Raw genomic sequence first — 70,662 nt, forward strand, 5'->3', positions numbered from 1 at the left:
TATATGGGGATTTTTATGCCAACACAAGCCGGTACGTCTTTGTAGTCTAAATCATACTTGATAGTGACAAAATTAATTTGTCTAAGTTTTTGTTACAGTTTGGTTGGTGGAAATGGGAATTATTTACTTGAAATTAAATATTAGTCAAACAAAGGTGAAATTTATGACATAGCACGTTTCCCTGTGGCGTAGATTCACTACGCAACTTCGTTCTGCTACGGCGTAGCTTCGCGATCGTGGTAATTGCAAATTTACTTAAGAAATATATCTTTTGCTTACATCGGTTACTATGCAATTTTTTAAATTCCTTTAAAAACTGAATTTACTTTAAATTTGTGTTGTTTTATAGTCTTATAATTATAGAAATCTTTTAAGGCTATTTTTGACTAGAACCAATTTGTAACTTAATGATGTATATAATAAATAGAATTAGATGACAACTCAATCAAGACTGGTCCAGAAATGGAAAATCTATGCGTGAACAAGAAAAAATACAGGTAATTTATTGACATAGAATATATAAAAAGCATTTTTCATATAGCTTTTATTTTTGGAAGTGCAAAATCATATTTCAATTGAGGTGCTAATGACCGACGTGACACAACTCCTGACTTAAGTGCTTTTCGTGTACAGTTTCTGATGAATAAGCATTAAGTGCTTTGTAAAGCAAAGCTTTTCCTGCAAAGAAGCGGTCTTTGCCGTAAAACTAATTACCTACTGGGTTCTTTGAGCTAAATTGAAGTTCACGCCGCGCTAGCAAGAAGCTTATATCGTTTGCAAGACTTCATTGTTTATTTAATTACTAATTGTTGGGAAAGTAATGAGACTGCCTCAGTTTCTGACATTTTTTTCCATTACCATCAAAGCCAAAAAGATTTAAATATAGACTAATTAGTTTATGAAAATATAACAATGAATATGTCGATTAATTATATTATAAAGGTAATAGTTAATTTTTCTGATACGTATTCGAATTATAATTAATAAATCAACTTAGAAATTTCGATACATGCAGGGAAATAAATTCTTGATAAATAAATTAACTTTATTATAATATTTATTACAATAAATAAATCCTGAAATAATGTATGTAACTAAAAAACATAGTAATAATAAAAAATAAAAATAAAACAACAGATAAATCCTTCATTTGTTTAAAAGTAGCATGGATAAATAAAAAAAAGTACAATCATATCCAACTAGCATACTAAAGTCAAGTTATATTTCCATACTTCACAATTTCTTTTGAGTAATAAAATATTTAACACACACACACATACACTCTCTTACCTTACTCACAGGGACAACACTTGAACACTTCACACCAAACCAAAATTACTTGTTAAATTGATTGTAAATTACAACATATAAGTTTCGCCATTTAGTCATGTACTTGATGGTAGAGTTTTTGTCTAATATATTTAAGGGGTCAGGCGCTGAAATACAGGTTCACACCTAGTTCAGCGTCCGATAAACCTGACTAATTTTGTTTATATAACTAGCGCAATTAGATATAAGTTTTTCCCTGTGAAACAAACTTGAAATATATTATTATTATTATATTATATTATTATAACTTTTATGGTAATATTACTTAAAAATAGATAAATATAAAACTTAAACAAATTTTCACGGTGGCAAAAAAGGTGTACATATTTTAATACTGGCAGCATTTCCTCACTGTGTTGTGATGGTTATTCGATGAGTCAAGATCAAATCACCAGCTCTAGTGTCAGCTGTAGATGCTACGAGGCGCCAACTTAAAGTATAAGTATTTCAAAAATTAAATGATTTTTTGTCATAATATACTATGGTAGCCTCTCAAAACTAATAACTCCCTCATATTATGGAAGCACCACGTGATTAAGTACGTTTGAGGTGTATATCAATTACTTTAATAATACGTAAAAATTTGTTTACGTAGCAATTTTCTTTAATTGACTTTATCTTAAGTTACTAGCCGCCAATAATATGTGAAAACCTATAATACGCATACTTTGCTAAATCTTAACTCAGAATTTCTCTTTCATAATATAATAAATTAACTATACATCCAGAGTTGTTCGACATGGAGGTTTGTTATTTCCCGATAAAATATCTCTATCATTTATTCAGTGCTCATAAGATACTCTTTCCGCAACTTACACAAAATATGGGTTCAAACTTCTGAGAGCTATTTCCACTTTAAAATTTCTTGTCAGCGCTTTTCAGTCCATATATAAATTTCAAGAAGTTTTATCTGAAAGTCCTTGTCTATACTTTCGTAGCAGCTCGTGTATGCAGAGTATAGATTTTTTTTTCTCTGTGGTTGTCTACTGTACACGCTCACAGTTAAAATCTGGCTGAAATAATAATTGTTTCTTATCGGTAGGCACAGTAGACAACTACTATACCACTACTAGCTTTATATATACAGTTGATCACCAACTTTATATATAAAGCAAGTAGTGTAATTTTTTTATAATTAATGTAACAGAATTGTTACGATGTAACATTTATTAGTTATATCATTTATTTATTTACTTAGTTATTTCTAGTGATTAAACAAAGTTTATATATTTTTATTTAATTAACACATACTCTCATGGTAAACGAAAACCTTTCTTAAGCTTTCTCAAAAACCGCGTATTAAAAGCCAACGCACTTGCGAATGATCTCTATAAAAAAAACACGTCAGGAAATTGCCGTGTTATCCTACAAACATTATACGATAATTATCAAAATAGGATTTGACCACCTGTCGAAAAAAAATTATTACGGAAATGTTTATATCGTATATGAAGCCGATAGTCATATTATTTTATTATCTAGTATTTTACATCTAAGGTAATTCTGTTACATCGAAATTAGCATTTCCTATGTAACAGCTAATCTGTAACAGTTTGATAAAGGCTACACGCCCAGGTTTCGGTTTAATAACAAGTACTTCATTCCCAAAGTTCAGACCTCGAAGGTATGTAAATTTGCAAAGCCATTCACCGCGTCTTGCAACTTGCACGACTGCTACAATGAGAACAACTTTGTACCGCAGCTTTGTATATATATATTCATTACGTATAAAACCTTATTAAGCCTTAAGTCAAATCATTTATTTTAATTAGGCCTATGTTTGATACTCATTTTACACGTTAAAAATATTTAAATTACTCTATTTCCAACTTTAAAAAGGTAGTTTCATATCGAGAAGAATGGGCACTAAAATCCATGCACTTTTAAATATTTTGTATACATTGGTTTGATAATTATATCTGACTAAAGAAACTAGTATACTTAAACAAAATAGGCACATGGCAGTATAAAATCAATGCAGATAATAATAATAGTATGTAGATACATACAGTTCACATATGTACCAATATTGCAACCATATATTTTACGTTATTTTTTATAAAAAAGAAAATAATTATAACAACAAATATAAAAGTACATAACTAGATTAGCAACCAATTGATTTTATTGTCGTATGAAGCTGGACCAGCATGTATCCGAACATTTTTATGTTGAATATAATCCTCTAATTTGTAATATCTTTATATAATTTACTTTTAATATGTTGCAAGGTATTTTGTTGTAACATTTAACACAGTACCCCATAAAAGATGTTTGTATGAATGGATGAGATATATAATGTTGATAGAATGTATGAGAACGAACGCATTATCTAGTTAAACGATTCCAAGTACTTTTAGATTACCAACAATAATTAGTTAGCTTTTCTATGTTGACTTTCTTTTGTTCAGACTTTTTTAATCAAGTGTTTTGTTCTAGCATTAAAAACTTGGCTTCCTTTTATCATAGCGGGCTAAATACCCTCCTAGAATAATCGTACTTTAGTACTTTAGATAGCAAACATATATTTATTTTTAATTGTACAATTACTTATATAGAAATAAATACTGGCACTTAATGGCATGCGCGTTAATAAGAAGCAATACCAGTTAAATTTTTGAACCCTAAAAGATTTTCTATATTGAAAATCCACCGGTGTTTGAGCCGTGGAATGTTAATTCTATTTGTTTAAGCTTAAGATATAGTATGACAACAGTACTAGACCTTATTTGCCAGGGGAGGTTATTAATTAAATTGCTAGTATACATAATAGGCATCTACATAATGATCATCAGCCTTTATAGCATCTCGGAGAATCTTTTTTTACAGGAAATAAGAGCCATTTATGGTTATTTTAGTTTTTTTTTTTAATTCATACCAGTTCTATTATATAATATGTCTCCACAGGAAGGGAATTAGTTCTTGAAACAGTATATATGTATAGTATAGCTTTTTATAAAGAAAAGAGCAAACACACATGTTAAGGCGATTAAAAACTGTACCGGAGAGTTTATTGCCAGTCTTCTTTTCCGTTCTAACTTCTAAGCCCTTGATTTGAGAACTGGCTAAATCTAAAATTAGAAGCATCCAATTAATATTTCTTTTTTGACGTTCATAAGTGTACATTATGTTATCTACATGAATAAATGATTTTTTAATTTGAATTCGTTACAGCCACCCATGGACACTCAATTCTAGAGGGCTTGAGAGTCCGATGCAAGTATTTTTAAGAATAGTTCCGCTCTTTCTTGAAGGACCTTAAGTTATAAATGTTTATCTAATGATGAATGCACCTTAAATATTACATTACAGTTATTAAGTATATCAACACAATAATGACATATACATACATCCACTAACGATAGCCCTACAGTCTTTTAGTTCTAGGTCTCAAATTTCTGAATATGTTCCGTAATAATTTCTAATAGGCAAGGTGATCAACCATCTGTGTGTGACTCACTCCGTTGACTTTTTGAGTTGGCATATGCCGGTGTCCTCAGGATGTTTTCTATACCCTACGAGCTAATATTAAATGCTCATAGACAGAATGTCCATTGGTTAACTACCGGGAATTGAATCTCCGACCCCAGAGATAAGGATATCAGGCTGAACCCACTAGAATAACACTGCTCATACATAAATCCACAACAGTATACAATGCGTTATAATAAAAAGGTATATTTACATCGCTTCTAATTTAATGTAAAAACATCACAAATAAATATTATTTAAATATCTCTAATCATTGCTTGATAAAATTCCGAATAAACATATCAATAGACCCACCAAACATTTTTGCTAAAGATTTTTTTGAGCTCCAATTTATGATTTAATATTTGTTAACACCGAAATGTTTGTAGCAGGTAATTATTATTAAATTAATAGTTAATTACATCATAGCACGGATTAATTGGTTATCGCTCGGCACACTCCGTGTAATATTCCTGATAACGGCAATAATTCAATTAGTGTTATACAAGCTCTGCACTAAATACAAATTGAGCTAATCTCTCGATATTACATCTTGTATTGGGTATTTGATGAGTCTATACCAAACTATTAAAGTATTATATGATATTAAATTTCGAAATTAAAGCCCCTTTCTTATTAATCCATTTTAACAAATGCCAACTATTGCCATGGTAACCGTCGTATTTTTAAAATACTATGATAAACATATAACTATTTATACGATATAAAACCTCTGTGGTTTATATGTGGGGCTATAAATTTTGAAGACTATGACATAGTAGTATAGAGGACCAGAAGGGATTTATTTTAAAAATGGAATGTTAGCTTTAAAAAAATATAGGTACACAGTATATAAATCTGAAAGTTAACGTCAAAAAATAAATATTAAATGTCTTACATAAAAAGACTTTTTTGTTAAACCCTATACAGTACAGTTTACACAGTTATTAAAAAATACATAGAATTTCATAAAACCCTGCGTAAAATACTTATAGAGAACTAGGAGTTAGACTTTTATAAATTCTACGCTGAACAATGTTGTTAGTTGACAGAGCCCGGACGGAACAATACAGTAATTTATTATGAGCTTTCTCGTTCAACAAAGATTCATTATTCATTGAAGTTTCTAGATTTCTTAGTGAAGTAATAATTTAAATTGTGTTTAATACTATTCCATTGTATTGCAAAACGTGTATGAACAGAATTAGTAAAATGGCGTAAAATAAAATCGTTTTTGCTACCAAACTTCTTGGAAATAGGTAAACATTCTTATTACTAAACTTTTTTACCATAGGGGCCGTAATTTTTACGTATTTTAACGTAAAAAAACCAAAGGGGCCTTTGTTTTTTTTTATTTGGTGATTACGTCAACAGTAATTATTTACTTTTTTACACCCAAACATTGTCCATACTTGAAAAAGAAATGCATTTTCAAGGATTAAAAAAAATATTCATACGTTTATGTACTATTATTTTTGTGTCAATTTGATGGCATAAGAAAAGCGCCTACGCAAAATTTCGTTTCAATTACCGACATTTTGCGTGAGCGTTTTGCTGGTAAATTTACTCAATGTTTTAATTTTTTTGTGGAAAAGCAACTTGAATATTTCAATTTTTAATTATATTTTTGATAACATTATAAACAAATAATCGATGAAAATATTCTGCATATTCCCTATGGTCTATGAAATGTTTTCCGGAAAAATATCTATATTATTGTGTATATGTCTATTCTTTCGTTGTTATATTATTTATATTTATTTTTAAATACACTAACCGATTACGGTATTAGAGTACTGTATCTTTATAATCGACAAATGATTGAAAACAGGCTTACGTGAGTCAGAACGAACAATGTAAGATGAAAAAGTATTTATTTCAAGATTCTACAATAAGATGATACAACATGAAGTATATATATATATGTGTATGCTACAAATGTGATAAAGCCTAACTATAAGTCTCTTTACCGACTATAAAAGATCCACCACTTCGAAAGCAAAACGAAAGTTTTCCAATCATTTGCACAAGTTCTTGGGAACAAATGAAAATATTTGGATTTGGGACGTATTTTCTTTGGTTCGATTTACTTTGATTCGGTTTGTGTAAAAAGGGAAATTGGGTGAAAATAAGGAGCTGCAAATTGGGAGGATCAAATGTTAGAGCTTGTGTGATTTTCTTGGCTACTTGATACGACCCAAATAAAGGTAATCATGCCAGGCTTCAGATTTTATCTTTTCATAATTGATGATTTATTTTTATGATTGCCATTGACATATGTTTGAGGTCAAGTAAAAGGTTAATAGAAACACGAAAAAAAAATTAAACTTTTAAATCAATTAATAATTGGATTACATACGAGATATATTAGGTTTTGTTTTTTAAATTTCAATAGTAGGTTATTAAAGAACAGTCGAATTTACTTTTGTTATCAAGTGGACACCGATTACTTCGATGTCTGTCATCCCTCAAATGCGTTTTAAGACATTTTTTGTGGAACACCACTATGGAACCATCAAAGTATTTCCACACCAATTCGAGTTAAGATTCTTCATATTAGCGTCAAACCTCCATCTTGTCGACGCCGGCCGTTCAACAACTGAGCGATTCTTAAGTCAATTTTGCCGCGCACCTCCAATAAGTGGAACCAGCTGCCCACTGAAGTATTTCCGAACCAATTTGGCTTAGAGTCCTTCAAGAATAGAGCTTACCAATTCTTGAAAGACCGCCCACGCAATCGCGAACCTTCTGGCAATGTCAGTGTCCATGGGGGGCGGTACCATTTAACATCAGGTGAGCCTCCGGCCCGTTTGCCTCCTATTACATTAAAAAAACCTTGTTGCAGGGTTTTGATTGCTTTGGCTTATTGTCTTATACCTTTAAAAAAAGAGATTTTGTGAGTGTCCATGGGCTGCCTCGTTGCACCTTTCTTGTAATAAAAAATATTCCTTTGTTATCTATATCTAGAAAACCTTGTTTGTAAAATCTTAATAACATGCAACTTATAAATATCAAATTAATATATAACGAAAATATAGTCCCATTAATAGCTTGTAACAATATTGCATAACTGGCGTTAATACGGGTTAAATTATCATAAATATTCAATACAAAACGGCGAGTTCGTTAGCGTACGTAGTTCGAGTCGCAGTTAATAATTCAATTAACGGAGTGCAGTTTTGTTCGTGACAAGCGAATCTGTGGATATACTTCAACGATTGATTTTAGTTCGACATGTATGAAAGCCGTTGGATTACAACAACAATGATGCTTTATTAAATTATCTGTAACTTTGTAGATATTAAATAAACACATAAAGAATTGTATTTGTTACAAATTTTGACGAAAAATATTTTATATTCAACCCTAGGTAAACTCAACCTAAAACACAATTCTAAGTCTACGTGCGTTTTAAAAAGCCTAACATTAACTATACTGAAAACTTACTTTTAAATATATAAGACACACCTTGAGCAAGTACCAGCTGTGTCCTAAGTCAATTTATTCCTCTATAGAAAAGTCTAGAAAATATTGCTTCTTTTACACTGACATTATCCCTGTATCGCTAACAGATACAATCGTAACTCAGCCACGTGCCAGAGTTGTGCAATTTATCGAATATTTCGTTGGAAGCGGAACAACTGTATTATGTAACAGACGATGCTTTAAAACGCTTAATAGTAATGCCAATGTTTCAATAAAAGGGACGACTAAATATGATATAAATTTTCCTTTATAGTACGGAGTGATTCCTATACTACGTTTTCAAACAAAATACTTACGTATAAGAAATTTATTTTGAAATATCTATAAAAAATAAAGCAGTGGCGCTACAATCTCTTCAGGTCTTGGCCTCAGATTTCTGAATCTGTTTCATGATAATTTATAATCTAATAGGCAAGGTGATCAACCTCCAGTGCCTGACACACGCCGTCGACTTTTTGGGTCTAAGACATGTCGGTTTCCTCACAATGTTTTCCTTCACTGTTCGAGCAATTGTTAAATGCACACATAGAAAGAAACTCCATTGAAATATCTATATTATCTTAAATATATACGTATAATGAGATATTAACCGTGTTCTGTGTTTGTCAGGTTAGGTGTGAAATTTATTGCCTACAGAATACTAGTAAGAACTACTACAAGATTTTATTTACGTTGGTATTTTACACATACCTAACTTAATAAGATAACTCTATATAATTTTACCTTTGCATTTGAGTAATAAAATATTTGGTATCTAATTATATTTAGTCGGGAGCGTCGAGCGTAAAATTCGGATCCTATTAATGGCTCTCTTAATAATTGGATCTCAAAGCCCCTTTCACGAAGTTGACCTTTTGTAAAGGAATTGAAAAACAGGATTAATTGAAAGTTTATCAGATAATACGGAAATCAATCAACGTAAACTCTTAGTTTATCCTCTGTATAGCGAATTTCTTGAATCTCTTGAATGTGAGTTAGGCGGCCGTCGCGACTCGAACTTTTGTATATTGATTTAACGAATCCTTCCTCAATATACGCTGTACAATTTATTGGAAAGCTTTCAAGATACAATGTCTTGATTTCTAACAATTCCTTGAAATTTTATGTTATTTTCTTATTCGAAATATACTGTCATAATACACAGTGTTACGCTTTCTTACAGTATTTACCCACATAGTAAAAATAAATAAATTAAAAATAATAAAAATTGATTTAAAAAGTTTGGCAGTGTACCTTTAATGGCAACATTTCCTCGCTGTATTTGATATTTATTGGTTGAGCGAAAAAGCACCAGCTCTGGGTTCATTGGTACTATGTACCAGACGCTAACAAAAATAAAAAAAGGTATAAAATCTTTAATTAGCACCTGTGCACTTGAACCCACGGTCCAAGAGTCTAGAAGAGATATTAAAATTGGAACAAATTCGAATCGAAGTTGGAAAAATAATATTATTTTAATAGTCCTTAATTGTATTTTATTAAAATAACTTTTATACATTTAAAGAACCCACTTTTTCAACGGATTGAAGCTATGTTTTAATAATACATAGCTTCAATCCGTTGAAAAAATGTTTTCTTTAATTTTATTAAAAAATTTGATTGTTATGTTTAGTTACATGAATAACGACCTTTATTAGGGATATATAAAAGCCCTGTTATCTAGTACCTAACAGTTCATAGGTTCCGTGTTAATTTGGTATTCTAGTACAAACTTGAAATTTATAATGTTTGCCCAACATAAATAATAAATATGAGCGCAGTGAGTATGTTGCGGTCGCGACGCCTCGCTGCAATAAATAGGGAGAATCTTACAATAAACACTGCCTTGTGTTGAGCTTATTTCGTATGGTTAAATTATTGTACGAAGATTTGCTTTTCTAAAGATTCAGTCTGCCGAATAAAATGCTTAGAATGCTCATATGTAGACTACAAACATACAAATATGCATATGAGTTTCTGGTTACCGGGGATAATTTTTTATATAAATGTTTTTTAATAAATATGGCCCAATGGCGTTTACTCTTGCTTTTGCTCTTAGGTAAAAAAAATGTACACTTACATACATATTAAATGCTACTAATTTTCCACTTTAACAGTTTTCAAATCAAGGGCGTAGAACGGAAGAGAAGAACTGGCAATAAACTATCACACTATATAGTTTTCTGTTTAACACAATGTTTGTAAGGAGCTGCAACCCTTACACCATGTTCCATATCCTTAAGTAATTAAAAATAATAAAATAAGTTGAAAAAAAAAATTGTCCTCTATCAGCTGGAGGCCTATGGTGACATAGGAGCACGCACTTATCGTGGGAACAACATGCAAAGACAATAAATTGAATTAATTCACAGCGTTAGCAAATGGTCGATCTAAATACACATTTTAATTCCTAATATGTAATGTTACCACAGAATTATCTTGTCACCGAATTGGGAACAGGGTCTTAGTCGCGGCGTATCTGTAAGCCGACAAATAAATGGATGTAGCGACGCCTCGCGATGAATTTTAATGAAGATCAGTAGAATGACTCTTTTCACACGGATGAATATTTAAACAGTCACAAAGGGTGGCGTTTCGGATCAACTCTTTTGTTCCGGCGAGCGAAGGACGCCAACAATAGGCCCAGTTTAGTTTGTTGTTCTTGTTCACAGGTCGACCTATTTATTTGGATGCTTGAAATTGTAACTATCCCTTGACATACACTAGAACTGTATCATTCAATACTTCAGTCGCACTGTTTAATAAATCAAAAATTTATTTAGATATAAACAACCTTGTTAATAATCCTACTAGCATTTGGTCTTCAATGAAGCGTCTTGTCATTGAATCACCCCGCCGTTTTAATGAAGACGGTTGACATGTTATAGGTTTTTGCATTTGAGACATGCGTTATTAAATTTGTTTCTTATCCTTTTCTTACGATACTTAGGACTGGATTAACCTACTAAACCACTATTTAGGTATAATGTTAGTTATTTCGACTATGTATGAGAATGTAAGTGCGTGCTCCCGCTTCACAATGTTGCTGACAATCTGAGAAAAACCTTTGATTTTAATTTATATTATTATTATTTATTACATAAGATGTCATGTGGAACATGGCGTAATCGTTGTAGCTCCATACAAATGTAATTTAAAACAAAAATAAAATGGTGATTAAAAAGAGTGAGAGGGAGAGTTTATTTCTCGTTCTTCTCTTCCGTTCTGCATCTTTGATTTGAAAATGGCAGTAAATGTAAAATTGGAAGCATGTAATGTATATATTTTTTTTCACTTTCATAAGTATAATTAATTTAATTTAATAATTTAATAATAATAATAATAATTATATTAATTTTTATTATTTTAATTATATTAATAATAAAAATACCTAATTTATCTGTTGCTGGAAGAACGTTGGAACGGGTGCGGCAATACAAGTATTTGGGAACTTGGGTTACAAACGAGTGGAATTCTAATCAAGAAATAAGGTCTCGCATTGAGATTGCCCGAGGATCTTTCAAGAAAATGAAGAAAGTTTTGTGCTGCCGTCACTTGACCATTAAACTCCGGGTCAGAGTTCTCCTTTGTTACATATGGCCAATTGTTCTATACGGCTGTGAAGCTTGGACAATTAAAGAAGATACCCGCCGGCGCTTAGAAGCATTTGAGATGTGGTGCTATCGTCGCATGCTTCGTATCAGCTGGATCCAGAAGGTCACTAACGAGGAGGTTCTGAGACGAGTTGGAATGGGGAAAAAACTTATGCGAAACATTAAGCAGCGAAAAGTTGCGTACCTGGGCCACGTGTTGCGCCATGAACGCTACCACCTCCTTCAGCTAATAATAATGGGTAAAATCCAGGGTAAACGGCGTGTTGGCCGAAGGAAGAAGTCATGGCTTCGCAACGTCAGGGAGAGGACAGGTATTGCGAGTGCGGAGGGGTTGCTGCATCTGGCGCAGGATAAGACGCGGTTCAGAGAACTGACGGCCAACCTCCAGTAATGGAGTGGCACTTGAAGAAGAAGAAGTATACATCGTGTTCTTACCTATATGAATAAATGATTTTTAACTTTGAATGTTAAATAATAAATAGAGAAGCTTATAGCTTAGCCCGACATTGGTATTTATCAGTTACGTGAACAAAATCGTAGATTAAGCACTGGTTTCAAATATAGACACATCGAAGCTCCATATCAAAAGAATCGATTATCTTGCAATTTATGTATTTGCCATTGCTTTGTGACGTCTGCAAACGCTTACAAAGCTTTTTCCCTGAACACTCCGTTCAATTACAATGTGAAAGCTCTAACCACAGCAATAATTAAGCTTGCAATGAATCCACAGATCGTTTTATCTTTTCGAATTTCAATTCCGCTTTGTTCTATACTATGATATTAACAGTTTTTCGATTAAGGTGCCACAAAATATATTTTGAGATTGTGACTAATATAGCTTCAAATCTCATCATTAAGTATTAAATATTAATTAATAAGTTCGTCGTAGTATGTAAACGCAATTATTTCTTTAAATATTTCAAAGCTAATAAAATGCGTGTGGGGTGAAAACTGAACTAATTTTGACAAATACCAATTCTCAAACTTTGATTTTATTGGAAGCTTCAGTGTTATTTTCAAGGGAGTAATTAAAAGTATTGAGAAATATAGGAGGTGCCACAACTAGAAATTCTGAGTAATTCTGGCCAGCCTTTATTAGTGCTCTGGCATAGAATCTAGATATTGATGACTAATTAATAAGCCGGTATCCGCAGTATTACCACAGATTAATAATTTATACAACTTTTAATCCAGTTTATATTTTATATATGAGTTTGTATTCAGCTTAATTAATTATGCTTTTAAATGAAGTATAATCTGTAGTTATTACTACGATTAATTATTGGAGCTATTGCGGATTAAGAGTGAGAATTACTATTAATATGTAATCAAAATATATACAGTATATAATTTTGAATTTTCTATGTAAATAATATGAAATAAAACAATAAAATAAAATAAATCAGTGGCGCTACAACCTTTGAGTTCTGGAACTCAGATTTATGTATCTGATTCATGATCATTACTCAATCTAACTGGCAAACGGTGATCAGCTTTCGGCTCAAGCTGCCAATTTTTATGTCTACGGCAAGTCGGATTCTCGCGATGTTTTCCTTCACCGTTCGAACGAATATTCAATGAGCACATAGAAAGAAAGTCCAATGGTATCCGGGGATGGTACCACGCCCTGAGATGAGTGTCACACGCTGAAGCTACTACTACTTCTAGACCAATGTTGCTCTTTAAAATTTAGCAAGAAAAATATAATCAAAGCGAGCCCTCATCGCTTTTATATATGATTACTTGAAAGTCTTAACACTGAATAAGTTCAGTGTTACCATAGATTAACGCTATAGTAAAGATTCTATGGAAATACAATTCATGAATTTTTATTCATACAACAAAACAATATTACACTACAGATGTCGGATATTGCATGTGCACCGCACATTAGCGCGTCGCCACATATTGCGACAACTGCTCGAACGATCGTTACATATTAATGCCCACAGCCTACGAATATTATACTGCAGAAGTTGAAATGAAAAGTGGCAACTTGATATATTCAGAGAAAATAAATTCTAAAATCGCTTAGGGTAATATTTAGTGTCGAGAATTAGACTGAACTTTGTCATCCAAAGATAATGTACGTTTTTGACATAGGAACGGATTGTCAAATTTTAGAATAGGTTACAAAGACCCTATAGAATAATATTTTTATAATAGAACGCCTGATATTAATTCATATCGCCCATGGAAATTCAATGCCAGAACGCTCATGAGTGCGTTGCCGGCCTTTTATAAATTGGTACATTCTTTTCTTGTAGGACCCTAAGTGGAATTAATTCCATTACTGCGGAAATACTTCAATGAGCAGCAGGTTCAACAATACGGTGGTGCGCGGCAAACACTGCCTTGAAAAACACTCACTTGTGTGTGAAGATTGATTTGGAAGTATCAAGGTAAAATTTTTCAGTGAAAATTGTTAAGTATTTTTTTAATAGAATTGCAATTCGTCTACCTCAATATATATTAGCTGCGAAGTTTTTTAATTCCACCCAATGGAACTGCATGGTACCAAATGCTCTGCATAATAGTTTTTTATTAAGAGTACGTTATACTTCACACAATAATAAAAATAAAATGAATCAGTAAAGGAAGTCGATAAGTGCCCAGCCGGGATCGAACCTGTGACCTCAGGAATAAATGTCGCACGCTGAAGCCACTAGGCCAACAATATAAACATAAAAGCTAATCCCTATTTGTTATACTTTAAAGGTGGCTACGAAACTAAACCTTTGCTCGACATGAAAGTTCGATTTTGAAATAAATATTTTACTTTGCATTTAGAAAATCAAATTAAAAGAACAGATTCAAACCACCTACGTAGATGATTTGCATCCCGACGAGACAATTTTTTTAAACCTATTTAAAATAAAGGCAAAATATGTGTCCTACATTAGAGGTTATGTTGCATATCATGCTCGGATATAGTAACACTATGAATAGCCATACACATACTATTTTATTCTCATCAAAGTATTCCAGGCATGGAATAGACTTCTAAGTCAAGTCCTGTCTAGCTAGACTAAGTCAGGTGCTGAGTGAATAAGTAATAACGACCGACTAAGCACTTATGAGTAATCGCTCACTGACCTGTTTTTGTTATCTTAAGAGGAAAGCGCTCAACATGATAATAACAAAAGCTCTTATCTGCTCTATCTGCAGACGGAGCTTATCATATATTCCAGCTTAAGCTGTTTGTTTAAGCTATATGTTTTAAATCGTGCTTTAGCTCTTTTTGTAAGACTACTATACTTACTATACTAACAGTTTAGCAAATAAACATATTATGACTTCAAAGAGATCATGACAAAAAATTAGAGTATTCTCTCATCAAATATCGTAAGATAATTTTTGCTTACATTTAAATGTAGTAATAATTAGTATTAATATTTTTGGTCTATACGGTTATTAGGAGTAAATACTAGAATAAAACTTCAAAATCATATTTCAGTTATATTTTTATAGATTGACGGTTAAATAACGTGATAGTATTTCGAAGAAGCACCCGAACGTTTATCAATTTGTTTGTTGTTTTGTTTGTTTGTTGTTTATTAATCGCGATTATATTCATTGATAAAATTTATTTTATAGAACACGGTGCAAACGGGCAACAAGGCCCACCTTATGATAAGTGATACAATTAGACTTTCTCGCCCTTGACTTGTAAAATGGTAGTAAATGTAAATTTACAATTAATTTAATTTTTTGACGTTCATAAGTATACTTGCTTACCTATATGAATAAAGATATTTTGATTGTTTTATTTTTTACCGCCGCCCATGGACACTCAATGCCAGAGGGCTCGCGAATGCGTTGCCGGCCTTCAAATCAGAATTTATTTATAACATTAAGGAGCTAACTTATAATTAACCTCTTTCATAAAAATACAGTAAATGACTTTTATATATCTTATTATATGTGAGTGTGTCCCTAAACAGATAAAACATTTATCGTTGAATGTCATTCGATTATGTAAAGTTTAAGGTTTCAAACATCCAGTCACGATCCGTCGCGACATTCACTACTTGAATTTTCCTGACCTTACATTGAACACGACATTACGGATACGCTTTTCGGAAGGCTCATAAGTATGGACCTGGCTTAAGTATTTTTAATGGGACCTGAAATTTGAAAATACAGTCAAAATTTATGATAAGGACATCGAAGGGACTACTCATATTTGGTATAGTTGAAACTGATAGTCGTAAAAGCCGATGACGTTGTTATTAAGTACTACTACTTATATAATATATACTTTAACCGCCGGGACCTTTGATTATGGTCAATATAACCCAATATTAAAATAAAAAATAAAATACGTTTATTTTGGAACATAAGATCATCAAGGTATCACTTATTCCACTTGATTAAATTTGAACCTGTAGACTTCCCTACTCATCGGCAAAGAAGACAGAGGGTGTAGGCCGAGAGAAAAAGCCGGCGTAAATAACTCTTAGTACTCTTTTAAAAAAAGCAAATCATCAAACAATACTACAATATTTAAAACAAATATAGCAAATTAATTAGAAGTAGCCTGCCCAGCACTAGTCCTTGCCTTGCCTAGCCTTTTCACACAGCTTTTCTTCAATTCAATTCTTCAATCCCTTTTCCCAAAAAAGAATCGCTAACTTGACATAGTCTAGTACGGGGAAATTGCAGTTTTTTCCGCGTATTAACATTGTACGTATGTTCTATTATACATATACATACATTTTCCGCTAAATGAAAAGTTAGGCTATAAGATGAATCTCCTGTAAATTTTAATTGAATTTTTTTACCTTACACCCACCTCTTGCCGGCTGTCAGTGCTCCACTCATGAAGAAATAGGCGGTAGAAGATGCAGCGTAAAATAGAACAAAACAAAATATTTGATCTACTGTGACCTGGGATACATCGGCCTCTTCGTATGTCTATTTATATCTATTTTAATATACTAAGCCACATCCAGACTATGAAATCCTTTCTCAATCGCCTTACCAGTCTACCTAGTAGTTATTCCTGTCCATTTCTCAAGACTTGTTCGTGTCATTTGCCCAAACTATCGCTATTTTAGCCGTCTTATTATCTGTTACATCTTCCACATAGAGTGCCACCTAATATAGACATTAGGATATTTGACACGTACTTCAATCATTCAGGTTTGAAATACGTGATTTATTATGTTATCTTTAAGTACTAATCGCCACTGATACTATTCAACTTTATTGTTAAGTAAATAAACCTGTAATAATTAAAGAACTAAAGGCACTCAAAATGAGCCGAACTAAATTGAATTACTTTATAACTTTTAATAATATTATTATACCTATTAAACAAACCGGCTGCTTGTAAAATTCTATTCGAAAAATGTTTTAAATTAAAACTTTAAAATGTTCTCATTTAGGTACTCACAGCACTTGCCTCACCGTTACGGTGGTAACTAATGTTGTGGCTGCACTTACACCAGTCTCAAGTTGCAACGTTAATAGCCCGATGCTTAGGGGATAGATTCTCAGGCAGTGAGATCTATTCACCTTTCTAGGATATTAGGTACGAAACGCACAGGCACAGATTTATAAGTGTAGGTTTAGCAACTATAAGTGTTTTAGAACTGATCAAATTAAGTTATAGTGAACAATGTGAATATTTGTGCTAAGTTTTAAACAGATCTTTAAAGACCTAGCGTCTAGACTTAATAAGTAACAATACACTAGTATTTTGAGTAAGACCATAATTGTTACTTATAGGCTAGTAATAAAGAATTCCAGGACGTAACAAGAATATCGAGAAACCGATCACAGAATACAGAACTAATCCGCTGATAGGCGTTCTAGTCACTACATATGTGATAAAATACCAGTATTATCTTCTTTACGTGAACACTGTTAATGCCATTTTGTCTATCACTTTAAAATTAGATTTAATTGTTTTGTCAAAACCTGTATAACGTTACTATAACAGTGTATATTATATTTATCAAATTGGTTTTTTGTTTGATGAGTTTTGTAGAGAGAAAAATATTTTATGATTTTGGAAGTTGAATCATTAAGAGAAAATTATAAGAAACAAAAATGTCGCTTATCTGAGAATAGCCGCTTAAATAAGCAAAAGAGCTAGCAGCTTTAAAGTGCTGACTTTTATGTGAATCATAACCAACAGACGCTTGGGTGAAATATAACATCGTTTGTTTTTACAAAAGCAAAGCTATTTAAGTATATTTGTTTAATTACTTTGACTCTTGATGTATTTATGTTTTATTTTAAGTTCGTTATAGATTAATTATTGGTCAAAAACCGTGGGTAGCTTCGTAATTAAAAATTATTTAATTTATAACTTTATTAACAATATAAATGCGAAAATTTTTGATCAGAATATGATGAATTTTTTTTAAATTATATTAATAAGGATAATATTAATAAGTTAGTATAATGTGTCATGATGCCATGCCATGAATGCATATGCATAGCTAGCAATACCAAATATATACAACAAAATTCATCATAATATAGCAAACAATTGGTGTAATTGCAATTGACTTATGCAAACACAGAACGTTAGATAAAACTTTTGTTGTCTTAGCAAATTTGAATCACATTTAAAAATGTAAATTTGTTTGGGAGACGCTATTATGAACGCGCAAAGCCTTTGATAATTTAACTTTAAATTTATAAAACTACTAACTGAAATTTATTCACCCCTATCATTATTTTCCCACACTGAGAACAATACTGAATGCAAAGTTCTATCTATACTATATACATCATTCGAAGCGCTAAATATATTTCGTACAATAACACAAATATTCGTGTAACAAGCCATCAAATAAAGCGTGATACATATTATGTCGTTAAGCGGAAACAGTCTGTAACAAAAGCCACATTGTGCTGAAAAGGCGATAAAAATACAGCCAATAAAGATGGTGGCGTTAGTTTCCGCTTTGTGTGATAATTTCTTTTTTAGTTTGTAGTTTACGACAAGTTGTTCGTCGCTCAGTTGTTTTGTAATATTTATCCCGTTCCTAGATTGTTGTCTTTGTCAGCGATAATGGGAAAATAGTTTGTGAAAACGTGAAAACTTTCATGCTGCGTTTGTGAAATTGAAAGACACGATTTTCTTTGTGACCGTTCTTTGTGAAATATTAAACAGAGGTTTTTTATTAAAATTAAAAAGTTTTGACGTGAAATGTTTAGACTTATATATCTTTGGTTAATGTTGTAGTACTGGGAAGGCGATTCTACTATATAACATATAAAAAGGGGGACGATAAATTTTAAGCAACGAAAAGATTAAACCTGCCCGTACTCTGTAACTTCCAGTAGTGACTCAGACGTTTTTTGAATATCCGTACCGCTGATGTCACATAGATTCAATCGTCAATTAAATTAAATTAAAATTTTCCTTGTTTAATGTTGTAAAAGGATAAAATACGAAATAGGATTTAATTTGTCAAAAGATATCTAACCTTTGAAAAAGCTCCTTTCGTCTCTGCGTTAATCTTGGTTATCGACTTTTTTCTCTGGTATGTCAATATTTCATTCACAGAAATGTGCGAGGTGTGTGAGGGGAAGAAAATGAGGAAATTGAATTTTTATGACCGCGTACGGAATGCCAAGGATTGAAGCATGAAATGGAAGCTCAGTCGTTTATCATCTAGTTTCCTTTTAAAGCATAGTGAATGTCTTGTAAGTACTTAAGTCGTTTGTATAAGTTTATTGATAAAGACTAATCTTGTTGGAGTGTTTTATTCACCTCTTACTATACTTCACTGATTTTACTTATATCTGTATCACTTCAAAGTTAGAGGAAGACGAATCAAAATAAACGAGAAAGCGCTCAAAGCATTAAACTAGATACAAATAAGTATTTGAGGAATCAGGATTTTATACTAAAGACAGATTAAACGTCAATTATGTGCGACATGTTTGGCCACAAACATTGGCCTTAAACATCTGTATTGTGATCCTGACAGACCACGTCTTGGGCCTTGGATATGAGGAAACCCTCACAAAGTTTTCCATCGCCGTAAGAGCAAATAAATCCGATAGACATAAAGGCTTTCTAGAGTTACCTACGACCTCAGCAATGGGAGTCACACGCCTTAGCACGTTACCTTAGTTAAAATATATATTTAGATCACACCAAACATCCAACGATAAATATACGTCATTTTTCTTAAATACACTTCGGTCGTCAAGTTGCTAAATTAAATTTTTAAAGTACATATGAGTGCAAAGTTTTATAGCCAGTTCTTAACTCGTTTATCTCGAAAATTTTAAACAACAAGAGTTTAATCCTCCGGCTCTCAGGATATACGGCACACTTTAGACTAAGTTTGTTCGGTGTCTCGTGCACCTTTGACGTCTATCTAATCGAAAAGTTTGCACTCTACGACGCTTAAAAGGATTACCAATGAGCCAATAAATGTTAGAAAACATTTAAAAGCGAGAATGTTTTCATTCATCATTTGTAAAACAAACACTAAAGATCAGTTTTTATAACATAATTGTATGAATATCTTTACTACTTTCTTGATGAGCGTACCAATTCTTAAAAGGCCGGCGACTCGCGAGCCCTGCCTGCCTCTGGCATTGAGTGTCCATGGGCGGCGGTATCACTTAACATCAGGTGAGCCCCCTGTTCTTTAAAAAAAAAAGAAATGACGGTGAACCAGGATTAGGTAATTTATTAGTGATAATATAATCAATAATTGCAAACTGGTAGTAAATGTAAATTTACAATTTTTTTTTTGTAGTTCATAAGTTTACTTGTTTTCCTATATGAATAAAGATATTTTTAGTTTGAGGGTCATGTACGGTTATTAAGAAACTGTGTATTAAAATAAACGGCCTTTATTTTTGTTGTACTTTTTTTTAAATAAGTTATTATTACGTCTTATCAGCTTCTCACATGACTGCCATGTTATTCCCTGCCAACTCCTCACGTGTCACCTAAATATGAATAAATTTCGGTTATTCAAAATATCATTCTCATTTCAAAACGGAAAAAATGCCGGTCGCTTCCAGGCACTGGTAAAATAGAACCTACTCTACTTAAACCTTCAGCGTTGCTCCTACATTAATGCATATTATAAATATATAATGAGCGCTGGCTAACAAACTAATTAGATCTTTCATTGCTCCTACAGTGTTTGAAATTAACAATCATGAATGCTTAGATTCTGACGTAATTAAAATATTAATTATATTAAGTTTTAAAAAATGCGTAGTTTTGACTAAATGCCCTATAACCCCTAGATAGGGCAGAGGGCGTCCACAGTGAATCCACTTGACAGACTCTCACTTTTACCTATCCTATCTCACTTCGCTCCAAGTCTTTCCGGTACTCTTTGCCTTGTCTGCAACTGTACGGCGTCAGGTCCAGCGCCTACTTGGGAATATGATTGAAATCCCTTCGTTGTGTATGGCCCAATTCCATTTGGCTGTGGTCAGGTTTGGTGTAATTAAAAATGAAACGGAAAGCGCATACTTGTTGGGAGAGGTCATGAGACTGTACCTTCCGGACAATTAACACCGCTGCCGGAAACATAACCTCTTTGCTGTGCGTTAGGCTCGCATTGTCCAGCGTCAACAAGCTCCCAGTCTTCGGTTACTCTCGCTGCTTAATGAGTTTCTTGACTCTTCACCGGAAAGCGACCTATTTGGTAAACGTATGGGGTAGTATACTCTGATTTGAGGGTTTACATGGAGGGTATTAGAGGGATAGCATTTACCGTTAATTTTGTTAGTAACTTAATTGTTTTTTATGTAATTTTATATTTATACTAGCGGATCCGACAGACGTTGTCCTGTCTATACGTCTTTAATTTGAAAATTTCAAACTTTTTTTAATAAGCTAAAACATTCTGGACCATTTTGATGAAAATTATTATTCAAATGTTATGACAATAGGTATCTAACGATCCAGCACATGGTCTACAATAACACAATGATAACAAAACTTTTTTTTAATTTGATCGCAGCGCTAACTGTCGGGACAGACTAAAATTAAAATTCGAATTAAAATTTGACAGTGCGATGGTAGCGCCGTCTGTCGGATCCAATGTAAAACATTCCAAAATCAACAACTACTAATTAGTTAAAAAAAACATTGTCCAGCGGACAAAATTGTGAATCTAAACCATTCTCGAATCTCCACGAACACACACAAAAAATTTCATGAAAATTGGTCCAGTCGTTTAGGAGGAGTTCAGTCACATACACACGCACACAAGAAATATATATATTAAGATATTTAAGTTTATTTTTAGTATGAGTTTGGCCCCATATTAGTAAGTGATTAAATAAATTAATTAATTTGCTTCACTCGATTTGCAGAGAAATGAGTAGTGGTATACTAGAGAAAAACATATCTTGCAGTATCTTGTCGTTGAAGTCAATCGCTCGATTTAAGGATTAATCAAGAACTTTGAAGAGATCTCGATTATAGGTCAAGTGACTTACTCAAGGGCCTCATCGTCTCGCTCGCTTATTCGAGTGCCACTTAAATGAATTTCACAATTTTTCATAATTTTCAAAATCTCTGTCGTCTTTAATAATTTTCAATTGTTTTTTGGGCGTTACACACACGTACTAGTAATAAAGATTATATTTTACTAAGTATTGGTTGCATAGTACTAGTAATTCCTGTTATGTTTTAGTAAGTTTTTTTAATCAAATCATTTATGAAACTAAAGCCGTTGTTTGCAAGTTCAGAAAAATGCCTGAGATCTAGTTGATGTAATAATAAACACACCAACCACCAAATTGCCTTAAAAAGCGTGTTACCTAGATATTTTCTAAATAATTTTTATTTCTTTAAATTTGTCATTATTGTAGAGTTTGTGCAAGCAGTTTATAAATAAAAGAACCTTGAATATATTTATTATATTACGATATTAAGAAACTACTACGATGCAACATTTTAGGTCATAAATGTTTCAACAGACTTCAACTCGAACAAACGCTGAGAAATAACATACAATATAAAATGTCTTATAAATGTTTTATATATTAAGCTGTTATACTCGCACATAAATAGATACAAATAATGTTTTGCACCGTGCTTTTTTTGTTCAAAAAGTCATCAGAAATTTTGTACGTAAATTTTATATGAAATATTATATTTAAAACGTTTTAGTCAAGTATAAAGCAGCCCTGAAGTACCTACATAAAATTCTTAACTATTTCTAAAATAATCTATCAACCAGTACTGTTATACATCGTCATGTCTCGAACACACAAATTGACGATTTGTATCAAGCTTAGATGGATGATCGGCTTTCCTTTTATAAGTAACTAGCTGTTACCCGCGACTTCGTCTGCGTAGAACTACTACTTCGTGTAAATTTGTTTGGACTGAATAGGCTCTGAAACTATAATGAAACGATTCTAATGAAGCCGGCACATTGAATTATTGAGATTAACATAGGTAGACTTTTCCTGACCCTGATCCCTGACTTAACTTAGTTTAATACGTTTTTGTATACGACATTTTTTGTTTTTCCTTCTTTGGTCAAAACATGTAGGTTTTGTGGACTCGATACTCGTGAGCACGCCACATACAGTTGCCCATGGGAGAAACAGTTTTTTTCTAAATGAACACCAGCTACTTTGAGTGTCTGTCCTTGAGCTTTGTTTATCGTCATAGCGAATGCTGCTTTCAGGGGAAATTGTACTCTTTTGAATTGGAATGGCAAATCGGTAGGGATTATTGGAATACGGGGAATTAACACTTCTTCTCCCTTTGCTGTTCCTGTCATAATTATTGCTCTCACAATATTGCGTCCCAGGTGTGTAATTTGTAGACGTGTGCCATTACACATTCTTGGTGCGTCAAGATTTCGCATCAACAGGACCGGGACACCTACTTTTAGCCTCAACTTATGGGAAGGCACCCCCGATAATTCTAAGGAGTTAAGAAATTCTACAGGGAACGATGTCACTTGCTCATATATGCTCCCCATGTATACATTGTAAACGCATTTCTCCTTTCTGACTGCCGTTCAGCATTTAACACACGTCGTCTTTGGGATTCTTCTGGCATCTCTGCAGCTATCAATGATGCGTGTCGCTCAGCATCTAAAATCTGCCGGGCCTGAGTCTGTTCATAGGTCTCGGCAGCTCTTTGCGTTGCGTGTCGCTCAGCATCTATAATCTGCCGGGCCTGAGTTGTTCATAGGTTTCGGCAGCTCTTTGCGTTGCGTGTCGCTCAGCATCTAAAATCTGCCGGGCCTGAGTTTGTTCATAGGTCTCGGCTGCTCTTTGCGTTGCGTGTCGCTCAGCATCTAAAATCTGCCGGGCCTGAGTTTGTTCATAGGTCTCGGCAGCTCTTTGCGTTGCGTGTCGCTCAGCATCTAAAATCTGCCGGGCCTGAGTTTGTTCATAGGTCTCGGCAGCTCTTTGCGTTGCGTGTCGCTCAGCATCTAAAATCTGCCGGGCCTGAGTTTGTTCATAGGTCTCGGCAGCTCTTTGCGTTGCGTGTCGCTCAGCATCTAAAATCTGCCGGGCCTGAGTCTGCTCCTCAGATTCTTGGGATCTAGCTACTTGCGCAGTTCGAGCTCTTTTAGAGCTACGCGCTTAATTAGATTTACGCTTGCGAGGCATATTACTTAACCAGTTACCTACCTAAAGTAATAAAAACAGGTAAGTACTTATGCAAAAAAAAATTCTTTAGCTGACAAAAAAATTTAGTTAAAGGTACTGAGTACGAAACTATACTTAAGGTAGGTACTTATACACATGAAATAAAACAAAAACAAAACGAATTGCTAAACTAAATGTTAAAAAAAATATACTATCCACATGGAATAAAAACAAAATGAATCGATAAAATTATATGCGAAACTACTGGTTTTACTATTTTATTCACAAAACAACATTACTTACCTATTAATACTCAATAAAAACTATGCTGACCTTCTTAGGTACCGTAACTACTTACTTAATGTGAAAAAACTTAAAAAAACCTGCCTACTAATCTACTACAATTTTATACCTATCCTAAAAAATGAATTAAAGTATTTATTTTACCTATTAACTATAATTCTACCTACTACTAACTTATGCTAAACTAATAATCACAACCAAAACAACTAAGTAAATAACACAAAATGCTTATCCAAGAAACCCTAAACACCAATGAAAACGTAAAGAAAGCGAATACGTTGCAGCTCAAAATTGTAGATATCGCATGCGTCCGCCAACGACGTCTGCCCTCACGTGTCTGCCCGTTCGGGTAAGCATACTTTGTGATCTACACTCCTCCCACCGAGCCATCCGCGTCCCCCGCACGTCTTTGCCGCCGCGCCGCGCAGCGCGCCCGCGCCCGCCAGCCCCGCCACACCACACCATGCATCGTCACACTCACACATTCATAGTGTATAGGCCGATGGGCCTGATGGACATGTCAGGCAGAAAGTATTCTAAAAGCTGGCTAGGAGTATTTGAATTATGCGATACATAACTGCACCCCGCGTTTCCACCCGTATAATTCCGGGATCGGGATCGGGATCTGGATAAAAAGTACCCTATGTCCTTTCCCAAGGTTCCATCTATCTCTATACCAAAATTCATCAAAATCGGTTCAGCGGTTTAGGCGTGAAAAGGTAACAGACAGACAGACAGACAGAGTTACTTTCGCATTTATAATATTAGTAGGGATAAATGAAACGGTATAGGAAAGGTAAAAATTTTAGACAGATTAAGTAGATCACAGTTTCCGTTCTATATAACTTAAATGTAAAGTAGAATTATGAATAAAATATAATTGATTATAATTGACTTTTTCCGTTTATTGTAAGTAGTAAGTATATAAATTATTAAAGATAGCTTTCTGTGCCTGAAAACCGCCGTTAAGTTGAGTGAGAGTATTAAAAGCTCACAAAAAAATTGTTACAGAGCCATTATTCGAACAAAAGCCACTAGGTCACACTACTTACATACATACATATTATACACAAAAACTTTGCATTAAATATAAGAATAATCGCCATAACCATAAAATTTGAATAGAGCATTAATTACGTTACAATCAAGTTACATGTTTCAATCAGTCAGACATCGTTTTAAAGAGCTTATAGTTGTGTTATGCACATATCCCTATTAACGTCATTAATTCCTAACATCGCACCTTGCTCTTGTATAAGAGTTAAACTTTGTAGAAATACCGCTATGAGCAAGAATGTTCATACTAAAGCTATTTTAAACAAAGTATTTATGGTTTTATAAACAAGAGCATGCAACTTTATAACTACGTTCATAAATGGCGTAATTGGAGTCCTGGGTTCAATTACCACCAAAATAATAAGATCATCTAGACAAAATTGTTCAAATAAAATGATAACAACAAAATCAAACTTACAGAACAGGGTGCAAACGGGCAGGAGGCTCACCTGATGTTAAGTGATACCGCCGCCCATGGACACTCTCGATGCCAGAGGGCTCGCGAGTGCGTTGCCGGCTCTTTTCTTGAACCCTAAGTCGAATTGATTCGGAAATACTTCAGTGGGCAGCTGGTTTCACAAAGTGGTGGTATTACTGAATAACTTAAATATCATAGAATATTTTTGTTTATTATATGGTTCGTTCAGTGCCTCAGGGGACATTAAATATTAACCCAAAGTACGGTATTACAAACTTTTACGACGACGTATATTTGATATCCGCCCAAGAATCAAATAAATAACGAAATTTTCAGACATGGAATTGCAATTACGCCATACATTTATCTCAAAATCCATGTCGTTGCGCTCGACGAAGCGCGTAAATTTATATGCATCCACAGAACTTAATCATAATAATGGTCTGAGTATATTTGCAAAAATGTATGTAATCTGAGAAAAGGAAAATGTGAGGAAATTCTTTTCACGATCATCCGCCGTGCCCGCTTTACATTTTACTTTTTATAAAGTGTCCGTATTCAATTATTTAGTTCAACGTTGCTTCGTTTATTTATAGTATCGCTATGCTAATGAAATAGCTGAGATAATTGAAACTTGAACTATAAATGTATAAAACTGCTGTTCATATTAAACACATCAACGTTGAGCAAAGTTTAAAACGCTTTTGATAATGTTAATGTATTTTATAATTTAGAAAATGTGTACTGTGGGAGCGCCATTAGAATTAATGACCAGTCCTTTCAAAGTAACATTGCGAAAAAAATATTTTTAATACCGACGTATTTCACTAACTGTAGAGTAATATTAACGGTCGCTAGAAACCTGTTACGAATATTTATTAAAGGGAAGCGTGTTTATATTTTATAACATTTACATTTGACTTTCGGGGTCTGAATGATACAAATTACAGACTTCTACGTTCATAATTATAAGAGACATTTTTTAATATGCTATGCACACACACACAACTTAAACAAAGCTATTTATACTGGTATATTTATTTTATTTATTTATTCACACTTCGTTGCACAGTAAAAAAATAACACAATACATAAAAATAACAAGGGATGCAACGGGCGGCCTTATCGCTAACAAGCGATCTCTTCCAGGCAACCCTATTAAGAAAAGGAAAAAAAATATGATGAGTGCAAGAAGTGCATAACCAGGATAGGATAAAAAATATATATATAGAACCTTAATCTAGAGATAAAAAAAACAGAATATTATAACTAACTACAATCTAAAAAGGATTGAATAGCTAATAGCGATGTAATACAAAAGAAGAGGAAATATAAGAATTATACAGATCACGATTGATCAGTATATAATAAGGTTATGAAATGTTTATATAGAAGAGTTTCAAAATACGATAGGGAGGAAGCCAATCCTATGGAGTCGGATTACTTTGAAAAATATCGATCTATAAATTTGGTTCAGTATCACAGGCTTTTTCCTTGTTTAATCAATGTTACTATCGTTACGCTTTGACTGAAAGTTCAGATTCCGTTTGGATAAGTTCGGAGCAGGTCAGTTGCACGTTTTAGAGAACAAATTAAAACTAAATTGAAAATGAATGCAGACACAAAAAAACTAATATCAAACCAATACGGTAGAGTAAACGCCCCGCCTATAGAACGTTGTCGACTTAATTTCTGCACAGACATGGAAAAATCGGTTCTAATGAGTAACTTTGAGAGACGAGGCTGGAATCAAGTGGGACAAGATGACGAATGGAATTTTTATTGGGCGTCGACACAGACTTGCCGGAATCTGTTTAGTGTCGAGAGCGGGTACCGAATGAACGATAACCAAATGATCAATCACTTTCCCAACCACTACGAATTGTCGAGAAAGGATTTGCTTGTGAAAAATATTAAACGATATCGCAAAGAGTTAGAGCGGGAATCCAGTCCGATCGCTGAGAAAGCTGAAGTCGTTCTCCCTGGAGGTCAAGTGGCGAATAGATACGTCCACCTTGACTTCATACCTGTTACCTTCGTTCTACCGGCGGACTACAACATGTTTGTCGAAGAGTATCGAAAGTCCCCACAGAGTACGTGGATTATGAAGCCGTGTGGCAAGTCTCAGGGTACGGGTATTTTTCTTATAAATAAACTGTCCAAGTTAAAGAAATGGTCTCGTGAGGCCAAAGCTCCATTTCACCCTCAACTAAGCAAAGAAAGCTACGTGATATCCCGATACATTGACAACCCTTTGCTTATCGGAGGGAAAAAGTTTGATTTGCGTCTGTATGTGTTGGTGACGTCATTCCGGCCTCTAAAAGCTTATCTGTTCCAATTGGGGTTCTGCAGATTTTGCACAGTGAAATACGATACTAGTGTGACTGAATTGGACAATATGTATGTGCATCTGACGAACGTGAGTGTACAGAAACATGGGGGCGATTACAACACTATACACGGCGGGAAAATGAGCGTTGAAAACTTACGATTATTTTTGGAAGGAACCAGAGGCCGAGCTGTGACTGAAAAGCTTTTCTCAGCCATGCAATGGCTAATTGTGCACTCGCTCAAGGCAGTTTCGTCGGTGATGGCGAACGATCGGCATTGTTTCGAATGTTACGGTTACGATATAATAATTGACGATCAGTTAAAACCCTGGCTAGTCGAGGTCAACGCCTCGCCGTCACTCACCTCCACCACCGTGAACGATAGAATCATGAAGTATAAATTAATAGATAACATGATTTCTGTGGTCCTACCGCCTGATGGCATCCCCGACGTTCGGTGGAATAAAACCCCGAGCTCCGAAGCCCTTGGAAACTTTGACTTGCTTATAGATGAAGAGTTACTGGAAAAAGAGGACATGGCTGGCACTGGTCGCACATTCAAAAGTCATAAGAGTAAGAATTAATTAAACAGTTGTATAACCATTAAGCAGAAAGCAATTTACACCAAGCGATTCCTACTAAATAAAAGACCGTCTGTCGATGTCTAGACTATAATGAAACCGTTGTGAGTTCAACCGTAAATAACTAAACAGTAGATTTAAGTGGTCCTAGTTTATGCGGTGAACACTTTGCTAATTTGCATTTTAATGTTTGCCGTCCAGGAAAAATATTGCTAGTTTGCTCCTAGCATAACTTCCCACGAGTGTTCTATATGTTAAGCAGCAACACAACAGCGCTTAATAGTGCAAAAGTTTCGTTAAAAACTCGGCGTTCGCGACCTCCGACGTTGATTAACCCCATTACGTTGTTTTATGGGATTTACGAAAAATGTTTCAACTGTTTATGATTTAATCTAAATTGCCTTTTGATTATAACGGAACTAATCTGAAAATGTTACATTTATGTGTAATATTTTCGAGTTATTTGTCTTTGCCTGCTGCCCATATTTTTTTTCTCTTGCTGATAGGATCTTTCTCTATATGTAATATTAAAGATTCTACATTTTTTTTAACAGGAGGCAAACGGGCAGGAGGCTCACCTGATGTTAAGTGATACCGCCGCCCATGGACACTCTCGATGCTAGCGGGCATATAACATAAAACCGATACTTTACTATTATCTATTATATTACGTTTTTAAACATTTTAACTGGCTGACTTAACAAAAGTTGTTTGCTATATTATTAGTTATAAGATTTAGGCATATAAGTATAATGTACCTAATGATTTAATGTTTTTCATGTAAAATAATTGGTGTGTGTATTATTTTGGCGTTCTATCGAATTAGTAGTAACTGTTAAGGTAGAATAATGTAGTGGAAAATAAATCAATAAATAAACTATAAACTAAGACTCTGATTGTCTGAGACACGTCCTCAACGATTTCGTGCCAATTTCTTCACCATGACCGTCTGATACCTTTTCTAGTTTTTTATATATAGCATTTTAAAATTTACTTTAGTAGTGTAGCATAGCGAGTAGCGAGCTCGAGCCAGCAACCCTTGTGAATATTTTAACGTCACGTTTTTTGCTTCCAAATTGCGAATTCTCAACTTCGACGGAAAAATTTGCGCGAAATTATGCAACTTGAAAGTTTGATTAAATTTTCCTCTACAAAATGCACAAATCTTAAAAGAAAATATTGCTGCCCTGAACTGTATTAAGCTTATATACACACTAAATATACGAAATATTGAGAATATGCAGTTTATAAACGTATTAAAATACTGTATTCTCCAAAAATTGTATATTTAAGATCTAGACTAGCTTTGAAAACTTTAAAATGAATTAATACGAAAATGAAATCTTACTTATATAACCTATAGCAGACTCGGCCAAGCGTTGCTGTGGCTAAGGTTTTTGTTATATTACATAGTAGTAAACTATCCAAGGGAAACGGTAGGAGAACTTATGTGAAACGTTGGTACCACGACACGGACCTAAACTAAACTACCTTTAACTCAGCGCCATCTGTTAGAACTGTATCAAATAATAAACAAATGTTAATGTTATCGTAATTTTAGTAAGGATGCCTATTTTTTTTGAAAATGAAATATAGCCTATGTCACTCAGGAATGATGTAGCTTTCCAACAGTGAAAGAATTTTTCAAATCTGCCAAGTAGTTTCGGAGCCTATTCAATTCATACAAACAAACAAAAAATCAAACCTTTCCTCTTTATAATATTAGTATAGATTTGAATGTATCTATGTTAATCTGTGGGAATATTATAATATGAACTAGCCTGTACCATGACACATAATAATAAACAACTATTAAAGTTATTTATCTGTAATTTTTACCGATTTGTCATTTTTTTTGTTTTATTTTAAAAATGATTTATAAACGTAATATATTTTCGTAATATTTATTTTAATACCCAGTTTATTTTTATAAATTATTTTACTTCGACTAATATGGCTTTGGAAAACAAAAAAGCTGCCCTACATTCCAAAAATCCAACTGTACCAGAAAGAGAGAAGAGAGTTACCTATTGCACGGACCTAGAAAAATCAGTTATAATGACCAACTTCGAACGACGTGGGTGGCTCCAAGTGGGCCCAGAAGACGAATGGAACTTCTACTGGTCATTCACAACAAACTGTAGAAATATATTCAGCATCGAAAGCGGCTACCGAATGACCGATAATCAAATGATCAATCATTTCCCGAATCATTACGAACTATCGCGTAAAGATTTATTGGTCAAAAATATAAAACGCTATCGGAAGGAATTGGAACGCGAGGGAAATCCTATGGCTGATAAAACTGAGGTCACTCTGCCTAATGGACTCACAGTGACACGTTACGTCCACTTGGATTTCATACCTGTCACCTACGTCCTGCCCGCGGATTACAACATGTTTGTCGAGGAATATAGAAAATCGCCACAAAGTACATGGATTATGAAACCGTGCGGCAAATCTCAAGGCGCCGGGATTTTCTTGATAAACAAACTGTCGAAACTTAAGAAATGGTCCCGCGAAGCGAAAGCTCCCCTCCACCCACAGATTGGCAGCAAAGAGTGCTACGTTATATCTCGTTATATTGATAATCCTCTTTTGATTGGCGGCAAGAAATTCGACTTGAGATTATACGTCTTAGTAACATCGTTTCGCCCGTTGAAAGCTTATCTATTTCAGCACGGATTTTGTAGATTCTGCACTGTTAAGTATGACACTAGCGTCACGGAATTAGACAATATGTATGTGCACTTAACGAATGTTAGTGTACAAAAACACGGTGGCGATTACAACAGCCTGCACGGAGGGAAAATGAGTATACAAAATTTTCGTTTGTACTTAGAAGGAACGCGCGGCCGATCCGTTACTGAAAAATTGTTCGCGGAAATGCAATGGCTTATAGTTCATTCGTTGAAAGCAGTCGCACCTGTAATGGCAAATGATCGCCACTGTTTCGAATGCTATGGTTACGACATTATTATCGACAACGCATTGAAGCCCTGGTTGATTGAAGTAAACGCTTCCCCTTCGTTACAGTCGACTACACACAATGACAGAATTTTAAAGTATAAATTAATCGATAATATTGTCTCTGTAGTGGTGCCATCTGGCGGGATACCAGACGCTCGCTGGAATAAAATCCCTTCAGAAGACGCTTTGGGTGATTTCGACCTATTGATCGATGAAGAATTGATAGAGAGAGAGGATGTCAACTCACGCTATTACAGATATCATAGATTTAAACAATAGACATTATTTTTATTATATTTATTGAATGTTTTTGTAACAAAATTTTATAAGGCAACAAACATTTATAACTAAATAAACAAACAAATAATTCATAGTTTCTTTTCGTCACTACTTTCTTTGTACATAAGGTCTTCGTCTATAAGTGTTTCGAAATCTCCCAAAGCTTCAGCACTTGGTGATTTGTTCCAGCGTGCGTCAGGAAACCCATCAGGAGGCAGGACAATATCAAGAAGGTTCTCCACCAAATTGCATTTTAATATTCTATCATTAATAGTAGTAGCGGTCATCGACGGCGAGGCGTTTACTTCGATAAGCCACGGCTTTAAGTTATCGTCAATTATTATATCATATCCATAGCATTCGAAACAGTGACGATCATTTGCCATTACAGGTGCGACCGCCTTCAACGAATGAACTATCAACCACTGCATGTCTTCAAATAAACGTTGAGTAACATCCCGGCCCCTGGTCCCTTCCAAATATAGTTCTAAGTTTTGAATACTCAATTTCCCGCCGTGGTGTTCGTTGTATTCCTCGCCGTATTTCTGCACACTAACGTTTGTCAAATGAACGAAAATATTGTCGAGCTCAGTTAGGCTTGAGTCGTACTTTAGTGAACAGAATCTGCAAAAGCCATTTCGATACATATAAGCTTTGAGGGGACGAAAAGATGTTACGAGAACGTAAATCCTCAAATCGAATTTCTTACCCCCGATCAAGAGCGGATTATCTATGTAACGGGAGAGAACATACGTATCTTTACTGGTGAGTTGGTGTTGTAAATATTTTTTTGATTCCCTCAACCATTTTTTCAACTTAGAGATCTTGTTTATCAAACATATTCCGGCCCCCTGGGATTTGGCGCACGGCTTTAGAATATACATTGTTTGTGGCGATTTACGATACTCTTCAAGGAAAAGGTTATAATCCGTGGGCAAAATGTATGTCGTGGGAATAAAATCTAAATATAAATAGCGACTGACGACCTGTCCATCTGGGATTTTGCTTCGAGTTTTTTCTGCGAGCGGATTGTTTTCTCTTTCGAGTTCTTTTCTGTAGCGTCTAATATTTTTCACTAGTAAATCTTTGCGCACCAATTCGTAATGATTTGGAAAATGATTAATAATCTGATTGTCCTGTAATCTGTAGCCGGTTTCCAGATTGAAAATGCTGCGGCAGTTACCTGTGTTTGACCAGTAAATATTCCAGTCTGCTTCGGGAGTTACTTCCCTCCACTCTCTTCGTAGGAAGCTGTTGATTACTATAGATTTATCAAAATCTGCACAGAAGCGTACCTGCTTGCGGTCCCGATTGGATCTTCCATACATTCCAAGGGAATATACAGAATTCTGCTTCATGATGACAGATTTTAATACACTTTAAAACCACAACGCTCTCATCACAACCTTCGAGATTAAAATAATGTTTACTTTAAGCTTTTTATTATTTATCCTCGTCACGTCTACGTTGAATGTCAATAAATACTAACGTCAGTTGTAATGACGTAAAGACACACTATATTCAAATTACACAATACATGATATGCAGACAACGTGTACCCTTTTTCACCCTCATGGTATATACTTGTTGATTGGCAACGCTTCCTAAACTGGTATAAATTTGTATTATCACAGTACAACAAAAAAAACTGTTAGTAAAAAAATATCATGAAACAGATTTTTAGTATGTTGTAAAGTATAAGTATAAAGCATTTTCTCAAAAACAAACATTCGACGATAAGAAGGGAAATTGTACTTGATCTTCATCTTTGGCTATATTCTCAGCGTTTTGTTTGTAATTATATATAGGTAATTTATGTTAGCTGTAGGGTACTAAATAAATATCTATGATATTATCGAGTGGCCATTGTGTTTATGCTAAACATTTTGCTCCAGTAGAGATATAGTTCACACCAATGAAATATTTTTCAGGACAAAACAAGGCTCTAATTTAGCGACTTCATTTATCAGACTCTATTGTGGAACATCGTAAACTTTTGTGTAAGATAATTTTTAGGTTGGCTTTACAGCTCCGAGGATAGTAATCATTATTTTCTAAAATATTCTTCTAAGGTATTTGAACCGGCAAGGCAGTTATGAACAAAAAAATATCTTTATTCATATATAGGTAAACAAGTACACTTATGAAAGACAAAAAAATTATATGCAAACTGATATTCTCTTTTGATAAGGGTCGTAATTTATTTATAAACATGTTTTATTATGCCATAAGTAACAAAATGATTACTGTCGAAGTGTGACAACATAATGTAGCGATCCCAAATCCCATAACTGTTCACTATCTGCAGATACTCTAGTTAGTAGATCGCCTATGTGTTATTTCTCATTAATTTAAGGTATCCCATTCAGTATTGAATATGAATTGATAAATAAGTATAAAATTAAAGTCGTTAAAATGTCAAAGGTACTAAATTAAGTGGCGGGTTAGCACCCGAATCCTCGAATGTGCAAGACCCATCTGTCATTCGTCTTATCAAAGTTTTGAGCAGTAATATCCAAACCTGCGCCCTCTATTGTAGCTATTAAGAACTACCTACTTAGAGGGCCGGTGAAGCTTAGCCCTTACCAGAAATAACTCTTTTTCCGGATGATGTAGGAAGATAAAGTTTTGTTTTAAGTTAAACCTCTATTATTGTTACATAACCAACATATCTACCCTATATTAAATATTTTCAATCTAACTTTTTTATACAAAAAAAATAATTACCAAATTTTGTGTTTGTTATCAATGATAACAGCTGAACACAAAGTGATAACTTATCACGTGTTCAGGTTAAAGGTAAAGTTAATTTCTTCTTGTTTTTACTGAACTGAACGTGTATTCTGGTTTAATACCACGTTAAATACTTTGTTAGTTTGATAATTATTATAAAGTTGTACATAATTTTTTTCCTCTATATAATCTAGGCGCTAAATCGGATTCGGTTTCAGAATTAAGAGGGTCAATAAAAATTTTGACCCGCATTTGTAATCATTTAGTTTAAGTAATGTGCACTCCACTGTACAACGATATTTTACAATTTCTGTTACGTCATGAAATTTTGAACAGTGAATGTATGTCCATAAAAACTCCGTGTCAGTCTCATAGATAAAAAGCTAGGGTCAAAAGTATCGCAATGGTGTAAAATAAAACAAATATTTCATAATCATTTCTCTTATTATAAATTCTTTTACATACAAATTTGATTTATACAATCATAATAATGGACTAAGAACACATTCTTAAAAAATATTATTTCATTACGTTAGCCACGGTGGTACGTGCACGTTCAAAACGTATACGTACTACAACGAACACGAATTGTCCTTAGTCCACTTACATATTAACTTAGGAAGGCTATCTAGAACCATAGTCCATCTTCTGGTTCTTCTTCACTATCAGTCACTTGAAGGTCATCTTGAATGGCTGGCTCCGGCTGAAACAAGATTTAACAAATAAAAAATCTTTTACACTAAATTTTCTATTATTAACATATTAATATCCATGTCGGCAGCGTCAGGCACAGGTGGCTGATCACCCACTTGCCTATTAGATTGACAAATGATCATGATACAGAAATTTGAGGCCCAGACCTAAGAAGGTTGCAGCCCCGTTTTTTTGATTATTTATTCTATATCTTCTCCTCATTAATTACAAAAGTCTTTAAAACCTTGAATCTGACATTTCTGATAGCAATAGAAAATGATTAATGTATGAACTTAACAGTTTAATAGTAATTATGAAATAAATACGAACCTGCCAGTTTTCAGGCGGTTCTTCTTTGAACCGCGGTGGCTCTGGAGGCATACCCGCACTGTCTGGCATTCCCATCCCCATACTGTCCATGGGAGGGTCCAAATTCATATCCAGGTCTATGGGCTCCTCCTAAATATTTACATATACATTACATAGTATTAGGTAAATTAAATTTCTCTAGGAGTTATTTCGAGCGGAAATGAGGGTAGCTCAAACTTGAAACCCACCCTTAGGTCTGAATTAGAACTTAAATAAATCTTAAATCTAGTTTCACGAGCTGGCAAACCGTTTTCCTGTATGAAGATGGAATGGACCTTTAACTCGAGACTTATAAAGTATGGTTATGTTTTAATGTTATAAATTCTGATTTATATTAATAAAATTTATTATGTAAGCGTATAATAAGGTCCTTCCAAATAAAAGTACCAATTCTTAAAAGGTCGGCAACGCACTCGCGAGCCTGCCATTGAGAATGTCTATGGGCGGCGGTATCATTAAACATCAAATAAGCCCGTTGGTCCCCTGTTAAATAAAAACCTAAGAACCTTGATAGGGTAGGAGTAATGCAGGTTGGGATTCTCAACGTCGACCAATTCGTCTGAACGCGGAGCGTCATCCGGCACTTCTCGCTTTATCGAAACTCCGCCCATTCCGCTCATACCGCTGCTACCCGCTTCTTCATCTGCAAATTGTTACGTTATTATTATTTCTCAAATAAAAACTATTTAAACCTAGATTTATAAAAATGTAAATTTTGAAATTGTTAGAAGCGTGATATGGTTGGCTCTTCAAAATAAAAGTATTATTTTTTGTAGGAAAATTCGTAGTGAGTTTGTTTTTCCTTGAAAACGCATTTCATTTTCAAGCATAGACAATGTGTGGGCACATGTGTAAAAAAGTGAATAATTACTGTTGAAAATAAAAATTATAATTATTATATAAAACATAAGAAAACATTAATATTTTAAGTGTCTCAAAAGATTTTTAATATTTTAAATTTGATTTTTTTAATGTATTAAACGTCTACATTGTTATCTGCAATTTTGTTTTCTAATTTGCCTGGAAGAGTTCGCTTGTTAGCATTAAGGCCAACCATTGCCTGATTGTTTACCTTGTCTAAGCGAAAGTTGCAGCATAGTGCCATCCTTCTGTTCCACTTCTTCAAGGCCCGAGCTTCCGCTGTCTGAGTACTGAAGATCTGAAATCATTTTGTGTATATTTTTTAATAAATGGCCTGTATTTTAGAAGTTATTTTAGTTTCAAGAGCTGTCAACTCTATATTCGTATGAAATTGCATACCATCAACCAAACTGTTTTGATCTTTTTTTGGGCGGCCACGTTTCCTCGGAGTCGCATCTGAAAGGAAAATATCTTATTAGTAGTTTTGACAAGACTTTTGTAATTGTAATACTTGTAATATGTATGTAAATCTTAATATATATAAATCTCCTATCACGATGTTTGTCCGCGATGGACTCCTAAACTACTAAACCGATTTTAAATTAAATTGGCACACCGTGAGTACTCTGGTCCAAGAAGGATAGCTTAGATCTTTAATTATAGTCGCAATTTTATTTTATTGCAAATATTTGTTTATTATTTGATACAATTCTAACAGATCATAATAATAATCATAACATCAGGTGAGCCTCCTGCCCGTTTGGCCCCTATCTATAAAAAAAAAGATGGCGCTGTGTTAAAAGTACCAACGTTTCACATAAGCTATCAACCTTTCACATAAGTTCTCCTACCGTTTCCCTTGGATAGTTTACTACTATGTAATATAACAAAAACCTTAGCCACAGCACCGCTTGGCCGAGTCTGCTAGTCACTACATAGTATAAAACAAAGTCGCTTTCTCTGTCCCTATGTCCCTTTGTATGCTTAAATCTTTAAAACTACGCAACGGATTTTGATGCGGTTTTTTTAATAGATAGAGTGATTCAAGAGGAAGGTTTATAATAACATTCATTAAATAGTGGAGAAGTACTGTTATTTTTGAGGTTTCTTATATGATGTCGTAAATAATTAAATTTTTTCCGCTTACATTCCAAACGTAGGCTGAACCCTACGAGTTTTATCAAAATAATGTACTAAGTATTGTACACATTGAAAAGGTCTACAGAAAAGTCCGTGATGGTATATGTCTCTCTCTTATGGATAACCCACATTTTTATATACAACGTTCACAGATTTTCTGTAGTGTATTTAGTATCAGCATTGCACCCGTGCGAAGCCGAGGCGGGTCGCTAGTATATGATAAAAATGTCTTAATCTAAAAACGAAAAAATATTCATAATTTTATTCGTTAAGTAACGATTTAAAATTTCAAAAATTAAAAGAAATCTCTCTTATAAACGAAAGCAGAGTACGAATATTATTACGACCAATCAAAGCTGAGCAATCAGTTTTGACTGTGAGTCGGGAATGCCGGATAGTTCTAATTGAGTATTCAGTGAAGTACTGTGAGGAGAAGTTAGACCGAATTGGGTCTACTAAATTGAGATTTTAAGCTTTTACATTTGTATACCCAATTCGGTCTACGTATACGTATATCGTCGGTATACGTATATATTATACATACGTTACAAGATAATTACAATAAAATAATTTTTGTTAATTTAATAAAATTTGATAATTTACAAGAAAATTAAAAAAAACAATGGCGCTACAACCTTATAGGTTTGAGGCCTCATATTTATATATTTGTTCGGTGATCATTTCTCATAGGTCAAGCTTCTGTGCCCACATACGGTCTAAGGTATCCAGTTTCGTAACCGTTTAGTTAAGTTTTCCGTTAAAGTTTTCCTTCACCGTACGAGCGAGTACTAAATGCGCATATAGACAAACAGTCAATTGGTGCCGGGGTTTTGAACCTATGACCTCAAGGGTGAGAGTCGCACGCTGTTGCGACTAGACCTACTCTGCTCTCTTAAAATATGCCAACTTCAACTACCTGTAATATTTAAACTAAAAGTAGAAAAAATCCTTACCATCTCCGTGTGATTGTGGCTTGTGCTTACGAGGTCTACCTCTGCCACGCTTCACATCATCAAGGGCTGGCATTTCTTCTTCAGTATCGGACTGTTCCACTTCCTCCAGCATTTTCTGCTGCACTCGCGCAATGTTCGCCTCTAATTGGCTCACGTGCTCGTCGAACTGAAATCAACGAATCACGATAAAGGATCAGTTTTGTTTCGTTTTTCACGAATAAAGATATATTCTCGAAACGAGCTAGAAAATTCACGATAAAAATACATTTTAGTATTTTCAAAAAATCCACGGATCTATAATTTAGGAACGCAGGAAATTTTTATGGTTTTATAAATTGTAAAAAAAGAATTTAAAACTAAAATATTAAAAATATAGGTATGTATGGATAAAATGAATATTACTATTTAAGCATTTATTATTAAGCCACAACGTTAACTGTTTACATACTAATTATTATATAAAAAATTATATTAAACCACCATATCTCCTGCTAATAGAGGATAGTTTTTGGTTTTTAATTTATTTTATTATTATTAATTACTTAAGATATGTGTGACATGGTGTAATGGTTGCAACTTAGGTTGGACACCTAAACGGGGCGCAAAACGTACAAATTCGGTACAGTTTGTCGTACACGGGATTATTAAGCAACATTAAAAAATCGAAGGAAGCTTTTTTATATTAAACTTATTTTAGTTTTTAATTTATTATTTATTTATTCAAATTAAATAAATCAGTGGCTGCTTTTGTAGCTCTGATTCAGATTTTTTTATCTGTTTCATGATCATTTATTAATATAATAGACAAGTAGTTGATTAGCAAAGGCACAGACTCCTTAATGTACGAAACCAGAAACTTCGGATACGTGTTCGATATGTAGGTTACATATGTAGGTTTTGAAAAAAAAATAAAATAATTATTATACCTGATCCAACGACTCCTGCGTGACCTGCAGAACGGCTTCCGCCTGCCTGGTGAACTGCGAATTCAGTCCATTGTACGCGCGACAGTTGTCCACTAACAACTGAATGTCGCGTAGAAATTCTGCACGGCTGTGGTATTTATGAGCTGAAATAATTAAAAAAAATAAGCAGGTATAGCTAATAATCTAAAACCGCTATATCTTCTATCAGTTTCTTTTAAGACATGAAGATGACCAGCATTTATGCCCAAAAGTGTAGAATTTTGGGTCTTCCAGTTGGTCATGATGTCGCAAAGCCTGGCAAAGTAAGTGCTCATGGGCGGCCGTATCACTTAACAGTTGAACTTCCTGCCTGTTTGTCTCCTATTACATTAAAAAACCGTACAAATGAACATAAAACCGTCGACATTTTTACCGATTAACTTTTCAGAAACATTTTCGTTAGTTATGTAACCAGGGGTTTATATGGTAAATGATATTAAAGATAAAATCATGAAAAAGGAACCGGCTGTAATATATACCTTGTATTTTCTTTCCAATGCTCTCCATGTCGATAGGTTTCTTGATAACATTGTAATAGTCCTTCACTTGCTTCTTATTGACGGGTTTCAGGAAGGGCCAAGCTTCAGGCATTATCTTTAGTTTGGTAGTCAAGAGGTTCTCGAAGATAAAGGACAATGCCACCTAGTATTCACACAAATAAAAAAATAGTAAAAGTAATTTTAAAAGAGTTTCGCTTTTTTTAAAGAGTACCGAGAGTTTTTTACGCCGGCTTTTTCTCTCGGCCCTGCCTACTCCGTCTTCTTTGCCGATGAGTAGGGATGCCTACAGGTTCGAATTAAATGAAATGGAATAAGTGATATCTTGATGATCTTATGTTCCAAAATAAACGTATTTTTTTTAAATCATGTAACAGACTCACTAACTATCACTATTCATGAATTGGTTTAAAAATATCTATACCGATTTTGATTCTTTTGTCATCTTCCTATTAAATCTTTGAGACTTTTACGAAATGTAACACACGTTCATAGAAACCAAAATAGATCGTCGAAACGTTAAACGAAAAACCTCTTAAAGTAAAAAAAATCGGTCAAATATACGTACACAAAATAAAAATTCAAAATGTGTCACACAAGTTTTACATCAACACAAAAGAATTCGTAATTGCGTTTAGACCACTTTAATTAAATACTGTAATTAGATTAATTAAGTACGAATTGAAACCCCATTGAATTGAAGTCCACTGCTAAAACCAAAAAAGATTTTTTAAATCAAGGTCGCAGTCGCTCGTAGTTACATTTATTAACCTTTTTGAAGATATGCTTCTTTTGGTGCGTTAGGGAAAAATGATGAGAGTATTTTTTTACAAGACGCGCGCACACAGTCACAAAAAGCCGACACCCAAGTCTAGTCCCATATTCTACAAATATAGAGTACAATTTTTTAAATGATTTTAATCTTGTTACGCCAAAGAAGCCTAACTTCTAACGCTACACACACATTTTTTTTCAATAATAAAACTTTATTAATAACACATAGGCAGTGACAAAATTAATAGATCGCTAGTCCCCACACTAGGGGGAGTCCCTATCTTGTGGGTAACTAGATAAGAATGAGTCAGTGATACAGTGGTTTCAGTTGAGAGTCCAACAAAAATCTTATACGACATTAAGTATTATATCTATTTATTTATTTTATGTATGTGTGAATATGTGAGTGTTTGTATGGGTGTGTGCGCGTGTATTTGAGAGTGAAGAGTTAAGATTTTGGCACCTCACCTGTTGTGTGTCTTAATAAATAAATTACCTGATCATTATCATCAAGCAGTGGGTTGATTTGTTTTTCGAGTTTCATAAACTGTTCCTCCTTTTCAGCGAGTTTCTCGAAACATCTCTGCATCATGCGTTGAGCGGCAACTGTCAAGCTACTGTTTGCACCTAAATAAAAATAATTATATATACATTGATGAATAAACCTGGATATAAACTGTACGAAGATTACCAACGGGATCCAACTAAAAACTTATATTGTATATACTCAAAATACCGTTAACTGAAATTAAGAAATGTGGTTCTGAAAACTTATTTAAGCACCACAAATAGCGTACCGATTTTCAAAAGCCCGGCCACGCACTTGTGCATTTCTAGTAATGTAAGTGTCTATAGGCCGCGGTATCACTTATCATTAGCGAGCCTCCTCTGTATAAAAAGTAATTTTAATAACTGTAGCATTTATCATTACGACAAAATATTTTGTAGACAGGCTGCAACAAAACAATGCCGAGTTGTACCAAGTAAGAAACCAGATATTATATTACAGAAAAAGTCTTCTAAAGCTTTTTTTTTTAAACGCAAGTACTTACCATTATACAAGTTAGAGTTTTCGACAATTTGGTTTACGTCAGCGAGGAACTCTTCCCTGCTGTGGTAGTGCTTTTGACGCAGATTGTCACGAATCGTCTGCAGGTCCATGGGACGGGTCACCACACGATAGTAGTCTGCTACCAACTGGAAATTATAATTAAAATCCCTTTTAGTAAGACTCTCATCCCTGAGCCGTAGTTTGATCCTTGAATGTGTACCAATGGACTCTGTCTCTCTCTCTCTCTCTCTCTCTCTCTTTTACGTGTTTTAACACTCCTTTTTAGGTTGAAGAAAAATATCACGAGGAAACCGGCATGTCAGGCAGAGACAAAGAATTAATGATCACGAAACATAAATAGAAATCTGAGGCTCAAACCTATAAGTTTCTAGCGCCATTGTTTTTTTTTTTTTAAATTAAATTAAAAGATTTTTTTAAATACTTCATGAAAGTTGATAATTTATAATAGTCGACTCTGTGTCAGGTGCTAGTGTGCCAGACATTTTATTATCAACATGGTTTGAAAGTTTTTTTAGGGCAGTGCCAACGAGCAGTCGAGTCACTTTGATAACCGCCACCCATGGACACCTGCAATGCCGGGGTCTAGCGGGTGTGTTGCTGGCCTTTCAGACTAGCCTCTTATCTTGAAGACCCCGAGGTCTTATTGGTTTGGAATATTTCCACTGGCAGCTTTCACAAAGAGCTGGTGCTTTCATAAATGTACTAAATAGCTATGTGTTATGGAACACCAGGCGACGAGATGGAAAGAATGGAATTAAATTAGCAAATATATATAATAGTAACAAGAAGTGATCCAAATACATACTATTATTGATTAACTTCAAAATTTACCGAGAATATTTATAAAAATACCTTCTGATTAACAGGGAAAAGGAAAGGCTGAACGTCCGGCAAATGTCTCATTGTAGTGAGGACTTCTTCCAGCAGCGACGACAGCGTAACGAGTGGGTCGGTTCGGCGCCTTTCAGCTGGTCTCTTAACGAGATAGTCGCACGATTCGCTGGCAGTGGGACGCCTTCGGTTACGTCCGCCCGCTCGGATTTCGCCGCGACGACTGCCGCTACGACGACGGAATTCCTCAGCAGATTGCTGAAATATTTCATCTCTGTTTTACTTCCCAGATCGTTGGCACTAATGACTACCACTTACTTACGTTACTTGTATTAACATATTCTTGCCAAGTAATTGGTTTTATTACCTTTGGGAAATTTTTCGCAGTGATAACTTGCATTTTAACTTATGATTGAAAAAATATTAAAATCTGACTTCTGTGCATCTGATCACACTGGCCAAAATTTTACTTTATATGTAGAAAATTAATACTTTTGTATTATTAGTAATTTTGTGCTTATGTTTGACGACCTGATGAGCTGATAACTAAAAATTATCTATCAAAATTACTCACATTGGTTATCAAGTAAAACATCAACAGAAAAGATGTTAAATTAATTTCAAATTTACATTTACTACTAGTTCGCAAGTCAAGGGCGCACAGCGGGCAAGAGGAACTGGCAATAAAACCCTCCGCCACGTTTGAGTTATACAAATTGTTTTAACTAGAGCAATTTATCATCATATTTATTAAAAGCTTTACTGATTAATTTAAGTTTAACGAGAGTTTTGAATTTATTCAGTGATTCTCTAATTTCACTTGCGTGTTTGTCTGAATTTCCATATAAGGAGTGGTAAATATTTAGTTACGTACCTTCACAATCTTAGAGGGCAGTGTGAGCTTAGTGCCATCGACGTAAGATGTATCCTCATCCAGCGTGTCTTCGAGTCGATCGTCGCGATCGTCTCGTTCATCACGGTCAGGCGAGCTTGGCCCACCGCCCGTGTACAAGGGACACGCCTTGTTTGTACGCATGTGACCGACTTGGCCGCAAGCACCACACTATCACACATCGTAGGTATAAATTTGGCTGTTAGTAAAACTAATGAAACGACAGCGCATTTTGCTTACTTTTATTAGTCAAGCAGTTATCGTATGATCGTGTGGAAAAGCTATTGACCAATCATAATCCAGCGTGCACGCTATAAAATTTGTTCGTCTGTTTCGAAGAACGGTCTGTAAGCGTACCCTACGTTTGAAAGATTCAGTCTTTACTTTGGAAATAGCATATGATCATAAGTTGTAAGTCATCCTTATCACGAAAGAAAAAAGTTTGTGAGTGAAACATTAAATATCAATTGAGTATCCTTCAAGGCTTCTAAAAAAATCAGTAGCGCTACAACCTCTTTAGGTCCTGGCCTCAGATTTCTAAACCTGTTTTATGATAATTTTTAAATCTTATATATAGTGTCAGTGCCTGACACACTTCGTCGACTTTTTGGGTCTAAGACATGTCGGTTTCCTCACGATGTTTTCCTTCACCGTTCGTGCAAATGTTAAATGCGCACATAGAAATAAAGTCCATTGGTGCACAGCCGGGGATCGAACCTACGACCTCAGGTATGAGAGTCGCACGCTGAAGCCACTATTACACATTTCAATGATAAAGGCAGCATTTTTTAATACAAAATATATAATTCTAATACAAAATTTTGCAATAAAATGTTGACAAGTCATACTAGCAATACCTTTGCAAATGTAAGTCTTATCAGTTGAATTATTTATGGCAATTACCTTTAGTTTGAGATCTGGTTTAAGTTTAGCACGGCGCCGAGAAGGCGTCTGCAAGTCGGGTTCTTGCTTTATCTGACCCAGGGGAATGAGACCAGGTGATGCCCCACCCAAGTCACCCATTGACGACATACCTAAAAATACCACATATGGAAGTTAAAATTTATCTCTATGTTTTTAGTTTAGAAACATGGTATTATATCCTATAATTTTTATATTTATAAATGGGTTGTCTACATGAAACGTTTTGGCAGTTATATATTTTAATTTATTAGTTTGAAATGAAATTATACACAAATAAATAAATAAGTTTCTTTCCTATAACCGTAATTAGGATAGCCAAGTAAATATTCACATTGTTTTCTTCAAACCTTTATCTTTAAATTTCACATAAAAGAATGTGAAAGCAGAAAGGTATTAAAAATTAAAGAACACACACACACTCTTACACTCTCTTTTTGGCAAGTTAAGGATAAATAATAAGGGATCATTTTTACGATGCCCCAGCACACCGTTCCAAAATACCGAAACCATAAAACAGGTGGCAATCGGGCAGGAGGCTCACCTGATGTTAGCTGATATGCCCATGGACACTCACATTGCCAGAAGACTCGCAATTGCGTTGCCGCATTTTTAACAACTGGTTTTTTTCTTAAAGGACCCAAGGCCCCCCCAGGAAATGGTTCGGAAATACTTTGTGGGCCGCTCGTTCCACATAGTGGTGGAGCGCGGCAAAAACTGCTTTATTAAATTTTTTCTATAGTTATTTGATCCATATAACTAAACTATATTAGAAATGTATACGTACTGTCCCCACCAATTGACGAAGGCACTGAAGGGTTTCCAGCAAGTCTTTCGCGCTCTTGATTCCTTTTAATACGGCGCAGTTGTTCCTGTAAAGGAAGAAAATAACAATCTTGAAGACTTGGAATACCTATTTTTATAGGTGGCAAATGGGTAATACAATTTAATATTACGCGAAAAGTAAAAGCGAAAGTTTTAATTCACACGGCAAATATGAGTTAAATGTACCTTAATATTAATAAAAATATATTTTAAAAAAAATTCACTTCTACTACCATTACAACAAAATATGACTACTGACTACTAAGAATATCTTGGGACGTACAGATCAGTGAGTTAATTAACAATTTCATGTGAACTCACTTTTATGTTATAGTCCTATTGTATATAAAACACTTATGTATCGAAATTTTATTAAATAATGATTTTAAAGAATAATATATAAGGAATAAAGAAAACCGCTAAGGTTTGTATAAATGTAACCAAAGAAGTCTTCTTTATGAGCACAACAAATGCATATAAAAGTAGTTTTTGAATTTACTGTTTATCTAATATCTGACTTAGTCCGTATAATAATAACTGTAAGTTTCAGTTCATCAGTCATTTAATTCTTTACTATTCCGTCAATATTCCGATTCCTCTTCATTAATTTTGATATGTAGGAAAAAACTAGAGCTCACCTGTATTCTTCTCTTCTCCCTCTTCATCTCTTCCTTCTGCGTCTCATCCATAGTTGCAAACTGCCGGATGAAGGCGTCATCCTTTGTTGAACGAATCTTAGCGTAGGCTTCAAGTACGGCCGCTTTACGAACCAACTCAACTCGCGTATACCTTTGGCCTGATGCGTTGCGGAACGTACGTACGATACGGAGTACGCGACCTAGTAACATAAAACAAAATACAGTAAGTAGTAAAATTAATATTTTCCATCTCCATTGCTAATACACATTTGATTTATCAGACATCTTTTTTTAAGAATTCATTTCCCAGCGAAAAAACTTAAAATGCAGAAAATTGCCTACGGTTTCTAATCTAAACTGGATTATTGACGCAAACCCAAAAAAATTTAAACTTAAGATGAAAATAATTCAAATTAAAAAAAGTCATATTTAACAGACTTATGAATCGATTAAAATTAAATATAAAATATACTCTATCATTAATAAATATTTACCTTGATTTGACGACTGCTGATCGCTTTGATTGATCTGCGGCTTCTTCTCTGATTGTCCAAGTATCATCTTCCGAAGTTCAGCGCGCTCAGCTTCCTCTCTTTCTAGTGTCAGCTAAAACATAATTAGGGTAAGGCCGCTGATCTTGCGATTCTCAACGAATATCGGAAACCAGGTCTTGGAAAGTATGGCTTCAAATACCTGTTCCGTGGTCTTCTTATTAGCGAGCATATTTTCAAGGTTTTTGCCCATTTCCTCTAAATCTGACTCCTCACTGACGGAACTCTCAGCTTCGTCCGTACTCAGTACTTCAGTGCTTTGAAGTACTCGGTTTTGGAGCTCGAATATGCGCTGACATTCTTCTTTGTACCTGAAAGCAAGATTTTATTTTTAGTGCGTTACATTTTTTAATGTTAAATAAAAAGAAATATCAATCTAATCAACAAAAAAATATTTACCTTTCTTGATGTTCTGCAATAGAGAAGCGGTTTCCACGTGAGAACTTCGTCATACCCTCTTCGCCGGCCTTTGCTTTTTCCGTTGACAACGTTCTCACTACATCAATTACTTCCCAACGAGAGAGCTTCTTGATCTGTAATAAGTAAAATCATTATGCACTTGGTTATTTTTCATTACTTAATAATAATAATAGACCAGGGTCGATAATTTTTAAAAACAAAAAAAATAATAGTAGGATGAAACCCATTAGAAAAGGAGGGGAATATTATAAAAATGAAAGGAAAAATAATTAGAATACAGTGGCGATACAATTTCCTTGGTCAATATTATTTCTTATACAAGTTGGCTGTAAGTAATACATATTATATTAGATTACATAGTGTAGTGCGATTGCCAAGTCTATTTATTTCTAGGTATTCTAAATCTGAATGTCCTATGTCAGCTAGAAGTGCCGTATTCTAACGTACCCACAGATTGTCTATTGAAAAGTTGTACGTTATACAATAACGGAACGGACACGTGATGAAAAACATATAAGAAATTAAATTACAGGTAAAATTACTAACACTGTTATACTCTATATTGTCTTTGGTTGAGTTTAAAAGAGAACTTACTTCTTCCTCGGGCACACCAAACTTCCTGAGCAGAGCTTTAGCATTGTTCAAGCTGAGTCTTCTCAAGTCGGCGTCCGTTCCTGTGACAGTTCTCTTAGGCTGTTGTTCCTCGTTGGGCTGTTGAGTGGGTTTGTTTGGTACGCGCACGTACGAGAAGCCTTCGCCGCACCCAGTTGGGTCAGCCGGCCCCGTCAATTGGAGCAGACACTTGCCACGCATCGCCTGAATGTAGGCACGTGTCGTGTTCCATGGAGCTACTTTCACCTTTAAGCAAATAAACTGGCTACTGTTATTAGGAAACGTACACATACTACATGACCCGTTAAGCTGGGGGGAGCGGAGTCTTTAAAATACTACGGTCATTCGCAGGAGTGGGGGGGGGGGTTAGGTTTTTGTCATGTAGTAGATTTTATTGAGAGAAATCTCGTATTTTTAACCGCTGACAGCCCGTTACTGACGCTAGGAGCGAACTCCTCGCACCCTGCGACCCCATCAACCAAAAATTGGGTGGTGGGGCGCGTCTTCGTGAATTGCCCTATTTATATTAATGACTCAGACTTGTATTTATTTGATGTATATTTAAACCATTTCTTTTTCTTTCCTAAACGCAAATCTGGCAGAGTAGAGATTTTTCCAAACATTAATTGCACCGTTTAAACATAGAAATATTTTTTTTATTTTATAAGGCTCATCAAGACATTTACGTCCTCAATCGTCTATAATATAACACAGGTGAATTGAATTATAGGATATAAAAACACTTTCGAGTTCTTAGGCAGAAAATTTACCTCATCATCCATTTTAAGTTGCAACTCTTCATCATCATCCTCTTGCGGTGTGAAGATGAACTTTTCTCCATAACCAGCATCTTTGAGGCGCTGTTCGGCTGCTGCCATACTGAAGTACGCACAGCACTGCTCAGGAGAAACCATCGCACGAATTTCCTCTTCCGAGGGTAAACGGAATTCTGGTTTTATTACCCACCTACAAATTAATTGTGATTGATGTGTGATGTGTGTGAACACTTTTAAAGTTTTTTAAAATCTTTGCTGTTCCTACTTGCTTGATTGTAATCTATTTTCTAATATACGTATATGTTTTATGTCATATTTTCTTGTATTTTTAAGCATACATAATATTGTTTTAGAACTTATACATAAATAAAATACATTATGACCGGCCAGTGACAGACTGTCAATGTGTTAATTGACTGACTTTATTGTTAACATACATACAAATTATACATTTTAGAAAGTTTGCTTCGGTATTCTTTTCTTCCATTTGCCTCTTTTGAAGTTTTTTTTTTTAATAAATCGTTCGATAAACGTAATACATTTGAGCCGTAATTTTTTACAAGTAGCAACGCCATTTATATTTTATTAGAGATTTGACTTGAGTAGTATTCTTTGCGGGTACAGCATAATCTTGCATCAGCATTTACGTTACCCATATTTTTGTTTTCAAAACTATTAATTACTAGCGACCAGCCCTGGCTTAGCACGGACACCCTTGGATCAAAAGTATTTTTATTATATATGACCTACTAGACCCATAAAGACGGTACCTCATTTCTAAAACAATTACCCAACAACTTCACGAACTTGTGAATTGAACTCTTAATAGTATATAATAAATTTTATAATATAAATTAATACGATTAATTTTACGAATTATATTAATTTTCATCAAAATATACACACAATAAAATGCAGTCAGTCTTAAAGAAACCTGAAACTGTATTTAAATACTTTGAAATAAAAAATCCCGATCTGTTTAATAATCAGAATGTTCGAGAATGTTATTCTTCTCGATTCCATCTTTGACTTTTGATGATATTAAAAAAATCGTTTGCCAACCAACTAGCCATTAAGTACTAAGCATTCAACGAAGTGTAAATAAATAATAAAATCTTACCAGTTCGAGTCAAGACCCGTTCGTTTGAAGTCAGCACAAAGTTTCAGTCGTTTTCGAATTGAACTTTCCGAATGCGAAGGAAATGCTCGCTTTATATCGTCCATTTTAATACGGCGAGGATTATCACGAGACTTCCAGAACAATCTGTATATGAACACCTGGAACACATACATACAAAGTGTTTTACCAAGAGTTACAATAAAAGGTATACATTTGTAGAAGTATACCAATTCTGGTATTGGAATATTAATAATTAATATTTAATACTGTAATAAATAAGAAACATCACTGTTAGCAAAATACTAAAAAGTATTAGGAATCATAACACATTAAATACTATACAATGTTTAAAAGCCTTCGAAAAAGTAACTTTTTAATACAGTTGATCAAAAACTGGCGTATTGCAATTTAATAGAATTCATTTTCTAGGCATTTCTAGCAATGAAATTCTTCTAATGAAATATACTATTTCAAAATCAAAAAATTTCTCTAAATTCGACTATCACTTGTAGAGAAATTTAAAAAAGCGCTGTGGAACTTTCTGCTCCTCATCATTATGCTGAGCCAGGGCTTATTACAGCCACCGCACACACGCATTGTATGCTTGAGACGAACCGAATTGGAAAAGGAAAACAAATTATATACCTCACATTATATCTTTTATTTAAATTGTTCTCTTTGGTTATGGTTATTTTATGTGTTTATGTGTGTGTGTTTTGTTTGTATTAAATGATATGTCTCAAAACGAATACATACGGATAGAAGAATAGTGCATGAGAAAAGAACGCGTCATAGCATTTGTATTCAAAGTTCAAAGCTAAAAAACCTACCTGTAAGAAATCCCTAACAAAATTGTTAGCTCTCTTCGAGTTGGGACCTGGTACTTCATACAATGGACACTCTTGACCAGCAACAAACAATGAATCCACTTCTCTTATGTAATACGCTTGTCTAAAAATAAAAACCTCTTTAATAATTCATAATATTGTATGAATGTTCATTATTTATCGTCTACGACCTCTTCATAGTAATACAATTATTAAATAGTCGGTTAAAAAATACACATTAAGATTTCAGAAAACTGGTTTACAAAATAAAAACTACCACCACTTGCATCCCAAGAATGTTTTTTTTAATAAAAATAATAACATTCATATATTTATATTTATTATATTATATATTTCCAAAATCGCCATAAAGTTTTCGTTTCCGGCATCTTTATTACTTTGCATCCATTGTTTAAGGATTCAATGTGTTAAATATTTCAGTCTAATAGGCAAGTAGGAGGTAGGTCGACTTTTTGGGTCTAATGGATCGGTTTACAGGTGACGATTGAAGCTACGACCTCAGCGATGAGAATGCCAGCTGAAGCTAAGCTAAGCTAACACAAAAACAATTACAAAAAAAATTTAATTACATACTTGGTTTAAATATGTTTAATCTAGTTTAATTAGTGTCTGTGTGTGTTAAGTTAGTGTGCCTATTTAAAATAAATGAGTAAATACCTTGTCCGAATAACCAGAAAGTCTGTCAGAGGCAATGTATGGTTGTAAATAGGGGCTCGGTACATATTATTCTCGACCACAGACTGCGTAGCACCAGGCGGTAGAATCCCAAGAAATGGGGACGTATGCGCGTACGCAACTTCGCCGTACTTCATTGGCGGAGGTCCAGTATCCTTGATAGCTGTTCGCTTGTAGTAATTCTTGATCTTCGAACACATTCCCACTTGGCTTATTAGAGGTGGATGTTCCTCGCAGAATTCTAGGAGCACCAATTCGCCATCTCGCCCGCTCAGGTCTTCCGGTGTACGCATGAAGAATACGTCACCGCCACCAGACGCCAATCGCTCGGCTTCGCGTTGCTATGAAATAAGAAAAAAATATATTTAGAAAACCTAAGCTAAGCTCAGATTTTTAATTCCGTAGAATTGTGACAGCTGTCATTTTTTGACATGTCAAAGATGTCAAACTTTTTTGGGAGGGCACATTTTTGAATTTCAATACGATTGTGAACATTTGAGTCTATACAGACATTTTATTAGTGAATGTATAGATTTTTTTAAGTGCGGTGCTCCACAATATAAGTATATATATAATATGTATAACCTTTTCATAACGAACAGTAAAACACAAACAAAAACAGGATTTTATTTTTTAAAAGGTTTACCGAACCTCAAGAGATTTAGTTATTAGTTTTTAGATAAGATTTACTCAAATTAGTAATCTCAAACGAATAAAATATAATTAAAGTTACTTCGTGATATTAGAATATTTGTTATTTTAGTATTAGGTCACATGAGTAAGTAAATATTTAGATTTACCTTTTTGTAAATAAAAAATACGAAGCATTTTATTTTCCCCCACTCTTTGTTTAATGTTCATGAAGTTTGCGGGTACTAAAAAGTTTGGAAACTTCAACTACATTAACTTACTTTAGCCTTCTTCCGTATATGTTTAATCAAGGGCTGGACCGGGTGTGGTCCAGGCGCGGCCAGTGGACCATAAGCGAGCTTTCTCAAGGCTGGTCGATGGAAGGCCCGAAGCCGGGCTGGGCCCATGTGCGTCTGTATGAAGGGCGCTCGCAATTCCACCACTGGTGTACTATGTTGTATTAGCTGTCCTCCGCCTGCTTTCAACCGTGGATTCTGCGATTTCGTCTGATAAAACCTACAAAATATTTTACAGCATTAACATATGACCGGACTTTTTTTGTTGTATTGATTGTATTTTTTAACACTTTAGTTACTAATTGAAAGGAATTTAAACACCAAGGTGCACCCTTCTTGGATAGGATAGGATAAATAATATATTAAAGTTATTTTATATGAGTTAATAAAAAAGTGTTATAGAAATTATTCTAATTTGTTTTTGTAACATTGCTATTTATTTTATTAAGGGGGCTATACTGTGTCTAAATGAATAATATGTATTGATGTTTTAATATGGATGAGTAATGCACCAACACACATATTAAATACGACTATTTACGTGAAGAGTCCCGTTACATTACAATATTTAAATATTTTTTAATACCAATTAATTAATTTTACAATATTTAAATAATTGTAATGTTTAATCAATAATAGAAAATATTTGCAGCAATTTAATCATATAACACAGACACACACACACAGAAACTGATTTATACTTACACATCATTAGATATATTAAAGGGATCCCTGTCAGGTGATTTCGGCGGCGGCGGCGGCGCATCTTCCTGCAATACGTTGATGACACCAGCTTTGCCCAATAGCAATTTCGATTTCTTTACGTGCGGATGAGGAATTTTTACTTTCGGCTGAGGGCCTCGCTCTGAAAACATTCGATGCATATCAATCGATGTACAACAACCCTAACAACAAAAACGATGCAACAGACCTTGTCACGTGACCAATTTTATAAAAAAATCGACTGAAGATAATAAAGTCTAAGGCACCAAAATACAAGAAAAATAATTCACTATGTTTTTGAACTTTATAAAAAAAACGACTGAAGATAATAAAGTATTTTTGTCTAAGGCACCAAAATACAAGAAAAATAATTCACTATGTTTTTGAACTTTATAAAAAAATCACTGAAGATAATAAAGTATTTTTGTCTAAGGCACCAAAATACAAGAAAAATAATTCACTATGTTTTTGAACTTTATAAAAAAATCGACTGAAGATAATAAAGTATTTTTGTCTAAAGCACCAAAATACAAGAAAAATAATTCACTATGTTTTTGAACTTTGCCTTCGTGGCCTATTGGTACATAGACCTGAATTGCATTTGGCAAAAAAGCACAGAAGACTGACCGTTATCTTTAACACGGTCAATACATACCAGAAGTCTACGTACCATGTTGTCTATGACTACGTATATAATTTTTTGTTTTCATAATTTGCTAGAAAGCAATATCTATGGACAAGGACATATTCCAATCCTTACTTATCTATGGTAGATTATACCACAATGCAATGAGATAGCACTTTAAAGGCTGTTCAAATAATTCTTAATATGCAAGTTGCTTTTTTTTATGTAACAGAAATACTGGCAAGAGGTTGATGTTAAGTGATACCGCCGCCCATATACACATACTTTCTGAGGGCTCGCAAGTGCGTTGCTGACCTTCGTTCATTATATACCTCGTGTAATCTTGGAAGGGTCAACGTCATCAGGTATTCCCAATATAATATTCTCGTCATTAGGGTCAAGAGTCAATATCTTGGGTTTTGGTATCTTTGGCATGTTCTCAGGATCCCAGATGACTTCGTCCTCCCATGTCCCATACACCAGCTCTTCATTTTCAACGGGGAATATACTGTACCATGTGTTGTCTTCACCGTCCGCATTCGCTTGGCTTGTAGATGCTATTGAACTGAAAATAAGGCGAAATAAATATAACGAAAAAAATATTTTATTTAAAAAAATAGGAACTTTTTAATAAAAGTAAATATTGATAATTTAATGCCTGATTTAACATTCTCCTTTTTGAAATAATTGCGTCGATCGTTGTGTCTCTTATAAAATAAAACTCATAATTAACACATATATTCATACAATTATATATTTTAATAATGTATAATAAATAATAATAGATTTAACTGTTTACTATAGACATTTTAACTATTCGATTATCAATAATAATTATATATTTTTATAATGTATTTTTGATTTTCAGGATTAATATTGGCATTTTTTTTGTTGTTTTGTTACGTTACAATTGCTACCCATTATCAACCCGTTAGTTGAAACGAAATGTTTATTTTTTTCCTATAACCAACATATATCAATTATATGGAAAATGTAATCATAATAAAAAATGGTGGTCTGTAAAGACGGTTTACAGAGGATAGTTTAACGTGACGTCATAACTTGATAGAGTAATAGCATACTTTTATAAATAACATTGAATTATTATTATTTTGTATGCATATAAAGGAGTGAATCCTCGGACGCATAGTTCAATCGAGCCGACATGAGATGCGGCGATCGATTTATTAGACGTTGTCATTAACAATTTATTTACATCCCAATAACACGAAACGAGAGAAAAATTATATTAAATAAAGCCAAACAATATAAATGGGCGATCTTCGTATTTAAAGTTTCTTCATACAAACTTAAAACTGCGAAATATAAAAAATAACAAACGCTTATTGGAGAGATGCTGTTAATTCATTTCTAATGTACTATTTTTTTTAAATAATAAATAAGAGAAATAATATCTAGGTAAATATTAAAATGCCAATTTCCATTGTAATGTAATACTCACGTGGGTGTCTTATGTTGGGTGGTGGGTAATGGTGTGTGTGCGGTGTGCGGGACGTGAGGTCGGGGGTGTGAGAACTGCTGCGCTGTGCGACTAACTGAAGTTGGGACCCAGCCTGCTGCGTTACTTTTGCTATTGAGGCGCGCCAATACCTACAAACATTGAAATTTTGGGAAAAATCACATTTTAAAAAGAGAATGGAGAAAGAAGAGAGTCAATTCAGTATAAAAACAAATGTTTTGAATAAATTATTAAGAAAAATTAGGTCTGGGACTCAGATTGTATTTTTTCTATTTTTTTTTTGCAAGTAGGTGATCAGCCTTATGTGCCTGACACACGGCGTCAACCCTTTGGGTCTATGCAATGCCGGTTTCCTCACGATGTTTTCCTTTTGTATTAGAGACAAATTAAATATTCGATTATTAATTGAATTCTGTTCAAATCATTATGGTAGCGGTATTGAAGATGTGTTTTATTTAGTATAGTGCGGCACTGAGCCTACAAAACACTCAAAAAGGGCAGTCATCGCAGCCCATGGATTGTTATAATGGATGCATTACCGGCCTATGAACGTTAGTATATATAGAATAATAAAAAGATTTTGTACCTTATGTTTTATTTCATTTCCGTCCCATATGACGTCATCCTCCCACTGCAATTGGGATACCATAAGAAACGAATCGTCTGGAAACCCGCTGTCTGCACTCTCTGTATTTTGATCTTCTGCGGGCTCTTCTACAGGTTTCTCTTCGCGATCGGGAGACGGTGCCTATATTTGCAATTCAAAACCATTATTGCTAATTTTATAACATTTATTGAGATGTGATATGTGCATACAATATTATACTCTACTTTTTTGGTACTAAGATTGGGAAAGATTTAGAAATATGTAGTTTAGAAGTTATGTAATTTTATAAAAGGTATGATGGAAAGTGAGAAAAAAGTTTTACGCCAATTATAACTCCAACACTACTGGAGAAAACTAGCCTCAGTAGGACGTACAAATTTACACCCATTTACATTTTTTTTTTTTTGAAAAATGATGTACTCTTTTAAAAATGATATACTAAGATTATTATAGAATTTCATTAATTGTAATATAATTATTACTATCATTGTTATCGTTATTATATATTTTTGTTATTAATGGCTTCGAATCTTTTCGAATCAACCGTAGTAGGGCAAAAAAAGATGGTTCGTAATCAAAAAATGTAATGGTCATTTTTTCCAACGCCGATAAAGTTTCACTTCAAAAAGAGTTTGCACAATAGTATATTTTATTTTTACAGGTCATGAGGAACGCGACAATACAATACGCAGGGCTGGAGGTGCAATTCGCAAATATCATGAAATTATATCACATTAAAAAATACAAAAAAAATACAGGCATTTCATCACTTATTTGTCAAGAAAAAAATGTGTGCGTCACGGGACGCCCGACGGAATTAGTTTGAGGTTATATGCTCACTGTCAACAGTATTATGTAACGCATATCAAACACTGAGAGGAAGGCATCTGTCCGTAACACGACTAGTGCTAGAGTGAGATAGAGGAACCTGGCTACAAGTGCGTATAAAAGAAAGAAAAGCTAGACAGGCCGGAGCCGTAACGCGTTACGTAACGAAGCGGTTTTACCCTCCCATAAAAAGTTATATCTTCAAAACGACAAACATAGGGAAAAATCTTGATAATCAAAATCTGGTTTTCATTATCACACAACAACATCCGTACACCTAAGCCAGTAGATTATTAGGTATACCTTTAGTTTGAAGCCATAGTCAAAGCCTTCTCCTGTTTCTGGCACATTCAGCATGTCATACCAGGCCTGTGCCGGACCAAATCTCCAGTGAGCTGGAGTTACCCTTTGGCTTTTGTCATTCCTGTCTCCCGATGCATTATTGTCATGTTGTGATGAATGTTGGTTCTCTTCCATTGGCCTGTCAAATTTTTTCTATATAAAAACCTATCTTTTTATCATTTCAGATAATTTATGAGCAATGAAAGTATTATTTTAAAGTATAAAAGACAAAATATAGACCATAAACAATATTTTTTTTATTTTGTCACAATCTACTTAAAAAATTTGTTTAAGGTTCTATAACAAAATATCACAAAAGGCTCTACCAGCCGTATTTGTCTATTCTGTGTTCATGTGATTTTTAAAAAGTAAACACCAAATATATTTATATTCATATAGGTAAAAAAGATTATATACTAACTTTAGAAATTTTTCTTCATCATCGCTGGCATACTGTGGATCCTGTGTCTCGGCCTGGGGCGGTGTATCGGAGCTGGTACTGCCACTTCGTTTGCGCCGGCGTCGTTTTTTTACACCACGCCATATTTGTGGTAAACTTGATAATTTCCCAGGGCCAAACAGACGGGAGAATAATAAAACCTGTAAGTAAAAAACTTGTTATAATAATGTTAACTTACAGCTTCTGACTAAATACTAGCTTTGATATAGATATATATTATAATAGGTCAACAGAAACTTGTATAAAATATATATTTATCTATTACTTATAGTAACATTTATTCTTAATTTTTTATTTACTATATAGTTTAACACACAAATCTTTCAAGACTTGTTTACTTACACTGTTGATTTTTACCATTTTATTTTTCTTCTATTATTATTATTCTGAGGTGCAAAACTACTGTTGTGGCCCCTGGCAGACCAGCTTTGAGGAACATGTATGCTTCACAGCATAATGACGAGCCAGGGCCAGTTACAACCACAACACACACATATCACACACTTATAATGTACCTTGTTCCTTTCCATATTTTTTTAAATCTTTTTTGATTATTATTATTTTGTGTGATTCTATGTGTGTATTTGTAATAATTGTTATGTTGTTTATATTAATAGCTTGTGAAAATGCATTGACTATAAGGAAACAAAATATGAGTAATCCAGGTCATTAAAAAAATTGTTTCTAAACAATACATCTAAACTAATGCCTTTAATAGAAAAACATTACAACATATTTCCAAAGTATTTTATATAAAATATTAATAATTCATTAACAAACATTCTTGCATTAATAAAAAGAAAATTTATTTGGTCACTTACAATTTTTATATACCTACAACATCCCTACAGAAGGCCAGCCATTGCCATACTAATAATTGGTTACTAATTATTATATGTACTATTATTGCAACAAAGTATTTTATATACTTACTTTGTCAGCTCTAAAATCTGGAAAGAGTTCAGTGACATCAACATTAGCATATTTTGATGGAAGCATTGCAGCTAGGGGTGTATCAAGTTTCTTGGGCTTTTCATTCTTTTGTCTCCTGAAATTTTTTATTTTTTTAAAATATTATTCCCAAATAGCATATGGAAATACACTTATGCATGGACATGTGGTAAATTGTTGGCTACAAAACAGCAAGATTCGAAAATATATAAAAATATAATTTAATATTTATAATTGTACTAGCAGACTTGGCCAAGCGTTGCTGTGGCTGAGGTTTTTGTTATATTACATAGTAGTAAATTAATCAAGGGAAACCGTAGGAGAACTTATGTGAAACGTTGGTACCATGACATGGACCTAAACTAAACTACCTTTAACTAAAGCGCCATCTGTTAGAATTGTATCAAATAATAAACAAATAATTTGCAATAAAGTAAAATTGCCACTATATTTAAAGATCTTACCTATCCTATCCCTCAAGTTGGATCGAACTGCACATGGTGCGAATTTTATTATAATTGGTTAAGTGGTTTAGGAGTCCATTGAGGACAAACATTGTGACACAAGATGTATATATATTAAGATTTATTTAAATTTAGAAAAATAGAATCTTCTTTACTTATACTTAAACAAACTTATTTTTTTTTATTTCAATGTCGTCAATCAAGCATGTTTTAGCAATAAGAATAGTTTACCATATTAAATATTTTAAACCAGTACAATTTATTATTTTTTTGTTAAATGAACATTGAATTGAATAATTATATTTGTGTGAAATAGCCCATTTATTGAGGACATACAAAAGCTAAGCCTATACCTATACTTGAAATAACTCAAGTCATGGAATACAGCAGTTTTTTTTTAGTTTTGATACTTACGGAACACTACTAGGTGGTGGCATGAGTCCATCGTCACCTTCCATGTCACCCTCATATCCTTCATCATTTCTTGTCTCATATACTTCCTTTGTGTCATTATCACACGTCACATTATCTTTCCAATCTGTAGGTTCAATACTATCATTATTTTGTATGTAATGTTCTGAATCAATGTCTGCTAATATATCCTGCTGCTTTTGATTGTTTTTGTTAACAGTATCTGTAGTTTGCTCTTGCCAATCTGTTTTAATTTCCTCTACCTAAAAAAAGTAAGCACTTTTACACTGTCTGAAATCTATACTGAGGAATGATTTGTATATGAGTATGTTTGCAATGCATTGGCTCAAAAAGTGCTAGAACAATTTTAAAAATTTCCTTCCCTATTTGAATGCTATATTATTACTGATTAATATAGGCTATTTTAATTGCACCAGAGCGAGCAGTGAAGTGCAGTGAGAAAATAAGGTACCCTACTAAAATTACAATATTGCCCAAAGTTGTGAAGTCTTACCAAGATACATTTTTAGACAAGGATATAATTAAGATTAATAATAAAATATCTATTAAAAATTAGGTACCTTGATGTCATCATCAACAGCATCGTCAATATCAAAGAAATCTACAGCTGATGGGCTTTTTTGACTATAATCTGTAAAAGTAGGTGAACAATTTTAATATATTTGTCAATTGCGAATATGCAAATCTGGTTAAGTACTTAAAACTGCTTTGCAAAAATATAAAATTTACTAATAACCAACAACCGAAAAAAGTAACCTTTTTCTTCTTCTTCCTTGATAGGTTCTTCAGCATCGAGAACCTCGGACAACATTGACCCAAGGCCCAAACGGTTGAGGGATGCAAGCATTTTTTTGGAGTCTCCATCAAGTAGACCGTCATCTTCGAGTTGACCTCTTTCATCGATGTTACCAAACAAAAATCCAGTTAAATCCATACCACTGTGTTGGTCACCAGGATCATCGCTATCACACATTTTTACCCGCTAAAAATACTTTATAAACCCTTGTAATTATAAAATAAAAATCATTCCGGCTTTCTGTTAGTTTTATAAGTTAAAACAAACTACTTACATTAAAACCAATACAAATTACAAGTGAAAATACAAACGGTGCATAAACACAGAGTGGTAAATTGTAATTACTTTTTTTTTTTTTTTTTTTTTTTCAATTTATCCCTAATGGGAAAGGCAAAGGACTTTAGTCCATACAGCCAGGTCTTATTTTTGGTAATAATTGGAAAATTTTGGTAGTTTTAAAGGCCGAAGCCACGTCTTCATTGTTCTTCATCGTAAGGCCGAAGCCATGTCTTGTCTTATTGTTGTCATGTCTTATTAATCTCGATCTTATAAGCCTAAATCACTTTTTCGACGTTTTGAATTGGTCGAAGTCAAATCCATAAGCAATAATAGTAGAATCCATGTAAAAATTATTAAATTTTCAGGTGCTTGTTTCAAATCCGATCTTAAGATATATCCAAAAATATGTCCATTCAAACCAATTAGTCAATCCTAGGAGTACAATCCTTTTAAATTTCTTGAACCGTATTAGAAATAAATTCATAAATAGTATCATATATATCATGGTTCATAAGCACATCTTGAATACAGCGCGGAATATTTTCAGGTCTTATGTGATAGTTTAACAGATTAGATGACAAACATAGGCGTTGGATATGGAATTCAGAGCATTCGAAGAATATGTGGTCTAAAGTTTGATCGACGTCTGAATTGCAATACGAACAGGAGGGAGACATAATAATGCGCATGCGGTGTAAATGTGAATTAAATCTGCAATGTCCGAATCTAAGGCGGCATAGTGTTGTATAAAATCTTCTGCTTTTGTAATTGCTGGATTTACAAAACCATGGCATTCCAATATCTTGGTTGATTGTAGCATACCAAGTGCCTTTTCTCGCTAAACTTTCTTTCCAAAGATCTTTCCAATCCTGATTAAGTTTTGACTTTAGAAGTGGTAGTAAATCTGTGTACGGAATGGCAACATTGTCAGCAGCGCTGCCGCTGTCACTGTCGACAATCGCACGTGCAAGGAAATCCACATGCTCGTTGCCTGCGACTCCTATATGCGAGGGCGTCCATAAGAATTCCACACTGTAATTTCTTTTAAATAGCATATACAATAAGGATCTTATTTCGGTGATAATATAGCTTGACTTAGCACTGAATTGATGATTTTGCAAAGCTTTTAGAACACTCATGCTGTCTGTGATGATTAACCAATATCTTTCCGAACGATCTTCAATGAATCTTAATGCAGAAACAATAGCAAGAGCTTCTGCAGAAAATATGCTCAAATTTTCATTTAGTTTAGTACCTCGTCCAAACTTCAAACTTGGTATATAGAATGCCATTGATACCTTATCCTCCTTTTTTGAGCCATCTGTGTAAATGTGTTTATAATTGGGATATTGAGATATAACATTATAGATTTCGTGTCGATCTCTCAGTTTATTGTCTATAACTATGCTGATGTTATGCATAATACTTTCATAGCTCTTAGTATAACAAACCCAGTTATCTGATTTAAAGATGTTGTGCTGATTGACCAAATTTAACAAGAGGGGGAGCTCATGCAAAAGAAAGGGATAGTTGCTTGATAGAGGGGAATTCATATGCAAACTATTGTTCAGATGAGTAAGTTTGTTAATAAGGGAGTGATTATTAATAGAAAGTAGTTTTAGCAAAAATCTCCTTTTTAGATATTGAAACCTTAAGTATAGTGGAGGAGTGTTGCATTCAACTTGGAGTGAATTTATGGGAGTTGTTCTCATTGCCCCAGTGATAAGTCGAAGACTATGATTTTGAATGACATCCAATTTGTGAAGCAGTTGGTTATTTGAAGCAAAACAAAAGAAACTGTATTCAAAGTGGCTACGAACAAGAGATTTGTATAGAGTTAAAAGAATTTTAGGATCAGAGCCCCAGTATGTTCCAGCAAGAGACCTCAAAATATTCAGTGCCTTTGTAGCTCTGTCAGTTACACAATCAACATATTTACCCCAGGATACATTGTTAAGAAACAACACACCCAAGAACTTAGCTTCGGTTACAGCTGGGAGTTCTGTACTATCATAATATAATTTGACCTGAAAAGGCCTTCCTTTATTGAATACTAATACTTTGGATTTCTCTATACTTATGTCTAAGGCAAGATAATTAAAATAGGTATGTAAATTTTTTAAACTAGAATTTAATACGGAAGCTATATTCTTAGAGTTGGCATCAGAGTAATATACCACTAAATCATCTGCAAATTGTAAGTTAGTTACTTTGGGACCTAAAATTAAGTTAAGTTTGTGAATATACAGTGTAAAGATTAAAGGACTTAAAATACTGCCTTGGCAGGTGCCTTTATAAGAGAAACGTGGGCCTATAAGCCTGTTATGATATTTAACATAAACTTTTCTACCATGTAAGAACTCAAATATCCATTGCACAACCTTTACAGGCAGACCAATGGAAACAAGCTCTGAAGACAGAATATGATGATTAACGTTATTGAAAGCCCCTACTACATCAAAAAATACACTGGCCAAAACATTATTGGATTTGAATGCTTGAAAGATGTCCAAATGTAAATGGGCAATACTCTCTCTAGAAGATCTGCCCTTTCTAAACCCAAATTGATTAGAAGGTAATATTTTATTTAATTCTATGAAATGTTCTAATCTTTGTTTCAATAGTTGTTCAAATATTTTCCCCACACAAGAAGTCAAAGCAATAGGTCTATATGAATTAAAATGAAATTTCTCTTTATTAGGTTTTAATATGGGCACTAAACAATCAATCTTCCAATCGTCTGGGATCAAAGTTTGTTCCCAAAGACGATTAAAAACTTTTAAAAGTACTGATTTGGATTGAATCGATAAGTGCTTTAGCATTTTATATGGAATACCATCTAAACCGGCTGTTGTGTCTCTTCTAGATGATATTGCTGACATTAATTCGGCAAATGAAAATGGTTCCAAAAAGTATCTGTGATTAGGGCAAGACCAATCTTGATTGTCAAAGTGGGATGCTGGCTCAACAGTATCTGGAGTGTATTTTTTGAGGAAATGAATAATCCAATCATAATTGTTATCAAACACAGACGAAGGTGAGTAAGTTTTGTTAAATTTACGCATATGTGACCAAATAATTGAAATAGGTGTAGTTCTGTTAAAGGATTCACATAATTGGTTCCAACTTAATCTTCTTTCAGATCTAATTATGTATTTCTTCTTAGCTTGAAGCTTTTTAAAGTTTATATAATTCTCTTCAGTTGGGTCTTCTTTGAATTGTAAGTATGCATTTTTACTATCTGTGAGAGCTTTAAAACAATTTGAATTCCACCATGGAAGTGGATTTCTTTTTGTTTTTGTGTTTGATTTTAAACGAGAATTATTATGACCAGATGAAGAGAAAGGAAGAGATTCCGATAGAGCCCTGTTTAAGCATTTAATAAGATTGTTGTATGTTAAAATAGGATCTTGAGTATTTAGGGATAAATTATGTAATAACAAATCAACTTTAGTGGAATATAGATCCCAATCAACTAATTTTAAATTACAAGAAGAAGGGAGAGGATTACTATCAGGTATATCTATAGAATAAGAATTATTAAAACTGAGTAGAATTTTTGTTATTACAGGGAGGTGATAGCTGCCTAATGGATCGTCGTAGACCATCCAGTCACATTGTAAAGAGATGGAAGGAGAGACTATGGTTAAATCCAAGACATTAGGTCTCCATATGTGAGAGCCGACTGTAGTAACATGGCCATCATTAAGTAGGACTAAATTGTTTTTATGAATGACATCTAAAATGTCTTTGCCCCTGCAATCAGAGGTTTGGCTGCCCCAAACTATATTGTGGCAATTAAAATCCCCCGCCAAGAAAATTGGTTCAGGGAGGCTTTTAATTAAATTATTCAGTTTATGTGGTGAAAAAGGAGGGCTGCAATTACCTGGGCTGTAAAGGCTTACAATAGTTAATTCCTTGCAATTTGAATATTTAATTTTAATAGCTATATTTTGAAGAGAATTATCATAAACAGTATTTACATTAGAGTAAGAGATAGATCTATGTACAAGTATGGCTACACCATTGTGAGAGTTTCCTGAGTCTAGTCTTACTACATCGAAATTACGCAATTTAAATTTATGATGAGGTTTAAGCCAAGTCTCGCAAAGAATGGCCACATGAATATTGTTATCCAAAAGAAAATGATTGAAAATATGTTGATTGTGCAATATACTCTGAGCATTCCACTGTACTATATTTAAAGTATCCATTAGGATATAATTGAAGATTGTTTACTATTCTGCTTTTTGAAAGAATCTTTTAAAACATCTTTTATGGTTTCAGAGCAAATTTTGGATTCATTGGTCCTGTTGAGGGTGATTAATTTAACAAGTGATTCAGTAATGGTTTTAAGTATTATTTCTGAATTGAGTAATGAAAGGAATTGGTCTGTTTTACTATGTGAGGGAAAATTAGTGCTATTAAGAGCTTGTGCATAACTTTTATTTTGAAATTTATCTTTATTTTGCTGAATTTTTTCTTTTTTGATAGGGCATATAGAAGATATTGAAATATGGTTCCCTTTACAATGGCAACAAGAGGCCTCTTTGGGGTTAACATTGCAAGATTTAAAGTTGTGACCTTCTCCACAGATGGAGCATCTTTCAGCGTTTTTACAAAATTTGGCAATGTGACCATATCTCAAGCAACGGAGGCACTGTTTTACTGGAGGTATGTAGGCACGAACTTCAAATCTCCAACTATTTAAGTCAACACTCTCAGGTAAGTTTGGACAAGAGAATGTGATGGACACAGTTTTTGTAGGTTCATATTTGATGTTACTGTTCTCGTTAGTCCTACGCATGAAGCGTCTGATCGAGACTATATTTTTTGTGCTGGTCAAAGCGCTGTAAATCTGTTTGTTTGATAGATCTATAGGCACGTGACTAATAACGCCAGTTGTTTCAGTTGCGGCAGCTGGTATACTAGCGTAAAGTTTGTGGTTATCCAGAAATTTTTTATTGCTAAGAGCTGCATTAGCCAAAGCTGGTCTCTCGAAAATCACTCCTACTTTTGTTTTATTGATCCTTTTTAATTGTTTTACGCCTTTGTTGTATTTTTTTATTGCGTTGGCGAGAGACATCATGTCTCTCGAGCCAATTGGTTTGTCTCTGTCAGAACTTTCTAGAAATACAATATATTCGAAATTGCCACCATCTTCAGGATAGAAACGGACGTAGTTAGGTAGTTTAAATGGGATATACTTATCTACATCTTCCTCGGAAATTATGGAGTCAGACTCAGAGTCCCGCACCGCAGCGCTTTCCTCGGAGTCTCCCTCGACATCTTCCTTTTTTTTACGCCTTTTTCTACCGCGGGACATCGCGGCAACAATCACACTTTTTGAGTAAATAAAACTTACAACAATAACAATTTGTATTATTTTAACTTAATTTTTTTTAAAAAAAGGCGCCCTTGTTGTTCGAACTTTCCCGCGCTTTTTTTTCAATTGTAATTACTTCATTTTTGACATTGACACTTGGCTGGTTGCCCATAAGTCAGAATAAAGCATAAAGAATAGAACTTGTACTTCGTGTGACAGATTATTATAACGTGTATAATGGCGCCAAAACTCGAAAACATCATGACCAAATTAGAAAGTATTTAAACTGTACATTGAGAATTATGAATAAAGTAAGACATACATTCCCAAGCAATTCTTTATTATACTGTGGATTTTCGACTACGCGTTGGTTAACTATCAACAACAGTTGTCGGTGCAAATTTAAAAATACCAGAAGAAAGACCATATTATTTTAACCAAAAATTATGTATTATGTTTTTATAGATTTTTCCTATTAGAAAACTTTGAAATCAAATAAAAACATTATGATTTTGTATTGCAGATTATTTTGAAAAGATAACCTTAGGTCTTCAACAATATATAACAACTAAGAAGTTATTTCAAAAATACCGGAAATAATTATAATAAATCAATTCATGTAATTAAAATAAAAAATACGAGTTTAAATCAGTTACAGTTTAGTAGTAATAATAAGTGACAATTTAAATTAAAATAAATTTTTGATATTGCATATTTGAGTTATTTAAAAAAGCAGGATAACTTAAAAGTGGTAAAATTTTACACAATACACATGGAAGTTAAAAATATCACAAATAGTCACCCCTAACACCCCCAAACAGGAATATGTCGAATTACCAGTAACGCTGTAAAAAGTTCGTTTCAAAAACTCACCTTCAAATTTGCATCTGCATCTGCTTTAGTTTTATGTATCTAATGCTGAGAATATATCGTCTAATTCAGCGCCAGTCCAAATTTCAGCGCTTCCAGCAATTTTAGGTTCCCAGAACACACTCAAAATGCCAGGTTTCACGACATTTTCCTCCACCGTGCGATGTGTACATTCTCATGGTTGGGACGCACATAAGTAATTATATATATTATGTGCTGTTAATATTATCTAGACTATCATGCAACTAACCTATATTACATAAACAATAAATATTATGTGACTATCTGCAAGTGAAGACTGGTCTAACTTGTAAACAACCCTTATAATTTATGACGTATCCCTTTGACGTGGTCCCTTGTGTTTGCTACTTAAGATATGAACATGAAACTAAACTGTCTCGGAGAAATTGATTACAATCTAATTTACGGCTCAGCTGGTTTAAGCTTCCTTAGTGGGAACAATTTAATTGAGTATCGTGTCTTGTTTTAAGTTAATAAATTAATTATATTATCCTGTAATTACGGACATCCGGAATCCATAAATAGTTTAGGTCTTTCAGTCACAAGTTGCTTGTTTTAACACATTATATCGTCAATAGTTAAGAAATAACAATTTGCCTGTAATACAAGTAATTTGTTAACGCAAAAGTAATAACAAATTACTTTTTAATTAAACAAAGTATGAAAGTACCGAATGCTGCGCCATCTGGCGGGCTGATTTTTCCTTCTAAATAATTCAAATCGGTCCAGCCGTTTAAGAGTTAGGAACGATCATCGCGTCGTTCCACAACTGAAAGTTTTTTTAAGGCATTTATGCGGATTCACATTTTTTTTAGTTGTATCCACTATGCGGAACTAGCTAACCACTCTATTTCCAAACCAATTCACCTTAGGATCCTCCAAGAAAAGAGCGTATCAATTGTTAATAAGCAGACTACGTACTTGTGAGTCTTCTGGCAATGTGAGTGTCAATGGGCAGCGGTATCTGTTTACATGATGAGGCTCTTGCCCGTTTACCACCTGTCATAAATGTCGCAGTAAAGTAGTTAAATCAGAGAGTTAGTGTAATCAGCTGTTGTCGAGACCGCCATCTTGTTGAACATTATTAATTAACACGCTGGCTTTCGGTCAGATATTTAAACGTTTTCGGCGCTGCTTTATGTAAATCAGAATGCTAGCGACTTGATAGAACATCAATCTTTAATTAACTGTCTAGAGATTCAATAAACTCTCTGATTTAACAAAAGAGCGGTACAAAGAGAGTGTGTGTGTTATTTAATGTCTAATACTTTTCTGCTACATTCACATTCTTCTATGTGGAATGGAAAGATGAAGTCTTGAAGAAAACAGTTTGCCTCCTTACTTAGCTATGGGGTCATGGAAAATAAACTTATTTATTTGTTTGCAGTTTAAAATATTTTTAAGTAATTTGATCCTGTTACGAACATGTACGAATACGGTTATACCCGGTTGAACATTTACAAGTTTATAGAGAAAAAAAAACAAGAATAATAACTCAAACCTTTTCAGAGCTCAAGCTGCTATAAAGGGCCCTTAGGGATCGCTCTAGGGTCTAGGTGTATTACTAAGTTGGTAATACAACGATATGGGAGTCGCAGAGATGTAGGTATTATGTCTTCTAACATACCTCTTAACAATTAACCTAACAGTAAAATTTCACCCATGTAAAGAATTTATTATTCGATCCGGAGATTACAACAAAATAAAATTTACAAATGATTAGTAAAATTTAGGCGTTTTCCGGGAGTCTCTCCCAGGCATCGCTTGACCTTAAAAAACCGCATAGCATTCATCCCATATTAACAAAAAACAAATATGTCTAAAAATCAAGTCAGACCAAAACAAATTCATCTCATCGTTTTACGAACCGATTTTGTAATTCGTAATCGAAACCTATTATAAAAAACTATTTTAAGTACATGTAAAATTAAACGGGTCTAAACATGCTCAAGCCACTAGGCAAATAGTGTTGGCCTAGTAGCTTCATCGTGCGACAGGTCGTAGTTTCAATCCCTGGCTGTGTAGCAATAAACTTTTTATGTGCTATTTGAAGACTCACTCTAACGATGAAAAAAAAACACTGTGACGAAACTGGCATGCCTAAGACCAGTGGCGTAGCAAAGGGCAAGTCGGCACCGGTGTCACCTTTTTTGGGGTGACACCCGGATCTCTCAACTTAAAGACAGTGTGCAAACAAACAAAAAATCACTAGCATAAAAACTTCTTTTTCAGGGATTCCTCCACTAGCACTAGCTCAGCTCTATGTAGAGTTCGGTGATTATCGCAAAAGAGCTGTCGTGGGATTGCCCGTCCCATACTCGCGATCTTTTAATAAATGATCCATGTCCTATCTCATACAAAATTTATTGCTTTTTGTTTTCGATGGGCACCACCAAATTCCGCACCGGGTGCCATCCAAGGTAGCTACGCCACTGCCTATGACCTAATACAGTTAACGGTGTGTGTTAATTACAGGAGGCTGATCACCTACTAGTATTAGATTGACAGATACGGAAATCTGAGGTAAGACCTAAAAAGGTTGTAGCGCCAATTTTAATATTACAGCCAATGACATAGACGTAAAATGATTAGAGTGGCCAGCTAACTCTGTAAACTCGCATTTGCGCCCATAGACTTGGCACAACAGTTTGTACGGCACAATTATATTCGTCGCAGCACGTCTTCGTTTGTTCTGCAACAAAGGTTTTATATTAGAATCAAGATTTCAACTGGGAAAGTTTTTCGAGATTCGTTATTCAATTTGCCGCATTTTATAATCGTTTGAATAATTTAAGCATTGTTATCCTGTTATCCCAAAATTTGAATTCCGTTACTGAGTTGTTACTATTTTCACCCCATTTTCTATTTATTCAATTAAGAGGATTCTGATAATTTCTTAGTAAAGATTATAAATTGTTTTCTGGAATTATATAACATTTTCTATTCTTGTATGGGGTACGTTTAGATTTATTATTAATTTCGATTTTATGGGGTAATTTTTAATGTTTTTTTAGCTTCGGGATACTTAAATATTTTATCGAGATACATAGTAATAGAAAAACAATGTATGTCTGTGGTGAGTGACCACATAAAAATAGTGAATGGTTTACTAAGAATTCGTTTATTTAATTAATTCGTTTAGTTAATAATTAATGCGTTCAATGTTTTAGTTTATTACAATGCGATTTAGTTTATTTTTATTTCCGTCATTATATATAAATGTCGCTTTCATTTGTTCTGTTATACTAACCCATAATAAAATCTTATTTGTATTGATTAACTTCATATTATTAATTGCAAGATTTTATTATATTAAAGTTATTAGATTTCTCTGCAAAGTACCTAAGTCATAATTCGTTAGAAAATGTTTTTTCGTCCAAATCTAGTCAATAGGTTTCATTTTTATATGACAGGAGGCAGACAGAAGGCTTATCTAATGAGACACCACCATCCATAGACATATTGATCTGTGGCAATGGGCTTGCAAGTGCATTTAGGCCTTAAGAATTCGTACATTATTTTCTTAAATCCTAAGGCGAATTCTTTCGGAAATAATTCAGTGGACAGCTAGCCACATATTTTATCATACCTTTGTACCTTAGCTGTATATTCGAATCATTTGACTCGTTGGTTATGATCAGTCCACGGACGGAGAAGCTATGCTTACAAAAAACCAACCTAGTGCCACCCAAATGTCAGTATTTTTAATATAAAGTAATTCAATAATCTTTATACGTTTCTTTGGTTTGTCATAAAATAAATTCCTGTAAATCCAATGTATTAATATTGAAATTTGACTACCATACGTCATATATAATAGAGGATAATAACGGGTCATCACGACTGTAATGGATTCCATGTACAATACCTGCTAAGTACTTTCACTAATCGGATCGCTGCAGATCGCAATTATCGTTCCATGTATACCTAATCCTCCTTAAACTGTTGTGTTATGTGGGTAATAAGAGATGTCCATATAA

General features: G+C 34.0%; 4 protein-coding genes across 4 annotated transcripts; 2 read left to right on the plus strand and 2 right to left on the minus strand.

Moving 5' to 3' along the window:
• The first annotated feature begins 27,835 nt into the window (after positions 1-27,835).
• Positions 27,836-29,233, plus strand: LOC110995644 (polyglutamylase complex subunit TTLL1-like). Its single transcript, XM_022262906.2, has one exon. It carries the CDS (start codon positions 27,836-27,838, stop codon positions 29,138-29,140), a length of 1,305 nt encoding a protein of 434 aa, XP_022118598.1. The 3' UTR covers positions 29,141-29,233.
• Positions 29,234-31,021: 1,788 nt separating this feature from the next.
• LOC110995645 (polyglutamylase complex subunit TTLL1-like) lies at positions 31,022-32,386 on the plus strand. The gene has a single exon (XM_045629226.1). It carries the CDS (start codon positions 31,091-31,093, stop codon positions 32,384-32,386), a length of 1,296 nt encoding a protein of 431 aa, XP_045485182.1. The 5' UTR covers positions 31,022-31,090.
• Positions 32,387-32,475: 89 nt separating this feature from the next.
• On the minus strand, positions 32,476-33,714 carry LOC110995646 (polyglutamylase complex subunit TTLL1-like). The gene has a single exon (XM_045629290.1). It carries the CDS (start codon positions 33,712-33,714, stop codon positions 32,476-32,478), a length of 1,239 nt encoding a protein of 412 aa, XP_045485246.1.
• A 1,836-nt stretch (positions 33,715-35,550) lies between these two features.
• Positions 35,551-60,506, minus strand: LOC110995622 (transcription initiation factor TFIID subunit 1). The gene is made up of 34 exons (XM_022262877.2): positions 60,147-60,506; positions 59,951-60,021; positions 59,373-59,632; positions 58,477-58,591; positions 57,505-57,683; positions 57,045-57,222; positions 55,893-56,054; positions 55,289-55,437; positions 54,159-54,391; positions 53,184-53,343; positions 52,464-52,698; positions 51,535-51,893; positions 50,860-50,980; positions 50,030-50,187; positions 48,904-49,099; positions 48,116-48,379; positions 47,501-47,634; positions 47,244-47,412; positions 47,045-47,156; positions 46,551-46,750; positions 45,875-45,959; positions 45,070-45,200; positions 44,149-44,337; positions 43,296-43,532; positions 42,424-42,568; positions 41,868-41,998; positions 40,580-40,742; positions 40,062-40,204; positions 39,136-39,301; positions 37,442-37,498; positions 37,254-37,340; positions 36,688-36,824; positions 36,143-36,271; positions 35,551-35,822 (listed from the first exon to the last, which is right to left on the minus strand). Exons 1-34 carry the CDS (start codon positions 60,361-60,363, stop codon positions 35,748-35,750), a joined length of 5,547 nt encoding a protein of 1,848 aa, XP_022118569.2. The 5' UTR covers positions 60,364-60,506; the 3' UTR covers positions 35,551-35,747.
• Positions 60,507-70,662: the final 10,156 nt, after the last annotated feature.

The sequence above is a fragment of the Pieris rapae genome, chromosome 8, assembly GCF_905147795.1.
Source record: "Pieris rapae chromosome 8, ilPieRapa1.1, whole genome shotgun sequence".
Taxonomy (NCBI): domain Eukaryota; kingdom Metazoa; phylum Arthropoda; class Insecta; order Lepidoptera; family Pieridae; genus Pieris; species Pieris rapae.

Excerpts from the sequence above, each read along its gene's own strand:
- LOC110995644 (XM_022262906.2), top strand. The coding sequence starts at position 27,836 with ATGAATGCAGACACAAAAAAACTAATATCAAACCAATACGGTAGAGTA.
- LOC110995645 (XM_045629226.1), top strand. The coding sequence starts at position 31,091 with ATGGCTTTGGAAAACAAAAAAGCTGCCCTACATTCCAAAAATCCAACT.
- LOC110995646 (XM_045629290.1), bottom strand. The coding sequence starts at position 33,714 with ATGTATGGAAGATCCAATCGGGACCGCAAGCAGGTACGCTTCTGTGCA.
- LOC110995622 (XM_022262877.2), bottom strand. The coding sequence starts at position 60,363 with ATGTGTGATAGCGATGATCCTGGTGACCAACACAGTGGTATGGATTTA. Across the intron at positions 53,344-54,158 it reads CCCTTCCAAGATTACACGAG|AGCGAGGCCCTCAGCCGAAA; the intron begins GTATATAATGAA and ends GAATGTTTTCAG. Across the intron at positions 48,380-48,903 it reads AACTTAAAATGGATGATGAG|GTGAAAGTAGCTCCATGGAA; the intron begins GTAAATTTTCTG and ends ATTTGCTTAAAG.